The sequence below is a fragment of the Rhinoderma darwinii genome, unplaced genomic scaffold (assembly GCF_050947455.1).
Source record: "Rhinoderma darwinii isolate aRhiDar2 unplaced genomic scaffold, aRhiDar2.hap1 Scaffold_2337, whole genome shotgun sequence".
NCBI classification, from domain to species: Eukaryota; Metazoa; Chordata; class Amphibia; order Anura; family Rhinodermatidae; genus Rhinoderma; species Rhinoderma darwinii.
The window spans coordinates 1-53,053 of record NW_027462640.1 but is presented as its reverse complement, the minus strand read 5'-3'; the positions used below and the strand labels follow the sequence as shown (position 1 = coordinate 53,053).

General features: G+C 43.3%; 1 protein-coding gene across 1 annotated transcript; it reads left to right on the top strand.

The window, feature by feature from the left end:
• The first annotated feature begins 22,636 nt into the window (after window positions 1–22,636).
• Window positions 22,637–36,846, top strand: LOC142702583 (uncharacterized). Its single transcript, XM_075848178.1, has 7 exons — window positions 22,637–22,716; window positions 23,198–23,371; window positions 23,454–23,577; window positions 28,724–28,821; window positions 28,988–29,096; window positions 32,130–33,176; window positions 34,826–36,846. Exons 1-7 carry the CDS (start codon window positions 22,639–22,641, stop codon window positions 34,870–34,872), a joined length of 1,677 nt encoding a protein of 558 aa, XP_075704293.1. The 5' UTR covers window positions 22,637–22,638; the 3' UTR covers window positions 34,873–36,846.
• Window positions 36,847–53,053: the final 16,207 nt, after the last annotated feature.

Sequence of the window (53,053 nt, the reverse complement as noted above, 5' to 3'; positions counted from 1 at the left end):
TAATGTCACACAGCCCCTGTAGATAATGTCACACAGCCCCTGTAGGTAATGTCACACAGCCCCCTGTAGATAGTGTCACACAGCCCCCTGTATATAATGTCACACAGCCCCCTGTAGGTAATGTCACACAGCCCCCCTGTAGATAATGTCACACAGCCTCCTGTAGATAATGTCACACAGACCCCTGTAGGTAATGTCACACAGCCCCCTGTAGATAATGTCACACAGCCCCCTGTATATAATGTCACACAGCCCCCTGTAGATAATGTCACACAGCCCCCTGTAGGTAATGTCACACAGCCCCCTGTAGGTAATGCCACACAGCCCCCTGTAGATAATGTCACACAGCCCCCTGTAGGTAATGCCACACAGCCCCCTGTAGATAATGTCACACAGCCCCCTGTAGATAATGTCACACAGCCCCCTGTAGATAATATCACACAGCCCCCTGTAGGTAATGCCACACAGCCCCCTGTAGGTAATGCCACACAGCCCCCTGTAGGTAATGCCACACAGCCCCCTGTAGGTAATGCCACACAGCCCCCCCTGTAGGTAATGCCACACAGCCCCCCCTGTAGATAATGTCACACAGCCCCCCCTGTAGATAATGTCACACAGCCCCCTGTAGATAATGTCACACAGCCCCCTGTAGATAATGTCACACAGCCCCCTGTAGATAATGTCACACAGCCCCCTGTATGTAATGCCACACAGCCCCCTGTAGGTAATGTCACACAGCCCCCTGTAGGTAATGTCACACAGCCCCCTGTAGGTAATGTCACACAGCCCCCTGTATATAATGTCACACAGCCCCTGTAGATAATGTCACACAGCCCCCTGTAGATAATGTCACACAGCCCCCTGTAGATAATGTCACACAGCCCTCCTGTAGATAATGCCACACAGCTCCCTGTAGGTAATGCCACACAGCCCCCTGTAGATAATGTCACACAGTCCCCTGTAGATAATGTCACACAGCCCCCTGTAGATAATGTCACACAGCCCCCTGTAGATAATGCCACACAGCTCCCTGTAGGTAATGCCACACAGCCCCCTGTAGATAATGTCACACAGTCCCCTGTAGATAATGTCACACAGCCCCCTGTAGATAATGTCACACAGCCCCCTGTAGATAATGTCACACAGTCCCCTGTAGATAATGTCACACAGCCCCCTGTAGGTAATGTCACACAGCCCCCTGTAGGTAATGTCACACAGCCCCCTGTAGGTAATGTCACACAGCCCCCCTGTAGATAATGTCTCACAGCCCCCTGTAGGTTATGTCACACAGCCCCCTGTAGGTAATGTCACACAGCCCCCTGTAGATAATGTCACACAGCCCCCTGTAGATAATGTCACACAGCCCCCTGTAGGTAATGTCACACAGCCCCCTGTAGATAATGTCACACAGCTCCCTGTAGATAATGTCACACAGCCCCCTGTAGATAATGTCACACAGCCCCCTGTAGGTAATGTCACACAGCCCCCTGTAGGTAATGTCACACAGCCCCCTGTAGGTAATGTCACACAGCCCCTGTAGATAATGTCACACAGCCTCCTGTAGATAATGTCACACAGCCCCCTGTAGATAATGTCACACAGCCCCCTGTAGATAATATCACACAGCCCCCTGTAGGTAATGTCACACAGTCCCCTGTAGGTAATGTCACACAGCCCCCTGTATATGATGTCACACAGCCTCCTGTAGATAATATCACACAGCCCCCTGTATATAATGTCACACAGCCCCTGTAGATAATGCCACACAGCCCCCTGTAGGTAATGTCACACAGCCCCCTGTAGATAGTGTCACACAGCCCCCTGTATATAATGTCACACAGCCCCCTGTAGATAATGTCACACAGCCCCCCTGTAGGTAATGTCACACAGCCCCCTGTAGGTAATGTCACACAGCCCCCTGTAGATAATGTCACACAGCCCCCTGTAGATAATGTCACACAGCCCCCTGTATATAATGTCACACAGCCTCCTGTAGATAATGTTACACGGCCCCCTGTATATAATGTCACACAGCCCCCTGTAGATAATGTCACACAGCCCTCCTGTAGATAATGTCACACAGCCCCCTGTATATAATGTCACACAGCCCCCTGTAGATAATGTCACACAGCCCCCCTGTAGGTAATGTCACACAGCCCCCTGTAGGTAATGTCACACAGCCCCCTGTAGATAATGTCACACAGCCCCCTGTAGATAATGTCACACAGCCCCCTGTATATAATGTCACACAGCCTCCTGTAGATAATGTTACACGGCCCCCTGTATATAATGTCACACAGCCCCCTGTAGATAATGTCACACAGCCCCCTGTATATAATGTCACACCCCCCTGTAGATAATGTCACACAGCCCCCTGTAGATAATGTCACACAGCCCCCTGTAGATAATGTCACACAGCCCCCTGTAGATAATGTCACACAGACCCCTGTAGATAATGTCACACAGCCCCTGTAGATAATGCCACACAGCCCCCTGTAGATAATGTCACACAGCCCCCTGTAGATAATGTCACACAGCCCCCTGTAGATAATGTCACACAGCCCCCTGTAGATAATGTCACACAGCCCCCTGTAGATAATGTCACACAGCCCCCTGTAGATAATGTCACACAGCCCCCTGTATATAATGTCACACAGCCCCCTGTATATAATGCCACACAGCCCCCTGTAGATAATGTCACACAGCCCCCTGTATGTAATGTCACACAGCCCCCTGTAGGTAATGTCACACAGCCCCCTGTAGATAATGTCACACAGCCCCCTGTAGATAATGTCACACAGCCCCCTGTAGATAATGTCACACAGCCCCCTGTAGATAATGTCATACAGCCCCCTGTAGATAATGCCACACAGCCCCCTGTAGGTAATACCACACAGCCCCCTGTAGATAATGTCACACAGCCCCCTGTAGATAATGTCACACAGACCCCTGTAGGTAATGTCACACAGCCCCCTGTAGATAATGTCACACAGCCCCCTGTAGATAATGTCACACAGCCCCCTGTAGATAATGTCACACAGCCCCCTGTAGATAATGTCACACAGCCCACTGTAGATAATGTCACACAGCCCCCTGTAGGTAATGTCACACAGCCCCCTGTAGATAATGTCACACAGCCCCCTGTAGATAATGTCACACAGCCTCCTGTAGATAATGTCACACAGCCCCCTGTAGATAATGTCACACAGCCCCCTGTAGGTAATGTCACACAGCCCCCTGTAGGTAATGTCACACAGCCCCCTGTAGATAATGTCACACAGCCCCCTGTAGGTAATGTCACACAGCCCCCTGTAATGTCACACAGCCCCCTGTAGATAATGTCACACAGCCCCCTGTATATAATGTCACACAGCCCCCTGTAATGTCACACAGCCCCCTGTAGATAATGTCACACAGCCCCCTGTAGATAATGTCACACAGCCCCCTGTAGATAATGTCACACAGCCCACTGTAGATAATGTCACACAGCCCCCTGTAGGTAATGTCACACAGCCCCCTGTAGATAATGTCACACAGCCCCCTGTAGATAATGTCACACAGCCCCCTGTAGATAATGTCACACAGCCCCCTGTAGATAATGTCACACAGCCCCCTGTAGATAATGTCACACAGCCCCCTGTAGATAATGTCACACAGCCCCCTGTAGATAATGTCACACAGCCCCCTGTAGATAATGTCACACAGCCCCCCCCCTGTAGGTAATGTCACACAGCCCCCTGTAGATAATGTCACACAGCCCCCTGTAGGTAATGCCACACAGCCCCCTGTAGATAGTGTCTCACAGCCCCCTGTAGATAATGTCACACAGCCCCCTGTAGATAATGCCACACAGCCCCCTGTAGATAATGTCACACAGCCCCCCTGTAGATAATGTCACACAGCCCCCTGTAGATAATGTCACACAGCCCCCTGTAGATAATGTCACACAGCCCCCTGTAGATAATGTCACACAGCCCCCTGTAGATAATGTCACACAGCCCCCTGTAGATAATGCCACACAGCTCCCTGTATATAATGTCACACAGCCTCCTGTAGATAATGTCACACAGCCCCCTGTAGATAGTGCCACACAGCCCCCTGTAGATAATGTCACACAGCCCCCTGTAGATAATGTCACACAGCCCCCTGTAATGTCACACAGCCCCCTGTATATAATGTCACACAGCCCCCTGTATATAATGTCACACAGCCCCCTGTAGATAATGTCACACAGCCCCCTGTATATAATGTCACACAGCCCCCTGTATATAATGTCACACAGCCCCCTGTATATAATGTCACACAGCCCCCTGTAGATAATGTCACACAGCCCCCTGTAGATAATGTCACACAGCCCCCTGTAGATAATGTCACACAGCCCCCTGTAGATAATGTCACACAGCCCCCTGTAGATAATGTCACACAGTCCCCTGTAGGTAATGTCACACAGCCCCCTGTAGATAATGTCACACAGCCCCCTGTAGGTAATGTCACACAGCCCCCTGTAGATAATGTCACACAGCCCGCTGTAGATAATGTCACACAGCCCCCTGTATATAATGTCACACAGCCCCCTGTAGATAATGTCACACAGCCCCCTGTAGATAATGTCACACAGCCCCCTGTAGATAATGTCACACAGCCCCCTGTAGATAATGTCACACAGCCCCCTGTAGATAATGTCACACAGCCCCCTGTAGATAATGTCACACAGCCCCCTGTAGATAGTGCCACACAGCCCCCTGTATATAATGTCACACAGCCCCCTGTATATAATGTCACACAGCCCCCTGTAGATAATGTCACACAGCCCCCTGTAGATAATGTCACACAGCCCCCTGTAGGTAATGTCACACAGCCCCCTGTAGGTAATGTCACACAGCCCCCTGTATGTAATGTCACACAGCCTCCTGTAGGTAATGTCACACAGCCCCCTGTAGGTAATGTCACACAGCCCCCTGTAGGTAATGTCACACAGCCCCCTGTAGGTAATGTCACACAGCCTCCTGTAGGTAATGTCACACAGCCCCCTGTAGATAATGTCACACAGCCCCCTGTAGATAATGTCACACAGCCCCCTGTAGATAATGTCACACAGCCTCCTGTAGATAATGTCACACAGCCCCCTGTAGATAATGTCACACAGCCCCCTGTAGATAGTGTCACACAGCCCCCTGTATATAATGTCACACAGCCCCCTGTATATGATGTCACACAGCCCCCTGTAGGTAATGTCACACAGCCCCCTGTAGGTAATGTCACACAGACCCCTGTAGGTAATGTCACACAGCCCCCTGTAGATAATGTCACACAGCCCCCCTGTAGATAATGTCACACAGCCCCCTGTATGTAATGTCACACAGCCCCCTGTAGGTAATGTCACACAGACCCCTGTAGGTAATGTCACACAGGCCCCTGTAGGTAATGTCACACAGCCCCCTGTATGTAATGCCACACAGCCCCCTGTAGATAATGTCATACAGCTCCCTGTAGATAATGTCACACAGCCTCCTGTAGATAATGTCACACAGCTCCCTGTAGATAATGTCACACAGCCCCCTGTAGATAATGTCACACAGCCCCTGTAGGTAATGTCACACAGCCCCCTGTAGATAATGCCACACAGCCCCCCTGTATATAATGTCACACAGCCCCCCTGTATATAATGTCACACAGCCCCCTGTAGATAATGCCACACAGTCCCCTGTAGATAATGTCACACAGCCCCCTGTAGATAATGTCACACAGCCCCCTGTAGATAATGTCACACAGCCCCCTGTAGGTAATGTCACACAGCCCCCTGTAGATAATGTCACACAGCCCCCTGTAGATAATGTCACACAGCCCCTGTAGGTAATGTCACACAGCCCCCTGTAGATAATGCCACACAGCCCCCCTGTATATAATGTCACACAGCCCCCCTGTATATAATGTCACACAGCCCCCTGTAGATAATGCCACACAGTCCCCTGTAGATAATGTCACACAGCCCCCTGTAGATAATGTCACACAGCCCCCTGTAGATAATGTCACACAGCCCCCTGTAGGTAATGTCACACAGCCCTCTGTAGATAATGTCACACAGCCCCCTGTATATAATGTCACACAGCCCCCTGTAGATAATGTCACACAGCCCCCTGTAGATAATGTCACACAGCCCCCTGTAGGTAATGTCACACAGCCCCCTCCTGTAGATAATGCCACACAGCCCCCTGTAGATAATGCCACACAGCCCCCTGTAGATAATGTCACACAGCCCCCTGTAGATAATGTCACACAGCCCCCTGTATATAGTGTCACACAGCCCCCCTTGTAGGTAATGTCACACAGCCCCCTGTAGATAATGTCACACAGCCCCCTGTAGATAATGTCACACAGCCCCCTGTAGATAATGTCACACAGCCCCCTGTAGATAATGCCACACAGCCCCCCTGTAGATAATGTCACACAGCCCCCTGTAGATAATGTCACACAGCCCCCTGTAGGTAATGTCACACAGCCCCCTGTAGATAATGCCACACAGCTCCCTGTAGATAATGTCACACAGCCCCCTGTATATAATGTCACACAGCCCCCTGTATATAATGTCACACAGCCCCCTGTAGGCAGTGCCTGCCACACAGCCCCCCCTTCTGGGAAGAAAGTCACGCCCCATAACCCACACCCACCGGATAAGTCACACCCCATAAGACACACCCACCAAGGAAGCCACAACCTAAGTGTCCCTGAACTTTTTATTTTTCTGTCGATGGAGCGGAGTGAGGGCTTTTTTATTGTAGGACGAGCTGGCAGTTTTTTTATCACTTTTTACTACTTTTTTTATTTTTTTGTAGCTTCTAGGTTTTTTTGTTTTTTTTCCTACAGCGTTCACCGTGCGGGTAAATAACATTTTATTGTAATCCTTGTGTTTACGGATGCCGTGATACCAGTTATGTTTATTATTTGTGTTTTTTCCGTTCGTTTAAAGAGGCTCTGTCACTAGATTTTGCAACCCCTGTGTGCTATTGCATGTGATCGGCGCTGCAATGGAGATAAGAGTAACGTTTTTTTGTTTTTTTTTAAAACGAGCATTTTTGGCCAAGTTATGACCATTTTTATATTTATGTAAATGAGGCTTTCTAAAGTACATCTGGGTGTGTTTAAAGTAAAAGTATATCTGGCCGTGTATTGTGTGTGTTACATCTGGGCGTGTATTGTGTGTGTACATCTGGGCGTGTATTGTGTGTTACATCTGGGCGTGTATTATGTGTGTACATCTGGGCATGTATTGTGTGTGTAACATCTGGGCGTGTATTGTGTGTGTACATCTGGGCATGTATTGTGTGTGTAACATCTGGGCGTGTATTGTGTGTGTACATCTGGGCATGTATTGTGTGTGTAACATCTGGGCGTGTATTGTGTGTGTACATCTGGCCGTGTCTTGTGTGTGTTACATCTGGGCGTGTATTATGTGTGTTACATCTGGCCGTGTCTTGTGTGTGTTACATCTGGGCGTGTATTATGTGTGTTACATCTGGGCGTGTATTATGTGCGTACATCTGGGCGTGTATTATGTGTGTTACATCTGGGCGTGTATTATGTGCGTACATCTGGGCGTGTATTATGTGTGTTACATCTGGGCGTGTATTATGTGTGTTACATCTGGGCGTGTATTGTGTGTGTTACATCTGGGCGTGTATTGTGTGTTACATCTGGGCGTGTATTGTGTGTGTTACATCTGGGCGTGTATTGTGTGTTACATCTGGGCGTGTATTGTGTGTGTTACATCTGGGCGTGTCTTGTGTGTGTAACATCTGGGCGAGTATTGTGTGTGTAACATCTGGGCGTGTATTGTGTGTGTAACATCTGGGCGTGTATTGTGTGTGTACATCTGGGCGTGTATTATGTGTGTTACATCTGGGCGTGTATTGTGTGTTACATCTGGGCGTGTATTGTGTGTGTTACATCTGGGCGTGTATTATGTGTGTACATCTGGGCGTGTATTATGTGTGTTACATCTGGGCGAGTATTATGTGTGTTACATCTGGGCGAGTATTATGTATGTTACATCTGGGCGTGTATTATGTGTGTGTACATCTGGGCGAGTATTGTGTGTGTAACATCTGGGCGTGTATTGTGTGTGTTACATCTGGGCGTGTATTATGTGTGTTACATCTGGGCGTGTATTGTGTGTGTTACATCTGGGCGTGTATTATGTGTGTTACATCTGGGCGTGTATTGTGTGTTACATCTGGGCGTGTATTGTGTGTACATCTGGGCATGTATTGTGTGTGTAACATCTGGGCGTGTATTGTGTGTGTACATCTGGCCGTGTCTTGTGTGTGTTACATCTGGGCGTGTATTATGTGTGTTACATCTGGCCGTGTCTTGTGTGTGTTACATCTGGGCGTGTATTGTGTGTGTTACATCTGGGCGTGTATTGTGTGTTACATCTGGGCGTGTATTGTGTGTGTTACATCTGGGCGTGTCTTGTGTGTGTAACATCTGGGCGAGTATTGTGTGTGTAACATCTGGGCGTGTATTGTGTGTGTAACATCTGGGCGTGTATTGTGTGTGTACATCTGGGCGTGTATTATGTGTGTTACATCTGGGCGTGTATTGTGTGTTACATCTGGGCGTGTATTGTGTGTGTTACATCTGGGCGTGTATTATGTGTGTTACATCTGGGCGTGTATTATGTGTGTTACATCTGGGCGAGTATTATGTATGTTACATCTGGGCGTGTATTATGTGTGTGTACATCTGGGCGAGTATTGTGTGTGTAACATCTGGGCGTGTATTGTGTGTGTTACATCTGGGCGTGTATTATGTGTGTTACATCTGGGCGTGTATTGTGTGTGTTACATCTGGGCGTGTATTATGTGTGTTACATCTGGGCGTGTATTGTGTGTTACATCTGGGCGTGTATTATGTGTGTTACATCTGGGCGTGTATTGTGTGTGTTACATCTGGGCGTGTATTATGTGTGCAACATCTGGGCGCGTATTGTGTGTGTTACATCTGGGCGTGTATTGTGTGTTAAATCTGGGCGTGTATTATGTGTGTTACATCGGGGCGTGTATTGTGTGAGTAATATCTGGGCGTGTATTATGTGTGTTACATCTGGGCGTGTATTATGTGTGTTACATCGGGGCGCGTATTATGTGTGTTACATCTGGGCGTGTATTATGTGTGTTACATCTGGGCGTGTATTATGTGTGTTACATCTGGGCGTGTATTATGTGTGTTACATCTGGGCGTGTATTATGTGTGTTACATCTGGCCGTGTATTGTGTGTGTTACATCTGGGCGTGTATTATGTGTGTTACATCTGGGCGTGTATTGTGTGTGTTACATCTGGGCGTGTATTGTGTGTTACATCTGGGCGTGTATTGTGTGTGTACATCTGGGCGTGTATTGTGTGTTACATCTGGGCGTGTATTGTGTGTTACATCTGGGCGTGTATTATGTGTGTTACATCTGGGCGTGTATTATGTGTGTTACATCTGGGCGTGTATTGTGTGTACATCTGGGCGTGTATTGTGTGTGTTACATCTGGGCGTGTATTGTTATTATGCTGCTGCAGAATCAACTGTAGCCTCTGGTGCCCAGATGTTGCACACATAATACACGCCCAGATGTAACACACACAATACACGCCCAGATGTAACACACACAATACACGCCCAGATGTAACACACACAATACACGGCCAGATGTAACACACATAATACACGCCCAGATGTACACACAATACACGCCCAGATGTAACACACATAATACACGCCCAGATGTAACACACATAATACACGCCCAGATGTACACACACACAATACACGCCCAGATGTACGCACACATAATACACGCCCAGATGTACACACAATACACGCCCAGATGTACACACACAATACACGCCCAGATGTACACATAATACACGCCCAGATGTACACACATAATACACGCCCAGATGTACACATAATACACGCCCAGATGTACACACATAATACACGCCCAGATGTACACACACAATACACGCCCAGATGTAACACACACAATACACGCCCAGATGTACACATAATACACGCCCAGATGTAACACACAATACACGCCCAGATGTAACACACACAATACACGGCCAGATGTTACACACATAATACACGCCCAGATGTAACACACATAATACACGCCCAGATGTACACACACAATACACGCCCAGATGTAACACACAATACACGCCCAGATGTAACACACACAATACACGGCCAGATGTAACACACATAATACACGCCCAGATGTAACACACATAATACACGCCCAGATGTAACACACATAATACACGCCCAGATGTAACACACATAATACACGCCCAGATGTAACACACATAATACACGCCCAGATGTAACACACATAATACACGCCCAGATGTAACACACAATACACGCCCAGATGTAACACACACAATACACGGCCAGATGTAACACACACAATACACGGCCAGATGTACACACACACAATACACGCCCAGATGTAACACACACAATACACGGCCAGATGTAACACACATAATACACGCCCAGATGTACACACAATACACGCCCAGATGTAACACACATAATACACGCCCAGATGTACACACACAATACACGCCCAGATGTAACACACATAATACACGCCCAGATGTAACGCACATAATACACGCCCAGATGTAACACACACAATACACGCCCAGATGTAACACACAATACACGCCCAGATGTAACACACACAATACACGGCCAGATGTAACACACATAATACACGCCCAGATGTACACACACAATACACGCCCAGATGTAACACACACAATACACGGCCAGATGTAACACACACAATACACGGCCAGATGTAACACACAATACACGCCCAGATGTAACACACACAATACACGGCCAGATGTAACACACACAATACACGGCCAGATGTACACACACAATACACGCCCAGATGTACACACACAATACACGCCCAGATGTTACACACACAATACACGGCCAGATGTAACACACAATACACGCCCAGATGTACACATAATACACGCCCAGATGTAACACACATAATACACGCCCAGATGTTAAACGCATAATACACGCCCAGATGTACACACACAATACACGCCCAGATGTAACACACACAATACACGGCCAGATGTAACACACACAATACACGGCCAGATGTACACACATAATACACGCCCAGATGTACACACACAATACACGCCCAGATGTAACACACACAATACACGCCCAGATGTACACACACAATACACGCCCAGATGTACACACACAATACATGCCCAGATGTTACACACATAATACACGCCCAGATGTACACACACAATACACGCCCAGATGTAACACACACAATACACGCCCAGATGTTACACACACAATACTCGCCCAGATGTAACACACACAATACACGCCCAGATGTACACACATAATACACGCCCAGATGTACACACACAATACACGCCCAGATGTTACACACATAATACACGCCCAGATGTACACACACAATACACGCCCAGATGTAACACACACAATACACGCCCAGATGTACATACACAATACACGGCCAGATGTACATACACAATACACGGCCAGATGTACACACACAATACACGCCCAGTTGTACTTTTACTTTAAACACACCCAGTTGGAATTTAGCAATACACGCCCAGATGTAACACACACAATACACGCCCAGATGTAACACACACAATACACGCCCAGATGTACACACACAATACACGCCCAGATGTACACACACAATACACGCCCAGATGTTACACACACAATACTCGCCCAGATGTAACACACAATACACGCCCAGATGTAACACACAATACACGCCCAGATGTACACACACAATACACGCCCAGATGTACACACACAATACACGCCCAGATGTTACACACACAATACACGCCCAGATGTTACACACACAATACTCGCCCAGATGTAACACACACAATACACGCCCAGATGTACACACATAATACACGCCCAGATGTACACACACAATACACGCCCAGATGTTACACACATAATACACGCCCAGATGTACACACACAATACACGCCCAGATGTAACACACACAATACACGCCCAGATGTAACACATAATACACGCCCAGATGTACATACACAATACACGGCCAGATGTAACACACATAATACATGCCCAGATGTAACACACACAATACACGCCCAGATGTAACGCACACAATACACGCCCAGATGTAACACACACAATACACGCCCAGATGTAACACACATAATACACGCCCAGATGTACACACACAATACACGCCCAGATGTAACACACACAATACACGCCCAGATGTACATACACAATACACGGCCAGATGTAACACACATAATACACGCCCAGATGTAACACACACAATACACGCCCAGATGTAACACACAATACACGCCCAGATGTAACACACAATACACGCCCAGATGTACACACACAATACACGCCCAGATGTAACACACAATACACTCCCAGATGTTACACACACAATACACGCCCAGATGTAACACACACAATACACGCCCAGATGTAACACACACAATACACGCCCAGATGTAACACACAATACACGCCCAGATGTAACACACACAATACACGCCCAGATGTAACACACACAATACACGGCCAGATGTAACACACAATACACTCCCAGATGTAACACACACAATACACGCCCAGATGTAACACACACAATACACGCCCAGATGTAACACACAATACACGCCCAGATGTAACACACACAATACACGCCCAGATGTAACACACATAATACACGCCCAGATGTACACACACAATACACGCCCAGATGTAACACACACAATACACGCCCAGATGTACATACACAATACACGGCCAGATGTAACACACATAATACACGCCCAGATGTAACACACACAATACACGCCCAGATGTAACACACAATACACGCCCAGATGTAACACACAATACACGCCCAGATGTACACACACAATACACGCCCAGATGTAACACACAATACACTCCCAGATGTTACACACACAATACACGCCCAGATGTAACACACACAATACACGCCCAGATGTAACACACAATACACTCCCAGATGTAACACACACAATACACGCCCAGATGTAACACACAATACACGCCCAGATGTACACACACAATACACTCCCAGATGTTACACACACAAGACACGCCCAGTTGTACTTTTACTTTAAACACGCCCAGTTGGACTTTAGCAAGCCTCATTTGCATAAATATAAAAATGGTCATAACTTGGCCAAAAATGCTTGTTTTAAAAAAAAAAAAACAAAACGTTACTCTTATCTCCATTGCAGCGCCGATCTGCTCCAATAGCACACAGGGGTTGCAAAATCTGGTGACAGAGCCTCTTTAAGCCAAAATGGGAAAAAGGTTTTATTTTATATTTAATAATATTTTGTAGAGAACTAATAACTTTATCTAACTATTATTACCAAATGGCATTACTCTTCTGGGGGACGTGATCTAGTGATGATTAGATCGCTGGTACAATACACTGTAACACTAATATCGCAGTATATCGTGATTACGTTTAAGGGGTTAATGGGAGCAGAAAGATGGCGGACCTTCATAACCACAGGCTGCCATGACAGCCATCCATACCCCGTGATCGTGTCGCGAGGGGCCGATGAGCTGTCACAGAGGACCCCCCCTCTCTTTCTTACAGCTTAGATTCTGCAGTCGCTATTGACCGCAGCATCGAAGGGGTGAAACGGTTATAATCATAGTCCTCTCCGGTCTCCGACCTTTGCAGCAGGTGTCCGGTCTTCCCTATGTCATGTGAACAACTCCTGTGCAGGAAGGGGTTAAATGAGTAAAATACAAGTTTATACAGAATCTTATCCCACAAAACAAAGTATCACTCTGCTCCGCTCCACCTGCGCTATAACATGATGATAAGAGACAATGACAGAGAGAAAACAAGAACGCGCACAATAGTGCATGAAACTGTGTATACGGGTGTGAACAGAGTGCTAACCTTAGCATCACTTGCACTCTGGATGTCATAACCACACCAGGTTAGCATCACTTGCACTCTGTTCACACCTGTATACACAGTTTCATGCACTATTGTGCGCTTTGTTGTTTTCTCTGTCATTGTCTAGCCACGTCTTTGGGATTGTCCTAGGAACCCATAGATTAAACCCAAGTGTTCTCTACCAAGCCGCAAAAGATAGTCTATGGAACATATCAAAGAAAAAGGAAAAACTATACAGCTGACTCCCTGCAACGATGGAACATTTTAAACACCGAAAAGAGTCCCGAGAGAGACTCCTAAAACTACTGACTGCAAGTAATCCCTCTATCCGGCCACAAACGGATTCCGAGACTGTAGAACTTAATGATGAGGATTCACAGAAAATGACCCATCTTTTTAATGAGCTTGAAGACACATCTAGATTAGAAATGCAACATCATATTGATGTCATCTTTTTATCTATGTATCTAAAAGAAAAAATCACACCCAGAGGGCTTACAATGCCTTTCTACATTCAAAGATGACATTATCTTCACAACAGATTGGGAAGAGTATATGGAAGAATGCACTAAGGCCTCATTCACACGGCAGGGTTTCCCGGCCGGGTGCCGGCCGTTCATAAATCGGCCGGCACACGGCTGCATTAGGAATAATAGACCCCTAATGGGGCTATTCACACGACCGATTTTTTGACGGCCGGGAAAACCGCCCGTCAAAAAATAGGACATGCTCTATTTTCGCCCGGGTACCCGGCCGCCCGGCTCCCATAGAAGTCTATGGGGCCGGGTAATACCCGGCCATCACCGGGATGTGTCCCGAGTGACGGCCGGGTTTTCCGGCTCTTGCGCTCTATCTCCTCCTCCTCACAGCGCAGAGTGCATGTGAGGAGGAGGAGTTGATGCCATTCTGACGAATGGCATCGCTGTACACGGTGTGGCAGGGCCGGGGTGTACAGCAGGTGGAAGGGAGCGCTGCGCTGGCTCCCTTCTCCTGCTTGTTTTAAAAGCGCCCTGGCCCGGCGACACCTTTGATGGTGCCGCTAGCAGCTGCAGCAGCTGCTGCTGCTGCTACTACTGTAGCGACGCCACTATAGCAGAGCGGGGAGGTATCTCCCCGCTCTGCTATGTGCTAGCCGCACTTTAGCTCATTGAAGGAGCGGAATCCCCGTGTGTTCGGGGATTCCGCTCCTGGACAGAGCGCTTGATGTCTCTGTCCATATCTGGGCAGTGACATCAGGGGAAACTCCTGAAGCAGAATCCCCAAACACATGGGGATTCCCCTTCAGGAGTTGCCGCTGATGTCACTGTCCGGATCTGCCCGGCACGGATGCATAACTTTATGCAAACCGGCCGGGCAGAATGGCCGATTTTACCGGCCGGCACTCGGGCTCGGACGCGACCCGGTCGTGTGGGATGATCAATAGATTGTTATCCAAACGGAAAATACTATGTGTCAAACTCACCAGTAGAATTGAAACAATTATAGAACAACTAAAAACTTACTCCAAACATCAAGAGTTCCATCACATCAACCATAATATCAATCATAGAATCTTCAAAGCCAATAAACTCACCAGAGATAGAACAGACTATCAAACTAACCAAATCAGATCTTGGAATAAACACCCTTCCCAATATATTCGTCCCGAACGAACACATACAATGAATAATATCCCTCAGCCAATCAGTACCCTTCCTCAATTAGACCCTAAAAAAATTGAATCAGAAAAAAGATTTGAAATGACCCAATCACGTAGAATATTCCTTAACAGCAAATTTGGCAAAGTAAATCATGGAAATTCACCAAACAACAAACCCAAACCAATAGAACAGAATATCAAAAATGCAAATTCAGTTAACCCCAGTTTCTCTGATTCTTCCACAGTTCAGAACCTATCCACAAGAAAATCATCAATTGACATGTCTATACTGACAGTTCACAATTCACCCGACAATTCCCCAATCAGAACTCAATTGAACCCCTCCCTTTCCCACCCACCCAATACACCTATATCTTCCCCTAACCCTTTATCGCTGTGCCCCATTGATTGTTCCCTCCCCTCGGGAACCAATACTATTGATAACACCAGAGCTGGTTCGAATATGTCCGTTCCATTCCTAGCCTCTGCATTTTCTACGCAATTAGAAGAGCCTATACACTCCAGCTCTCAACCTTCTCTTTTTTTAGAATCAATCCCCCCATCCAACTCACAAATATTAACGATCACTCATTTTTTTCATCCCAAAAAAAGAAAAAACGATACAGAGGAACCAGGGGAGACAAAAAGAAAAAAAGAATAACCACCTCCCCCACACAACAAACCTCTATCTTTAATCTCTAAAACCACACTCTAAATGGCTCGGAAACGTCACTCCCGAATAAAGGTCTGGCTTTCTGTCCAACGGCCAGTACCAATGGCTTTGACTTATTCCTAGATCTACACAGACTGACTAGGAAATGAACACTACATAGACACTTTCAAGTCACAGCCACAAAAAACAATTCTCCTAACTCAGACAATGTTAATAAAGTAAATGCAATCCTAGATACAGAGACACCTGATGCATTTAGACATACAGATCTCAAACCCATATCTAAGTTCTATCCTGTGGGAAACCAAGGACATTTCATTAACACCTTCCACCACCTAGTTCTTAAAGGCAATGTGTTGCCAGAAAAACATGTTTTTTTTTTTTAAATTAAACATTTAGTGTGTGGGTGATTAAACATTGTTCAAATTTTTTTTATTTTTTTCACGAGTCAGGAAATATTATAAATTGGATTCAATTGGATTCAAATTTATAGTATTTACCATTTCTGGTCACTAGATGGAGCCATTCCCAAAAGCATGTGGTAAAGCAACCACATAGCTTTTCTGCTGCAAAATTGGGTAAAAAGCCCTCGCTCTAGTGAGCTCTCAGCATCCCCCCCTCCTTTATCCTGGCTAGTGCCGGGATAAACGAGGGGTTTGAACGGTGTAACCTCCTACACTGTGTGTCGCCATTTTTTGAGCTAACACACAGTGTAGTAGGTTTACATACAGTAGTAAACACACACAAACACGAACATACATTGAAATCTCTTACCTGCTCCTGCCGCCGCGGCTCCCTCCGGCCCGTCCGCTCCGTCTGCTGCCGCTGGTCCAAGTGCACAAGTCCGGAAGCCGCGACCGGAAGTAGTAATATTACTGTCCGGCCGCGACTTCCGGTCCACAGGAAAATGGCGCCGGACGGCGCCAATTTCAAATTGGACTGTGTGGGAGCGGCGCATGCGCAGTTCCCACACAGACGCCGTACACACAAGTGAATGGGACGGGAGCCGTTCGCAGTCCCTATGGGACTGTGGCTGCCGTATTCCATGTCTGTATGTGTCGTTAATCGACACACACAGAAATGGAACAAAAAATGGCAGCCCCCATAGGGAAGAAAAAGTGTAAAAATAAGAAAAAGTAAAACACAAACACACAAATAAATATAAACGTTTTTAATAAAGCACTAACATCTTGAACATATGAAATTTTTTTTTGTGATGACACTGTTCCTTTAAAGATCTGGAGGAGCTAGACTCGTATAAAATCCGTGGTAAAAACAATCGAACTCATAAAGAGAAAATAGCTCTAAAAAATGTAAAAAGCAATGATCAAATAGTCATCCGATCAGCAGACACGGGAGGGGGTACAGTAGTACAAAACATTATGGATTATCATGCAGAAGCCATGAAAATGTTATCAGACAAGAACTATTCTATTAACCTTACAGATAATCCACTATCGACCATTATGGAAGACCTCAAAACCATGGTCAACCAAGCCTTATCCAATCACATTCTCAATAAAAATGATAAAAACGATCTGATCCCGAGAAACACCAACATGCCTTATTTCTACCATTTACCAAAAATACATAAAACCCAACCAATCCCCCAGGCAGACCCATTATATCAGGTCTGCCATCTCCCACCTGCCATCTCTCCCATTATCTGGATTTCATTTGACAAAAGTATGTGATGGAGTTCCCCGGCTTCCTCAAAGATTCAACACAATTGATAAAGGATTTAAACAAAATTTCGATCAAAGAAAATGTATTGTTTATCACTCTAGATGTGACCTCATTGTACAGCAATATCGAACATACATTAGGTCTGGAAAACCTGAAAATAAGATGAGAGGGATACTGAATTACTTTCTGCACAATCCGACTTTTTATGCAGGAGTATGGAATTCATCCTAAAAAAGAACATTTTTACATTGGACCAGAAACTGGACCATCAAACAAAAGGCACGGCTATGGGGACGCGAGTAGCACCCAGTTATGCCAACATTTTCATGGGAATGTTTGAAGAAGAACACATTTCGCAACACCCGTGGGCAACTACTAATATTTTATTATTTAGGAGATACATAGACGATCTGTTCCTGATTTGGGAAGGTGATTTTACAACAGCGACAGATTTCTGTCAGACACTAAATAATAACACCTGGGGATAAAATTCACCTTCAATATACAGTCGACTGAAATAGATTTTTTAGATCTTACCATAGCAAAAACGACAAAATTATCACCCGTACACATTTTAAAAAAAGTGGATAGCAACAGCTATCTGGACTATAAGAGCAGTCACTATCTGAAGTGGCTAAAAAATATACGATCTAGCCAGTACAAGAGGATCCGAAAAAACTGTACATTAAACAAAGACTTCAATAATCAAAGCCGCATTCTGCAAAAACGGTTTAAAGAAAAAAACTACCCACAGACACTCCTTTCAGATGCATATAAAAGACAGTAACTTTAAGCCAAGAAGAATGCTTACCTTCTAACGATACAACATCAAACAGAACTAAAGAGAAGGACACAATGGGTACAAAAAAGGCGAAATACAAATACAAATACAATGCAGCACATAAAAACATAAAAGATATTATGAATAGACACTGGCACATCCTACGCGTTGACCCCTTTTTAAAAAATAGTTTACCATCGAAACCGATAATAACATTTAAAAGAGCAAAGACTGTCAAAAATATCTTGGCACCTAGCCGGATTAATTTTTCTGGGAAACAAGAAATACCTCAACAAATTACCGTTAATTCATGTTTATATACAAAAGGGAGCTCAAAATGTAGAAAAAAGAGATGCTTATGCTGCTCCAGCACACTCTCCAGCACACTCTCCAGCACACTCTCCAGCACACTCTCCAGCACACTCTCCAGCATACTCTCCGGCATACTCTCCAGCATACTCTCCAGCATACTCTCCGGCATACTCTCCAGCATACTCTCCAGCACACTCTCCAGCATACTCTCTCCAGCATACTCTCTCCAGCATACTCTGTCCAGCATACTCTCTCCAGCATACTCTCTCCAGCATACTCTCTCCAGCATACTCTCTCCAGCATACTCTCTCCAGCACACTCTCCGGCATACTCTCCGGCACACTCTCCGGCATACTCTCCGGCATACTCTCCAGCATACTCTCCGGCATACTCTCCAGCATACTCTCCAGCATACTCTCCAGCACACTCTCCAGCACACTCTCTCCAGCATACTCTCTCCAGCATACTCTCTCCAGCATACTCTCTCCAGCATACTCTCTCCAGCATACTCTCTCCAGCATACTCTCTCCAGCACACTCTCCAGCACACTCTCCAGCACACTCTCCAGCACACTCTCCAACATACTCTTTCCAGCATACACTCTCCAGCACGCTCTCCAGCATACTCTCCAGCACACTCTCCAGCATACTCTCCAGCATACTCTCCAGCATACTCTCTCCAGCATACTCTCCAGCACGCTTTCCAGCACGCTCTCCAGCATACTCTCCAGCATACACTCTCCAGCATGCTCTCCAGCACGCTCTCCAGCACGCTCTCCGGCGCACTCTCTCCAGCATACTCTCCAGCATACTCTCCAACATACTCTCCAACATACTCTCCAGCATACTCTTTCCAGCATACACTTTCCAGCACGCTCTCCAGCATACTCTCTCCAGCATACACTCTCCAGCACACTCTCCAGCATACTCTCCAGCACGCTTTCCAGCACGCTCTCCAGCATACTCTCTCCAGCATACACTCTCCGGCACGCTCTCCGGCACGCTCTCCGGCACACTCTCCGGCACACTCTCTCCAGCACACTCTCCAGCACACTCTCCAGCACACTCTCCAGCACACTCTCCAGCACACTCTCCAGCACACTCTCCAGCACACTCTCCAGCACACTCTCCAGCACACTCTCCAGCACACTCTCCAGCACACTCTCCAGCACACTCTCCAGCACACTCTCCAGCACACTCTCCAGCACACTCTCCAGCACACTCTCCAGCACAGTCTCCAGCACAGTCTCCAGCACAGTCTCCAGCACACTCTCCAGCACACTCTCCAGCACACTCTCCAGCACACTCTCCAGCACACTCTCCAGCACAGTCTCCAGCATACTCTCTCCAGCACACTCTCTCCAGCATACTCTCTCCAGTATACTCTCTCCAGCACACTCTCCAGCATACTCACTACAGACATTTTTCGATCAAATCAAACGAAAAATGAATATCAAATTGAAACCCATCTAAACTGTCAGTCAAATGATGTCATATATCTCATCAATTGTATTTGTGGTCTCCAATACGTGGGAAGAACCGCACAACCTTTACAAATAAGCATCGCTCTAATTGTAGAAAACAATCCTTCTACATAGTATCTCTAAACACTGCACTTTGTTTCACAATGATGATTTTAAATGTTTTAACATCATACCCATTGAACATATAAACGAAAGCCGAGTGGAGAGGTTCGACTCACTCTGTAAAAGAGAAATCTACTGGATCTATAAACTTAAGACCTTAAAACCTGAAGGTCTCAATGAAATCACAGAGATAATAATTTAATGAAACAAATTTATCTTAGATGAGGTCCATCGGACATAAATAGCTAATACATTCGTTATATATCACAATATATTTTTTTAATAACTGACAGACTGTATGAAAGAAGAAAACATAAAAGACACAAAATATGACCACTCCGTTTCAAAGAAATACTGAAACAGTCTTGAAAGTAAGATTGAGAAAAGAATCAGTACATCTATTACCATCTGTCACGAAAAAAGCACATTTATAGTGAAAGCGCATATACATATATATATATATGCACATAATATACAAAAAACTATCAAATCACTTTTCTTAGCTTAATACCTACGAATCTATATATTCAATTTAAGAACAAAATAAAATGATTAAAAATGGAATTTATACTTCAGTACAATCCCAAGAATAATTGAAAAATAGGATGATACTCCATTTGTATGCTGAGCTTCTTCTATGACAATCACGGATGTGAAATAAACCACAGATGGATCTTAAACTATTAATATAATAAGAAAATTATCGAAGATTTCTTCATAGATCCTTTTACCAACTTACATACATTTTTTAAGATAAAATACATACACATATATTTTTTTAAACCATAATAATAAAGGAATTTTTTAATTGTTATTTATTATATAATAATTGGAAGTCAAGTAAGTTTTTAACACAACAGACACTTTTTTATCTAACATTTTTATCTAATTGTTTATAATTATTTGTGTTGTTTCATACGTATGTTTATCAGATTTGACCTGTATACCTGACCCGGTAGTTCTTACCTCAAACCGACCTTTAACTCGGTTATATAACCGACACCCCACCCACCTGTTCATTTGTATTTTACCTGAGGAAGAAACCGCTCCGGTTTCGAAACAGTCCGCTGTTAAACAGTCTGCTGTTGTTTTATATACCTGCACCATTAAATCCTTCAACTACTTACCTTGTCTCCATTCTTGAGACATATGGATCGCACTCATCACGGATGATATTCCGACCGGCAGCGCCTGGAAAAGTACCCGTTTTTTCTTCTTTTTATTCCTTCCATGATGATAAGAGATCACACTGCATGTTCCCTATATATAATGTTACCTCAGCTGCTGCAGAACCTCACAGTTCATATCAAACACTGACTGCATAGTGTGCACCACGTCTTGTGAGATGTCAGCAATGTCTCCCCAGTATCCGCCATGTATCAGGTTGTCAGGAGTCAGGTCTTCATTGTCTGGGGGGGGGGGGGGTGTCTTCATTTTACTCTTCTCACCTGAGATATGCCATAAATGTCTGATATATGGGGGTCCCACCTCTATGTGGAGAATGGGGGTCCCCCGACCCGCCTGGTGAGGTGATGACTACATCCAGGTGGAGAATGAATGGAGAGGTGACCACACATGTACACGACTCTCTCCATTCACTTGTATAGGAGTTCCAGAAACAGCCGAGCACGGCCAGAGGTGGAGCCGCATCTATCAGACATTTCTGGCATATCCTGGGGAGAAATGTCCGTGTTGTGAATACCCCTTTATTCCATGTGGTGATGGCTCTGAGAAGATGTTTCTCTCAATGATGAATAAGTGAGGTTCTGTATGTCACACATGATGTTGTCCCCTGTATGATTTCCATCTTCTCCTCTCATAAAGACGTCTGCAGTACTAGATCCTCCAGTTTTCTCATCTTCTCCTCCACAACGTTCCTTCTCCTGAGTGACCCACCAAGGATGGACGAGGACAGGAATGAGATGAGCAGAAGAATATTAGACTTCACCTTGGAGATCATCTACCTGTTGAGCGGAGAGGTAAACTCTTCTACATTATAGAACAAGTCCCACATAGGGAAGGGACAATACATAATAGGAAGTAATAGGAAGAATCCAGTGTCCTGTATAACAGCGTCCAGACCTTCCAAGTGACATCAAGAAGCCACCAGCAGAAAAGCTGAAGATCAGCCACCAATATGGTCAGTTATGTGTCATGTCACCAATGCAGCAATAGTAATGTTGTAGAGCAATGACAAGGAACCAGGAGGATCAGGATGACCTATATAGAAACATAGAAGATGACGGCAGGAGGAGAGCACATGGTCCATCTAGTCCCCCCAATATTATTTCCTTTGTAGTTTTGGCCTCGTTCCATTTTCTCAATGTCTTTTTGTAGGTGAGGTCTCCAGTATTACAGATGTGGGGTCACTAGAGGTCTATACAGTGGGGTCACAATCTCCCTCTCTACTGAGGGGGGAATACTGTGTTCAGTTCTCTAAGTATCTCTCTCCATACACAGGAGTACACAATAGTGAAGAAGATATCAGGTGACTGTACGACTCCCATCATCCATGAGTCAGGAGGATGGAGCAGTAGTCAGAGCCCCATCACAGAGCCTCTCCCTCACTCCCGGATACATGAGAAGAAGATCTTAGAACTGATCTACAAGATGACTGAGCTGCTGACTGGAGAGGTGACACTGCTGGGAATGCTGGGAAATTCTACAGTAACAGCACTGGAGGAGTCTGGGTAATGACTATCATTGTGTGTGTCAGGTTCCTATAAGGTGTCAGGATGTCACTGTCTATTTCTCCATGGTGGAGTGGGAGTATCTAGAAGGACACAAGGATCTGTACGAGGAGGTCATGATGGAGGACTACCGGCCGCGCACATCACAAGGTGAGAAGATACAGATATTATATTTTGTATGTTTATTTTTTGAAGTGTTAATTTCGTCATGTGCAGTATATACAGACATGTGATCCCTGATCTCTGATCACACGTTCCTTGCTTTGCTGCAGTGCTGCACTAGGTTAAGTTCACACGCAGAAGTTTCCATATATCTGAATGTGGTTCTTTCTGCAGCAGGTGCATGAATTTGTAGTAACCACATTCGGATGAGTTGAATGCAATTTCATCACAAAGTACTAATGCCGCACATCACTGTCCGAACCGTAAAGTCATGGAACCTGCTCCCACAGGATTTGGTAATGGTAAAGTGTGGAGAGAGATAAGAAAGGGTTAAAGATCTTCCTTGTGAGACACAATACACAGGGTCACTGGTAGTAATGAGGAATGTGGATCCGATTGTAAGTAAAACAGGTTGAACAATGTGTGTCTGGAGATATAATTCTTTATTTATTTTAGTCTCCGTTACATTTTATTTTAAACAATTTATTGGAATGGAGTTTCAGGGGGATTGAACTCAAGAACAAGAGGAATCCAGCAGCAGGACGCTAGAAATGTAGAAGACCTGGTCAGGATGGTCATGGACCGTTAAACTTTACTGTTACTGTGCAGGGAGAAGCTGCTGCTCATTACACGCCGTTCACCCTGCAGTAACACTACGGTCCGAGCTGTGCTCAGTACTTTTCCCCCTGCATGAGCACAGCTCCGGACAAGCAGTGAGAGGGTTAAAGAGTGACTTCCATTGTATTATATTGTTGGGGTTCATGTGATTGGGAGTTGTGTAATATTACATACATATTAATTATATGACCCCCCCGCAGTTTTGTCCGGTGATATGAGCTGATTGTCGGATCTTTCAGCAGCAGGACCCATGGCGCACGGCTACTCTCTGGAGCAGCCTCCTATTTGAGAAGATTTGCTCAGTTAGAACAATCCATTTAGTGTGGATGTGTCAGGTCTCTTATGTTCTCCTATCAGAGAGCAGCATAGGATCGGGGGGTAGACGCTGAGATCTGGGATATAACGTTTTCTATTACATCATTTAGTATTTTCATGTAAAGAACGGTATAAGTACTGCCAGGACTCCTAGAGAAAGACTGTGAGTCCTGCTTCCCCCGCCCACACACAATGATTTCCCTTTGTCATCCTGCTCATAAAATCGGAGAGTTTGTCAGACGGTCCTGATGGAGCCGATGCCTGAGCTCCAAACAGACGTTCCTTACTTTACCTCCTGCCTGTGCTGAACATGTAAGGAGCGATGCTGGAAGGGGTTAATATCGGCCCCCTGTCATTTGCGGTATGAGCTTCTAACCTTGTGTAAGGAGACCAGACTCCCTTAAGATTCTGTTCTGATTTATCTGTATTCTGTTAGGAAGCGTCTGTGTCTTTAAGATCGCCATGGCTACTGATGTAGCTTCTGGGGGGTTCTGTTTCCTTCCTGAGCCTGTCCCACTTCTCTGTCTTCTTCCTGTCAGGTGTGGGGGGGGGGGTATTTATACCTGGCCTCCTCCCGCTTTCTTTGCTTGTGAATTTTCTCCTTTCTTAGGTGTTGTGATCAAGCTCTCACTTACCCTGTGCCCTGGACTTCTTGGAAACTGACCTCGGCGTGTCTCTCGTTAACCCCTTGTTTACCAGTTTTGATTATCTGCTCCCGGCTGGTTGTGACCTCTGCTGTACCTGATTTCCACTAGCTCTGTTTTGGACTTTTTGTTTACCCTCTGGCTGTCTGGTTACCTCTTCAGGTGTAGCCTGCATTGCACCCCTTATACAACACTAAACTCTGTTAGAACAACCTGGGTTCTGTGCCTTAAAAACCATCCCGCCTTGCGGTGGACTCTGGCGAATACCTCAGAGTAGCCTTAGATTCTTTCGATCAGAGTTGTGACGGATTTGAGGTTGGGGTTTTATTTGCACGCTTACTCCCGACGGTCTCCAGCAGACTTTTGTGAATTGCTTAACCAGTGATTCTATAACATATTCAGGTCGTGCAGATGATTTTTTACAATAATTAATAACATAGAAATACATTGATATCTAAACAGTAGAGGTTCACACCTTCTAAGAAACCTTGATCAACAAATAATATCTAAGGGAACCTGTCAGTAGGTTTGGAGCCACTAAACCACCAGCATACCGATATACAGCCAGGGTCTAGTGTTCAATACCTGCCTACCTCATAAACAGACGTTAGGGAATAGTTAGTAAAGTAAATTACAACTTACCGAAAGGAGCTCGGGAGCGACATCAGGCGCATATGAAGCAGAGGACAGTTCACTGCGCATGCACAGTAAAGTGAGGTGTAGTGTCCTCGTCTTTATATGTGCATGCACCCGATGCTGCTGGACTTCTTCCGGTAAGTTGTCATTTACTTTACTAACCATTCTCTAAATGTCCTTTTTTTGAGGTAGGCAGGTTTAGAGAGCTAAACTCCGGCTTCATGACGGCATACTGGTGGTTTAGAGGCTTTAAACCTACTAACCGGTTCCTTTTAAAGGCTATGTACACCTTTTTGAACTGAATTTGTTTTTCTTGTTAATTTTTTTTCTCAATGCAAAATGAAGCAACTTTCTAAATAGTCTTCATTACAATTTCCTGCCATTTGGCTGCTATGGACTTTGCAAAACCCCTGTAGACAGCTGCAAATTCTAACTCAAATCCGTCAGTGCACTGCTCCTAATGGCTGACTCTACTGCTCTTCCCCCTCCCTTCTCTGTGTTAGAGATGGCAGCGGAGGGTTGCACAGACAAGATCACACAAGCTGTTCGTATCATAGTGAAGATAGGAAGGAGAGCACACAGGCTATCAAGATGATTTCCCTATACTCGGACCTGCTATGTACCACCCCCCCCCCCCACACACACAAACACACACAAACACACACACACACACAGACACACACACACCCGGCTATCTCTAACACTAGAATAAGAAAGGAGGAGGGAGAGCGGTTGAGTCAGTCGTTAGCAGCAGTGGAGTGACGGATCTGAGTTACAATTTGCAAGAGACCAGCTGCCTACAGGAGTTACACAGGCTCTACAGCAGCCAAGTGGTAGGACGTTTTTAATGACATTTTAATTTAGTAAGTTGCTTAATTTGACATTTAGGAAGCAAATGAGCAATAAAAATAATTCAGTTCAAAGGTGTACATAGCCTGTAAGTAGTACAATATTAAATGACATCCGCTCATGATTAAAAGCCGGTAGATCATATGATCCTACATTACTTTTTATTTTCAGTGTCTGAAACTAAAGATAACAAGAAATTGTGGCCCCTTATCCTCAGTGCGTTAGAGCCAAACACGGATATTATACAACAAAATCTCCGCCCAAAATGAAATGTGTTCAGAAAGCAAAATATTCGAATCCAAATATCCAATAATAATTCTGAAGTTTATTTAATTATTCAAAATGTAGCAAGTGGCCATTCCATAGTGAAGTTCTCCTACATTTCCCTCCTCTCCTGATTCTATCACTCTTAGTAAGAAAGGTTTAGTAAACAATAAGGAGAAATTCTTCTCTTCTACTAACATTATTGTGTTATCTGCAGTATACATTGCCACCGTATTATTCATAGTTGATACACATCTGTTACTGGCCCCTAGGATTATTTTAATATCTTTGTATATAAGAAATCTTATGGCCATACCTTGAACCATTACCGGAGGCGTCTCACTGAACCATCTGTTTGGCCTTCATCGGGCTGATATACGTCAGTATACAGCAATAAAACTGTATAGAATAGCGTAGTACACTACAATATTCCATCCTGCGGAGTCCAGTAAAAAAACATATACCCTAAACGTCATTATTTTTTTTACAATGGGGGCCTATAGCTGGCAGATGGCACTATATGGCATCCGTCACAGGACTCCGTTAAACGGATAAGGTCAGAAGCTCCAATGATGTAACTGAACAGTTATCACTGGACCTTCCCTGGGCGAACTCAATCCTTGCAATACTGTGTAGTTCCGCCTCGGAGGATCGGAAGAGGGATATCCTTGACCTTCCTCAGGCTATGTAGTATGCTGATTCCTGTGAAATGGCGCTTGTGTAGACGCGGCTGGCCACAACGAGAGGCGCTCTGTGTGTTCCGACACCTTTCAGTCATAGCCAGCATTATGTTTTTGAACAGTTTGTTTTGCAGTAGTTCTCCTGTGGGATCGGACCAGACGGCCAGGCTTTTGTTCCCCACGCACATCAATGACCCTTTCACCAGTTGTCCTTCCTTGGACCACTTTTGATACGTACTAACCACTGCAGACTAGGAACACCCCAGAAGACCTTCCATTTTGGAGATGCTATGACCCAGTCGTCTAGCCATCACAATTGTCAAAGTCGCTCAGATTCTTTTATCTGCCCATGTTTCCAACACATCAACTTTAAAAACTGTTCATTTGCTGCCAAATATCTCCTCCCTTGTCAGGTACATTGTCAATGTTCTTCATGTCACCTGTCAGTGGGTTTAATGTTATGGTTGATTATTGTATATATTGAGGAGGACAGTGGGGGTCGTCTTAGTTTAAAAATATTGACGTATTTGTCCTCATAGGTCCATGAGTCTTGCTACAGAGGAGGATGGGGGTGTTCCCTCTCTATATAGAGCTTCTGTCTCCTGTCCAGGAGGGAGGCCGTCTCTCTAATGGTGCGGTCATGGGCTCACTGAAAACCAATGAACTAAATGTAATCATATATTTTTATTTTCTCATTCTTCATAACTGCACCAGGTAAAAGGAAACTTGGTGTCATAAAACCGTAGAGCTTCCTCCAACACCTCAGTGGTTTCCCATCCCTTATGGAGAGAAAACTTGGAGTAGTTGTTTTCCTTAATACAGGTACTTTGCGTGAGTAATAAAAGATGAGGGTCTTCACGGTGGGTTCCCTCTCTTGAAATGTAGAATTCCCTAATAAGCAGAGGTGTCATTGTTCCGGGGCGTACCAGGGCACTTTTTTTTGGTTGGCAGGGAGCTCTTAATAAATGTCCTCTGCGCCCGACCACTTTAAACTGTATCCGCAAATCTCAGGACGCGAGCTTTAGACTTTGATTAAATAAACATGGAAATGCCGGTGTAGAGAGAAGTGTGTGATATATAGGCAGATATACAGTAGTCATGTATTCAGTCACTGTGTGTTTCCTACAGATGGATCCAGTAGGAGAAATCCGCTAGAGAGATGTCCCAGTCCTCTGTATTCCCAGGACTGTCCAGAGGAAAATCACAATGTCCCAGAGAATCATCAGGTAGATGAAGCTGAGCCCTATACCACATTTATATAGGGGGGTGTGGAGCTGTTTGGTCCTGCGGTCATAGATGGGGTTATAGATTTTGGTGGTTTCTTATGTTGATCTGTTAGATTCTTCGCACTCTCTGATGTATTATACTGAAATATTACATATGTGACATCAGGGGGAAGATCTGACTAATAATAAAGCGGAGGATGAAGAAGAGCGGGTGAGGGGCGATCACCCGTGTAAGAGTGAAGTGGAGGAGGAAATTCCAGGAGGTGTTACCACAGGTCAGTAATAATGAATTTAGAAAGTGAATTGGGAGGTTTGGTAAGGTGGGGTTCCTCCTTAGTTCTACATTACAGTAACACTTCAGACAATGTGTTATACATAGTGCCGGACCTGAGGGAATTGTGACTGCACATAGAAGTTCTCTACAAGGTGATCTATGACTCTGGTCATGCACTAGGCTTAGTGTCAGATTTTGGGGGGCACCAGGAGCCTGTAAAAATGACAATAACTCAATACATTAGTATGTCTGACGATCGCTGGTTCAATGCCCGTGCAGGGACTAATAAAAAGTGTTAAAAATAGTTAAAAACATTTTTTAGTGGTGTACAAAAAATAAAAAAAAACCTTTTCCCACATTTCCTTTTAAAGTATTGTAAAAAAATAAACAAAATTGGTATCATCGCCTCCGTAAAAAGTCTGAATTATTGCAATATAACATTATTTAAATCGCATGGTGAACACCGTAAAAAAATGAAACCGCCAGAATCGCTATTTTTTTGGTCACTTTAGCGCTAAAAAGTAATGTAACAAAAAGTCGTATGTACAAACAAAAACTACAGCTCGCCCCACAAAAATAAGCCTTTACTCTGCTCAATCAACAAAACAAAAAAATAAAATTAACCGGCAGGATAAACGTAGCGTGATTTATACAGAACCGTGAACGCCACATTTAAAGAAAATTGCCCTTTTTTGATCAGTTTGCCTAAAACAAATGGAATAAAAAGTGTTTAAATAGTTGCATGTACCCCAAAATGGTACTAATAAAAAGCCCTCAAACCACTACGTCTATGAAAAATAAAAAAGATATGGCTCCCATTAGTCGAGGATGAAAAAATATGCAGATGAGTCGGTCCGAGGGGAACTTTCCTTCTGTTTCAGGAGGAGATTATCAGGGCTCTAATGTTTGGGAACCAGGAAGAGAAGGGCCCAAACATCTGCTGGAAGCGAGGGGGCCCGGATTATACCAGGACAACACTTTCCCAGCAAAATACCCCAAACTACAAAGGTGCAGAGTGTGGACCAAAAGGGGATAGGAAAGCACAGCATTTATCAGTGTGACACCGGCCTGTGCATAAAGGATTCATCACAGCGTAACCCACATCTATGGAGAATTGTATTATTTACCCCATTATTATACACATTTGCACTGGACTTTCTTTACAGCCTGTTGACTGTTCTTATTGAACTGTAATAAGTGGCTTATGCGTGAGGTGGCCAGCGGCCTGTGTAGGCTACATGGCCAGCTCACTTATTATATGAGGGGAGAGGTTGTGATGGTGCATTATGTGTGTTTTATTGTGAGTCCTCAGCAGAGAGGAATGACTCTGTAATCAGGTACCACAGGTCGTGTCTCCAGCCTATGGACAATCAGACGATTTAGAGGTACAGTCCACGAGACATCAAGAGTTCTCATTGTCCAGTCCCCACAGGGGGTCATCAGGAGGCACCACCATTACTCAGCTAGAGTGCAGACCAGCAAATCAAGCAGATCCAATTATCTTCCCCATTGTGTTCTCATCCTGGCTGTGGCAGACAATAGTCGGGCAATACACCTAATAGTGCTAAAGACACAACTCACTTACAGACAGTAGAAATACAAACTAAAGTCATTATAATGATAGTGACTAGAAACTGGCAAGATGTTCCTCCCCTGACGGGTGTATAAGGACTTGTCCTGGGGAGGATGGAGATCTTCTGTAATGTGTATTCAGAATCCTGACCACTTCTCTGTGATTTACAGCAAAGCAGGCGTAGTCTCTCGAGATTACGCTGTAAACTGCCATTTACAGCGAGATCTCGCTGTGCTGTAAATTGCAGAGAAGTGACAGGATTCTGAATACACATCCCGTCCTGGCTGGAGGTAATGTATATTCATTGTCATGACACTGCAGTAATGTTATAGTGTGTTTATGTGGCTGCACATAGCGATATAGCTATATCGCTATGTGCAGTGTAAATGAATGGAGAGAAGTGTATGACGCTGATTGGTCACTGATTGGTCAGCGTCATACACTTCTCTCCACAACGCCCACTTGGCCATATAGTAAAACATGCCCAGTTGTCCATTGAGAAACTCATTAGCATAAAGCTAATATAGGTCATAACGCCGTCAAAAATTATCGTTTTTCTAAATAAAAAACACTGCTGTAATCTACATTACAGCGCCAATCACATTATGTACAAGATAGGCCACTTATAATGTGGTGACAGAGCCTCTTTAAATATATCACTTATTTTAAGCCCTATATGTTCTGAGAAAAACAAGACCAAATACTTATAGGTTGGCAGAGAAATAGAACAACAATTCGCTATTAAATTGTCACATGACTAAAACTTGAATGAGGCCACTTCATTTCATTAGATTCACATTATCAGTACTTGACAGAACACTATTTCCCCTTAGAACAGCCTGAATTCTTAGTGGAATGATATTACTGTGTACTGGAAACCTTTATTCCAGATTCCGATTGATAACTTCACTCTGCCTATTCCACTACATCCCACAGATGTCCTATAAAATTGAGATCCGGTTACTGTTCAGCCATTAGGATATGCAGACCTCATTATCATGTCCATGAATTCATCCTGTGATTTGTCTCATGACACATTATCTTGTTAAATGTAGACTGTAGACTGTCTGTAACAATATTAAGTTAAGATTGTGTAGGCCTCATTAGTATTTAAACAGCCAAATGTGTTAGCAGAGAACAGGCTTCATTGCCAGACAAGGTTCTGCTTTTCAAAAAAAAAAATTTTTTATTAAGTCAAGCTTTATGTAATAAATTAATAGTGGAGGACTGAGTGTAGACCAGAATCCTGGACTGTCATGGATTTATTTTAAAGTGAAATACAAAGCGTTATAAGGCTGGAATGGAGTCAAAAGTCATGGCTTAAACTTCTTCCTGCTTGATCCATTTCTGACTTTGGCTCAAAACACTGCATGTGTGTTTCCAGCCTAATACGAATGTTATAAATTTGTCAACTTTTCTATTGTGAAACAAAATCAACATTTTTTTTTTTAATCCTAACAGAAAATCCCAGTAAAATCTCTGAGGGAAACTTCACGTTATTGCTAAATTATAAAGTAGAAGATGAAGATATCATGCAGCAGTCTTCAGGAGAAAACCTCATTACCCTTAATGTACATCCAGGACTTCACAGTAAAGACCTATCATATAATTTCACCAATCATGAGGAACCTTCTCCTGACCAATCACAGATTGTTACCACAAGTACAGCTCAGAAAGGGGGTAAAAGGTTTCAATTTGGTAAACAGTTCACAAAAATCTCAGGTCTTTTAACAAACAGAAGAATTCACAGAGGTCAGAAGCCGTATTCATGTCCAGAATGTGGGAAATGTTTTACAGATAAATCACATCTTGTTACACATGAGAGAATTCACACAGGAGAGAAGCCATATTCATGTCCAGAATGTGGGAAATGTTTTACAGATAAATCACATCTTGTTACACATGAGAGAATTCACACAGGAGAGAAGCCATATTCATGTTCAGAATGTGGGAAATGTTTTACAGATAAATCAAGTCTTGTTAAACATGAGAGAATTCACACAGGGGAGAAGCCATATTCATGTTCAGAATGTGGGAAATGTTTTACAGATAAATCACATCTTGTTACACATGAGAGAATTCACACAGGAGAGAAGCCATATTCATGTTCAGAATGTGGGAAATGTTTTACACAAAAATCGCATCTTGTTGCACATGAGAGAATTCACACAGGAGAGAAGCCATATTCATGTTCAGAATGTGGGAAATGTTTTACAGATAAATCAAGTCTTGTTAAACATGAGAGAATTCACACAGGGGAGAAGCCATATTCATGTTCAGAATGTGGGAAATGTTTTACAGATAAATCAAGTCTTGTTAAACATGAGAGAAGTCACACAGGAGAGAAGCCATATTCATGTTCAGAATGTTGGAAATGTTTTACAGATAAATCATATCTTGTTATACATGAGAGAAGTCACACAGGAGAGAAGCAGTATTCATGTTCAGAATGTGGGAAATGTTTTACAGATAAATCACATCTTGTTACACATGAGAGAATTCACAGAGGTGAGAAGCCGTATTCATGTTCAGAATGTGGGAAATGTTTTACAGTTAAATCAAGTCTTGTTAAACATGAGAGAATTCACACAGGAGAGAAGCCATATTCATGTTCAGAATGTGGGAAATGTTTTGCAGATAAATCAAGTCTTGTTAAACACGAGAGAAGTCACACAGGAGAGAAGCCATATTCATGTTCAGAATGTGGGAAATGTTTTACAGTTAAATCAAGTCTTGTTAAACACGAGAGAAGTCACACAGCAGAGAAATTATATTCATGTTCAGAATGTGGTAAATGTTTTACTACTAAAGGCAAACTTAGGTCTCATCAGAGAAACCACACAGGGGAGAAGCCATTTTGATGTTCTATATGTGAAAGATGTTTTACAAAGAAATTTACATTTTGGAACTCTGCAGAGAATTCACATAAAGTAGAAACCATAATCTCGTTTAGAATGTGGGAAATGCTATAAGGGAAAAAAAAACACATTTTAAACACATCAGATTATTCACAGACTTTAACCCCTTAGTGACCAGCCTATTTAAGGCCTTAATGACCAAGCTATTAAGTTTTTCCATCGTCTCATTCAAAGAGCTATAACTTTTTTATTTTTGTCGACATAGCTGTATAAGGTCTTGTTTTTTGCGGGACAAGTTGTATTTTGTGACAGCACCATTTTGGGGTACATAGAATTTATTGATTTAACTTTTATAAAAAAAATGTTTGGGGGGGTATAGAAAAAAACAGCAATTTTGCCACACTTTTTTGCGTCCTAAATTTACGCTGTTTACCGTGTGGTATAAATAACACAGTAACTTTCTATATTTTGTATGTTTTACTACTTTTTACCCAGTAAAAACACTTTTTGAAAAAAAATTATTTGTTTTTGTGTCTCCATATTTGAAGAGCCATATCTTTTTTTTATTTTTCCGCCGATGCAGTAGTATGAGGGCTTTTTTTGCGGGACAACTTGTCGTTTTTATTGGTACCATTTTGGAGTACATGCGACTTTTTGATCACTTTTTATCAAATTTTTTTAAAGGCAGGATTCACAGAAAACTTAGATTTTTTTATTTTTTTTTATTTTATTTTTTATGGCGTTCACTGTGCGGGTTAAATAATGTAATAACTTTATAGTTGGGGTCGTAACGGACGCGGCGATACCAAATATGTGAACTTTTTTACTTTTTTTTTTTATAATGCATTTTGTAAGGGCAAAAAGTGGGTTTTTAATTTTTTTTCATGTATTTTTTTTTTTATTAACTTTATTCAACTTTTTGTTTTACTAGTCCCACCAGGGGACTTAACTAAGCGATCCTCCGATCGTTTTTATAATACACTGCAATACTTCTGTATTGTTGGTATTAGTGCCTGTCCGTGTAAAACGGACAGGCATCTGCTAGGCCATGCCTCTGGCATGACCTAGCAGGTATACTCTACATGCAGACCCGGGGGCCTTTATTAGGACCCACCGGCTGCCATAGAACACCGGCACTCTGCCATCATGCGCAGGGTGCCAGTGTATTGAGAGAGGGAGTGACATATCTGAGGGGTTAAACTGATATCTATCTCACCCGTGAGATCAGGGATCGTGAAAAGGCGTATTCACGGTCACTAATGGGTTAAACAGCCAATAAGTGTTTATTAATTTTTTTAGGTGGAATTAGTCTGGATCTGCCAAACACTCAAATTATATTTACCTGAGAGCAATTGTGACCGGGATCTATGAAGAAAACATATTGTGGATATAAGGAAGAATAGAAGAGCCTAGTTTACTTACAAAGCAGAGAAGCCAAATTGTCCCCATGAACCTCACGTCTTATTACTGTATTCATAAATTCCCCCGCACTGCAGGGGAATCCAGACTGACCCTAAGGACAATGTAAACTTATTGTTTTTAACATATATGGATATTTTAGATTTGACTTTCATTAAAACAGTATAAAAAGATGAAGGTGATGGAATTGAAGAAAAATAAACACTTAACAAAGTAACTTTCTAATTGAATAAAATAAATATTCACAGATTTATTTTCATGAAAGGAAATGCCATAAGTGTATTTATCACTGAATTAGAATCAAGGTTGGTGCCCAAAATCACGCCCAGATCTGGTGGCGAATGGCCAGTTTTTCTTGTAATACCCCAATATTTACCGGCTAAATCGTGTGTCCATTTGACATCTATGTGGTTGTGGTTGACGTTCCGTCTGTTCTTACCCTCGGGATAGATTCACTTGCGGCAGATTTGTAGCATAAATTTCGGAAACTAAATAGTTCCATACATCTGAGTGGAGTTGTTTCTGCAGCATGCACATGGATTCTGAAATCACCATTCAGATGAGTGGAACAGCTGCTGACACAAAACTGCTATTTGTGAACTGGAATCACACATGCAATTTAGCTAAAAAAAAAGCTCATGAAAACTGCACCTCAAAGCCAGAAGTGGATCCAGCCGGAAAGAAAAGTGTAAGTCCTTCATTTATATTTCCCAATACTTTTCATTACGCTCTTAGATTTGCCTAAAAAAAAACATGTGTGATTCCAGAATTAGACAGGATCCAGGAGGAACGTGTCTCATTTTAAACCCCTGACGTTTGGTTTCCCTCTGTTAGTGAAATGTGCAGTATCACCATGCCGAGAACCAGAGCGCTCTCAGGCCTTCAGAAAGGTTATGGATGTCTATGATTCAGGAAAGGGCAGTTGTCTAAAATCTCCATGTAGATGGTTTTCTGGACAGTGGAATCATTAACATCTAATAGTTTGACCATTTTCCCTTTGGAACATGGAAATACCAGTAGACCCGCCACGGAATGGCCAAAAATAAATAAATGGAGGATTCTTGAATGGCCAAGTGAAAGTCTAGTTCTAATTACCATCAAGATTCTGTGGGGAGATGTAAAACTGGTTGTGCATGCTCCACATGAAAGAGTAGGAAACGTCATCTCCCCTATAAGAGAATAGTAGACCGTAATGCCCCATTCACATTTGCAAATTTTATACAGTATTTTGCATCACTATTTAAAAGACAAAACTAGGAGTAGGTCCAAGACATGGAAGACATGCAGATCTTTCCATTGTACTTTTCTCTGTTTATGTTCCGCTCCCAGTTTTGGCTTACAGATACTGATGCAAAATACTGACCGAAATATACAAGTGTAAATGAGGCCTTAAAAAAGAAACGCCTGCTGGAGGTTGTTTTTGCCAAAGGGGCAGAACCAGGTATTTGAGCCGTACAAGGAAGTGACATATCTGGGAGGTGGGTTTTTTTTTTTGTTAAGTTATTGCAAATTCAATTTATGAATTTTTCTTTCATATTTTTATACTGTATGAATGAAGATTAAATATTAATACACATGTCAACAGATGTAAAGAAAAAAGATTACATAGGGTCTCTTTACGTGACCGTAGTAGGAGACTTAGACACTGCAGGGTCCATACATGTGTAGTTTTGAAGGGTAAGATAATGATTGTGAGTAAGAATAAAACGACGTTAGGGTTTCACCTTACACATGAAAAAACGTTATAGTTCTGTTACAATCCACCGATCAGGGTTTACATGAACTACCGCTCCTGTCCTGACACAGCCGCGCAATGATCTCCCATCATCTCACACTAAACCTTATGTGTAACGTTGTGTTGTTAGAATTTAATTTTGTAATAAAGTGCTTGTTTCTCACAATGTTTTTTGTTATTTTCGGTGTTCGTTGAATTGGGTTTTATCAATGTACCTAAAAGGGGTTATCTGTCTGTTTACAAGGCAATGATGTCACATCACATGGTAAGGATTGGCTACCTTGGAGACAAGACAAAGTGACATGACACCTTATAAACATAGAGAAGCGGGAACCTGCAATGTGAGAATGCTGCAGAATAAAGTATTCCCAACACAGGATATGCCATAAATGTCTGGTAGATGCAGGTCCCATCTCGGGGACCCTGCACATATGTAAAAAACAGGGTTCCCCTGACCTGCATGATGAGTAGGCTGCTGCATCATGGCGGAGAATGAATCGGGAGGTGGCCGTGAATGGGCATACACTAGATCCATTTTCCTAAAAAAAAAAGTCTTGGTTTAAGGCCTCAAATCTAGATTTTTCCGGCTTAGGATGTCCACAACCATGTTTTCTGATCCTTTTAGAGGGAATGATGAGAGGGACAGATTTTCCTTGGCCCAGATGACATAAATAGTATTGTCAGACAGAATCTTGACATGGTGATGTCTTGATTGTAGAACGGTCAATTTTGCAGTTTTCCAGACCGCTCTCAATTCCTGGTAATTTGAAGATCTTAACCATTTGTCCTGAGGCCAAGTTCCCTGTAGACATTTGTCCCGTAAATAAGACCCAAAGGTTGTTTCATATTTGCTCAGGAATGTAGAGATTATGTTAAGATTCTTCTGACTAAAGCCATGAACAAAAAATAAATAGAAATTCCACACTGTAAATGTTACATAGTTTGTACGGTTGAAAAAAGACACATGTCCATCAAGTTCAACAAGGGATGGGAAAGGGGAAGTGGGATGGGAAAGGGGAAGTAAAAAATTTCTACACATAGGAGCTAATATTTTTTTGTTCTAGGAAATTATCTAAGCCTTTTTTAAAGCCATCTACTGTCCCTGCTGCGACCAGCTCCTGCGCTCGGCTATTCCATAAATTCACCGTTCTCACAGTAAAGAAGGCTTGTCGCCTCTGCAGGTTGAAACTTTTTTTCTCCAGACGGAGGGAGTGCCCCCTTGTTTTTTGAGGGGGTTTTACAAGGAACAGGATTTCACCATATTTTTTGTATGCACCATTCATATATTTATATAAGTTAATCATGTCCCCCCTTAGTCGTCTTTTCTCAAGGCTAAATAGGTTTAGTTCTTTTAATCTTTCCTCATAACTTAGATTCTCCATGCCCCTTATTAGCTTCGTTGCTCTTCTTTGTATTTTTTCCAACTCCAGGGCATCCTTTCTATGAACTGGAGCCCAGAACTGGACTGCATATTCTAGATGAGGCCTCACTAATGCTTTGTAAAGTGGTAATATTACATCCCTGTCCCGCGAGTCCATGCCTCTTTGGATACACGACAATATTTTGCTGGCCTTTGAAGCAGCTGATTGACACTGCATGCTGAAATTTAGTTTATGATTTAAAAGTATACCCAGATCCTTCTCAACAATTGACTCCCCCAGTGTAGCTCCCCCTAGGACATATGATGCTTGCAGGTTTTTCGTACCCAGATGCATAACTTTACATTTATCTACATTAAACTTCATTTGCCAAGTGGACGCCCAAACACTTAGTTTGTTTAAATCTGCCTGCAATTCACAAACATCTTCCATAGACTGAACTATATTACATAGCTTGGTGTCATCTGCAAAAATAGAAATAGTGCTATTAATCCCATCCTCTATATCATTAATAAATAAGTTGAATAATAGTGGTCCCAGCACTGAAACCTGGGGTACACCACTTATTACCGGGGACCATTCAGAGTAGGAATCATTGACCACAACTCTCTGGATACGGTCCTTGAGCCAATTCTCAATCCAATTACAAACTATACTTTCTAAACCTATAGTCCTTAATTTACCCATTAGGCGTCTATGGGGGACAGTGTCAAATGCCTTTGCAAAGTCCAAAAACACTATATCCACAGCGGCCCCTCTGTCTAGGCTTCTGCTTACCTCTTCATAAAAACAAATCAGGTTGGTTTGACAGCTTCTGTCCTTTGTAAAACCATGCTGGCTGTCACTTATAATACTATTTATTGTCACATAATTCTGTATATAGTCCCTCAATAGTCCCTCAAACATTTTCCCCACAATTGATGTTAAGCTTACTGGTCTATAATTACCCGGCAAAGACCTAGAGCCCTTTTTGAAAATAGGCACCACATTTGCCCTGCGCCAGTCCCTTGGCACTATACCACTCATGAGAGACTCTCTAAATATTATGAAGAGGGGGACAGAAATAACTGAACTAAGCTCTTTAAGAACTCTAGGGTGTAACCCATCTGGTCCCGGGGCCTTGTGTACATTTATTTTATTTAATTTAGCTTGGACCATCTCTACATTCATCCAATTCAGTATATCAACTGATATATTAACAGCACCGGCAGCGGCTACATCAGCTGCTCCTTCTGTTGTATATACAGAGCGGAAGAACCCATTTAGTAACCCTGCCTTCTCTTGATCCCCTGTGACCAACTCCCCATTACCACTATCTAAGGGTCCTATATGTTCAGACCTGGGCTTTTTTGCATTTATATGCTTGAAGAATTTTTTAGGATTTGTTTTACTATCCTTGGCCACCTGCCTTTCATTTTGTATTTTTGCTGATTTTATTACATTTTTACAGATTTTATTAAGCTCTTTATATTTTACAGAGGCTACAGCTGTACCCTCAGATTTGTATTTTTTAAATGCCCTTTTTTTGTCATGTATTGCCCCTTTCACAGAAGGTGTAAGCCATGTGGGGTTTAATTTTAGTCGTTTATACTTGTTACCTGTAGGAATACATTTTGCACTATAATTACCCAAAGTAGATTTGAAAATCTCCCATTTATCATTTGTCCCATTATTTGACATTAGTTCTTCCCAGTCTATATCCTGAATTGCCGCCCTCATCCTGGGGAAATTGGCTTTCTTAAAATTAAATGTTTTTGCCCTCCCAGCCTGCGTTTGTTTTTTACAGTATAGGTAAAATATAACTATATTATGATCACTGTTACCGAGGTTTTCACGAACATTGACATTCCCAACAAGCTCTGCATTATTAGAAATGACCAGATCCAACAGAGCTTAACCTCTAGTCGGGTCTTCCACAAACTGGCCCATAAAATTTTCCTGCAACAGGTTGAGGAAATGTCTCCCCTTTGCAGTTGAAGCCGAACCATGACACCAATTAATATCCCGATAATTAAAATCTCCCATTATCACAACAGTACCCGCCTGTGCAGCCCGCTCCATTTGTTTATATGTTTGACCTTCTATCTCTTCAGTTATATTGGGTGGTCTATAGATTACACCAAAAGTAATTTTTTCAGTATTTACTTCCCTTTGTAATTCCACCCACAAGGTTTCAACCTCCTCACAGTCTTCACCCTCTAATGTCTCATTTACACTCACCTTCATATCGCTTCTCACATACAGACATACAGCACCGCCTTCATATAACTTCTCACATACAGCACCACCGCCTTCATATAACTTCTCACATACAGACATACACCACCACCTTTCCTATTTGCCCTGTCTTTCCGAAACAGTGTAAAACCCTGTAGATTTACAGCCCAGTCATGTGAAGAGAATTGTCCAAAGATAACGTGAAGTCATAAAGGATTGGAGGAACTGATGAAATCTTCTCATCCAGTTCCATGGGAAAAATAAAAAAAAAGTAATAGGGGAAAAAGAAATTAACAAAACGGCGCTACATAGGAGGAGTACAATCAACACATTCACCTTGTTTAGCCTATTACATAATTAGTACGGTTGAAAAAAGACACCTGTCCATCAAGTTCAACCAAAGGATGGGAAAATGGAAGGGATGAAACAAAAATTCTACACATTGAACATAGGAGCTGATATTTTTTAGGCTGGATTCACACGAGCATATTTACGTCCGTAATGGACGGAACGTATTCCGGCCGCAAGTCCCGGACTGAACACGATGCAGGGAGCCGTGCTCCTAGAATCATAGTTATGTACGATGCTAGGAGTCCCTGCCTCGCTGCAGGACAACTGTCCCGTGCTGTAATCATGTTTTCAGTATGGGACAGTAGTTCCACAGAGAGGCAGGGACTCCTAGCGTCGTACATAACTATGATGCTAGGAGCCCGTGTGAATCCAGCCTTAAAGCCATCTCCTGTCCCTGCTGTGACGGCTCCTGCGGTGACTATTCCATAGATTCACAGTTCTCACAGTAAAGAAGACTTGTCGTCTCTGCAGAGTGAACCTTTTTTTCTCCAGACGGAGGGAGTGCCCCCTTGTTTTTTGAGGGGGTTTTATATAGAACAGAATTTCACCATATTTTTTGTATGTGTCATTCATATATGTGTACAAGTTAATCATGTCCCTCTTAGTCGTCTCTTTTCAAGGCTAAACAGGTTTAGTTCTTTTAATCTAATTCATAACTTAGATTCTCCATGCCCCTTATTAGTGTCACGGCGCGGGGTGTGGACCCACTGGGCCGTAGCGGGGTAGCAGCTGGCCAACAAGGTATAAAACAATGTCTATAGTTCTGAATGGGTACCTGAGGCAATGTAGGCAGTGGCAGGAACACGACTTGGCTTTCACAGCAGGTGACGCCGAGGATGCAGCGGGAAGACACGCCTTGGCTTTCACAGAAGGTGACGCCGCAGATGCAGCGGAAGACACGACTTGGCTTTCACAGCAGGTGACGCCGAGGATGCAGCGGGAAGACACGTCTTGGCTTTCACAGCAGGTGACGCCGAGGATGCAGCGGGAAGACACGACTTGGCTTTCACAGCAGGTGACGCCGCGGATGCAGCGGGAAGACACGACTTGGCTTTCACAGCAGGTGACGCCGCGGATGCAGCGGGAAGACACGACTTGGCTTTCACAGCAGGTAACGATAGTACGGGATGCAGGGTACAGGCAGCAGGAACGGGTAACACTGTGAACTGGAAAACACTGGGAGACATTTAGCAAGACAGACTAGGGTATACAATAACGCTCAGGCAAGGAACCAGTGGGCAGAGCCCCTTTTTATAGTCCAGCAGCCATTTGGGCTGATAATTGATTTTTGACAGCTGGACGCGTACTGGCCCTTTAAGGGAAACAGCACGAGGACCCGGGAGAGAGTGCGGGTGTCTGCCAGGAGGAGGAGGAGGATGCCGAGCAGAGAGGTGTCCATGGCCGGGATCGTCAGGGGGTGAGTTAGAACGGCGACCCCCGGCCATGGACGTAACAATTAGCGACGTTGTTCTTCTTTGTATTTTTCATTTTTTATATGAACTGGAGCCCAGAACTGAACTGCATATTCTAGATGAGGCCTCACTAATGCTTTGTAAAGTGGTAATATTACATCCCTGTCCTGCGAGTCCATGCCTCTTTTAATACACAACAATATCTTGCTGGCCTTAGAAGCAGCTGATTGACATTGCATGCTGTTATTTCATTTATGTTCTACAGGTATACCCAGATCCTTCTCAACAAGTGACTCCCCCAGTGTAGTTCCCCCTGGGACATATGATGCATTCAGATTGTTGGTACCCAAATGCATAACTTTACATTTATCTACAATAACCCCTTCCCTCTTTGGCCACTTTTGACCTTCCTGACAGAGCCTCATATTTCAAATCTGTCATGTTTCACTTTATGTGGTATTAACTTCGGAATGCTTTTACCTATCCAAGCGATTCTGAGATTGTTTTCTCGTGACACATTGGACTTTATGTTACTGGTGATAACGCAGTTCCCAAAAGGTAGATAGATCGACACCAATATGGCCGGAGACAAAAACAGAACAGATGTGTATCTGATTACTGTAGACGTCTGAGCTAGTCCCGGCCCCTATAGTTTATTTATACTCATTCTATATTCATGCAATACCATAAGACAATAAATAATACAAGACAGTATTTTGGCTAACATGCAGTAACATTACATAACTTGGAGACAATCAATCCTTCACCTTTAGTACAATTCTAAGAATTATCAGAACAAACCTGTTTTCTTCCTCTTCCCCTTCACTCCCCCAGTCTGTGTATTCAATCCATAAAATTCTTGCGAAATGATGACTAACTCCTTCCTCCCTCCTTTCCTTAAACAACATCTGGAAAAAATGTCCGGATTAACTCTTAGAATTACAATTATTTTAACATTACTCCCCTCTTTTTATCATTTGGCTAGACCTGTGACTACTCTCCCTGCCTTATCAAGAAATCTTAAAGGTCCGCCCTACCTACACAAGATATAGAGATACTAATCTCCATAAATTGTGAGACGTTCAACATTCATCCAGACGATCATTAAGTTTGGATTTCTCCTGTTACCATTCCCCTTTTGCTAGTGCTAATATAGATTTTAAAGGAAAATATGAGGGCTAGAAGAGTTAGTTAGAAATATATATATATAAATTGTTACACACACATGATATATATATATTATGACAGTAATTTGTTCATTCTTGTCTTTGTCAAATCAATTTGTTTCCACAATAAATGCAGTCTTAGATGTCATTAAGTGATTCCTTTTCACATATGAAGCATTTGGGTTTGATAGGAGTAATCATGATCATTACTGGGTTATCGTCTCGTTCAGGGGGAGGTCTTTTGTGTGTACTGCTACAGTTTGACTCTAATATTTTCCTAAATACAACAAGTAGAACCTTAAACCAATTGAGCTGGTTCAGCCAAGATAACCATCCCGGAAAATGCAATTCGGATTGAGCGTTACTTTTGCGATATCGTTCCTTTAGCTCCTGTGCCTGTTTAATATCATAAGCAACTTGCATCATTCCAGTAGGATTGATATAGTGACAAGATGCTGGTCCTACTATTTGACAAAGTCCTCCTTGTTATGCAGTTAGATAATCCAATGCCATAGTGTGTTGATTAGTAACTACTATTAATTGTTACGTAACACTTATAAGATCAAAAAGATAGTCAGTAATATTATCGAATACATCTGCTAAGGCTTCCATACGTTGGCCATTTTGAGTAGTTCTAAGTAAAGAAGTGACTGGACTACCAACGATAGAGGAATGCGTAAAGGTGTTACCCTCTTATAATTTTACAAATTATTAGTGTAATGAAATCACACTAGGTGTACACCACCAATTGAATAGTATATATGAAAAAGGGGGAGAAGGGATAGAGGGAAAGTAGTGTGATCGTATTGAATTGAAAAAATAATACATACTTTATTGATAAATGGTTAAAAAATGGCAATCTTAGATGTTGAATTAACAGTGACAATGACCCCTCACTTGACACTGTAGACAAATCGATGTCTTAAGTGAACATACTCCGTTGTGAATAAAATTACTGGCCTTCAACCTGTATGGGACAATTAGCCTCAAGCTGGGATGTATATATGTTTGATACACAACAGTTAGCCTGTTCTGAGACGGGAGTAGCAAAGTATGGCATAGACCTTGCAGACATAGGAGAATATGTACATATCCAGCAATCATTACAAAAATATTTTGCTAAAACTGCTCAAATTTAGCTATAAATGAAGGAACTGCGCCATGTTTCGGGGGCAAGAGAGGGTTCCCCATTTACAAATGACCGAGTCAGGTATCTTATTATTTGTCTGTGTAAGTCGAACGAATGGATGCCTAAGTCGATTCCATCAGACCCGCGGTTCGTTGCTTATTATGAAATGCTCTGGGACATCATTGTGGAAAATAATTATTTATACCCATTATAGTGAAAAAGGCATAATTTTTTGGCCCGCTCCGCGGGCTACATCTGTTTTAAAGACTCAGAACACTGCTGTGAGTACCTCACCAGTAAGTACCTTTATGTGCTATTTTACTGTGAGCTCTATGTCAATCGCCTGAGATCCATGAGTGAACCTGGCAGTTAATGATAGAACTGCTGGTTTCAGTGCTTCAGAACTTTCATCCTGTAACCATAAAACATCAATATACTTTCTCTACCCCCTCACTGTAAAGCCATAGTGCTTACATAGCACCCAGAGTGCAATTTTGACATTTTAGGGCGGTAACCCCAAAATGTGAGTGCCCCCCAAATTTCATGTGAAGGCTCAGAACACTGCTGTGAGTGTGCCACATCAGTAATGCATCAGTATTTTTAACCACACAGTTTGTGTAAAGTGCCATCTGGGCCATGAACGCATCTGTGGTGATCCACAAAACAGGATCTAGCATCTCTGGTGATGCAAAAAAAAAATGAAGCCGGCATCACTGTAGATGCCAAAAGATCAACCTGTCATCTACAAAGATGACGTTAAAACCAATCTAAAGTTGACTCAAAAAAACGGAAAAAAAAATACAGAGATCTACAAACGAATGGGAGCCTCCATCGGTTGGCCCGTTATGACCAACCTCTCCTACGCCGGTTGGGCCTATGGGGCATTCAGAGACCTGGGTGGAAGGGATCATCGCACCTGTATGGCCTGGCATAAAAACTACCGGGGTTGACAGCAATAAATTATTGAGCACAGAGATTTGTATGCTCAACAATTTTGTCCACAATGCTGTCCGAAAAAAAGAGCTTGAAAAACTCAATTTCGGTCAGCCCTGCTGTCTGGACTTTGACCCCTGCGGCAGGAGCTCCTGAACTGGATTTATATAAATAGAACATAGTGTCCCGATGGGCAGTGTTAAAAGCATCACAGCCTCTAACGAGCGGTCTAAGGTTCAAGTGGCGAAAAAATTCAGAGCGCGCTAGAGCGTGTTTTAGAGTCTACTTTACCTTTTTGGACCGAAAGTTTTGTATGGACAGACGCGGTCAGTTAGTGACTTTCGCCATCACCACCGGTGGTGCAAAGTCAATAATGAAATCTTCGGGGAAGCGACCAGCGTAGTTTCTGACTCCGGAAGTTTACCACTAAAGGTCTCACCCAAAAATATATACAGTTTCATAGCGGTGGCATGCTCGGTTTACGCCCAACAAAAACGCTCGAAACGCGTAGTCGAAAACTTTGACCGAGTCAGAAACTGAACCGTGGCCAGATGGACCTTAGCTACGTATCCATTCGTTCAACACCTGACTCGGTTGTCTTTTCTTAAAGGGGACTCTTCTTTTGCCCCATAAACATGGCGGAATTCCCTTATTCAGAGCTTAATATTGACAGTTTTACCAAACTATTTCCGTAACCGCTCAATGTGGAGTTACGAGCCGCTAAACTATTATACGTCACCATGTCCTGAGTATGTACGCCAAAACTCGTGACGATACGTCTTGTGGTTAGCGAGGAAACTCCTCGTTAGCAACGCCTGTTTCTACACATGGCTTCAATTTATTTTTATTAAAAAATATGTTAAAAACTAGCAGTTGAATATATCTAATATTTGTTACACATGTAGCCCTTGACACTCTGACCTATCCTAAAAAATGTCAAGGTTCTGTGACGCGCGCTTGGCCCACAAAAGCCTTGTGAGCAACGGCTATTTTTACACACGTTTACAATTTAGTTCTAATGAAAAAATAATGTCTTAAAAGCGAATCGCCTCAAACACATCAAACTTCTGACACCTGTAGCAGTTGATACTCTGTTCTACCCAAAAAACTTTCAAGGGTCTGCGTTGCATTCTTAGCCCCCAAAAGCCTCTTTAGCTGCTCCTGTTTTATGCACAGAGTGGGTAATTTACGATTTAATTCTAATAAATAAACAATATCATAAACAATAGTAGTGCAAAAGCCCTTATTTTTTATACGCATCTAGCCTTTGACACTCTGACCTACCATATAAAAACTCAGGCCAGCAGGATAGATGTAGCCCGTGGAGCGGGACAAAAAAATTATACCTTTTTCACTATAAGGCTGGGATCACACGACCTATTTTCAGGCGTAAATGAGGCGTATTATGCCTCGTTTTACGCCTGAAAATACGGCTCCAATACGTCGGCAAACATCTGCCCATTCATTTGAATGGGTTTGTCGACGTACTGTGCAGATGACCTGTAATTTACGCGTCGTCGTTTGACAGCGGTCAAACAACGACGCGTAAATTCACTGCCTCGGCAAAGAAGTGCAGGGCACTTCTTTGCAACGTAATATGAGCCGTTCTTCATTGAAGTCAATGAAGAGCAGCTCAAGATATACGAGCGTCACAGACGCCTCGCATAATACGAGGAGCTGCTTTTACGGCTGAAACGAGGCAACTGTTTTCTCCTGAAAACAGTCTGTCATTTCAGCCGTAAAAGCCTCTCATCGTGTGCACATACCCTCATGGGTATAAATAATCATTTTCCACAATGATGTCCCAGAGCATTTCACAACAAGCAACGAACCGCGGGTGTGATGGAATCGACCTAGGCATCAATTCGTTCGACTTACACAGATGAATAATAAGATACCTGACTCGGTCATTTGCTGTACAGGGGGAACCCTCTCTTGCCCCCGAAACATGGCGGAGTTCCTTCATTTATAGCTAAATTTGAGCAGTTTTTGCAAAATATTTCTGTAACTGTTTATTGTGAAGTTCCGACCCCTGGAACGTTCATGCATCACCATGTCCTGAGTATGTCTACCACAACTCATGACCCTGTGTTGTGCGGTTCGCCCAGAAAAACGTTGTCACGACGGCTGTATTTTAGGCTCATTTACAATAAAGAAACAATATCTAATAAAGAAAGAATATCTGAGAAACTAATCGTCCAAAAGCCATAACATTTTATATACTCGTAAATCTTTGACACTCTTACCTACACCCTAAAAAATCAGTGCACACAAACAAAAGTAGCCCGCGCAGCAGGCCGAAAATCCTGCCATTTTCATGAAAATAGTTACAAATAATCATCCCTAGAGTTTGGGTTCCTTTAGGGTTCTTGCACACCACTATGAAACATCCCACAGCCTATACCTGACCCCTGGGCTCCTTTACAAGCCTATTGAACATTTTACAAACAGCAATGAGCCTCCAGAGCTCCTCCATAACTCTATATTTCACTGTGTTTTTTTCACAGATCCATCTAAAAACAGATTTGACATGGATTTGAAACAGAACCGTGGGTCCGATGGACGTGATCTAGGCGTCCATTCGTTCACCTTGCAGAGCTGAACAATATGACACTTGGGTGGGAATGTGGCATCTGTGGGCTTTGTAATCAACCCAATATATATATATTTGTCCACAGTGTAAACAAATTAGATCAGGAGGAGAATCTCAGTGTTCCTTATTACCTAGTCCAGGAATGGATTCTATTTCCACGCCACTGTCCATTGTAAATGTCCGTGGACCCGAAATAAGAATGCGCCTCTTCAAAGATCGGGATACATGGTGCGTTGCAAATTCTGAATTGCAAGCACATGAGGGAAAGAGGGGAGTAGAAACAATGGGTATTACAAGGGCACTGAGATCTAACACATGGGTATGTGAGTGTGGAAACACTCGCAGAACAGACACCTCACAGTACAGCTCAAAATGTAATACAGGCAGGCAACCTCCGACTGCTCCTCACCATGAGGTTTTCCCAGTTATAACACAGGTTTCTGTAGGTCCTGTAGAGGGAGGGGGGCACCCTAAAACAGAAACCACTACCTGGTATAAACCATGGAGCAGGAGTGACCAGTTGATAATGGCAAGGGAGTTACCAGATCTATATAAGAACCCAATGGGTTTCTTTAAAGGGGTGGAAAGGATATGTCAAAACTATAAAGCCACTTGAAGTGATTTGGCTTCACTGTGTACCATATCTGCAGGCACACCAATAGTCAACAAGATACAGAAAGTAGAAATAGAGGGGGGGAGTGCCATCAGTGGAAGAGCAGAAAACGAAGAAATCTGGTCAAATATTTGTTCAGGGACTCCAGGTATTAGCAAAAAACCCTTGCAAATGAGCTGTCTACAGGATTGCCTGAGGCTTTCCAGGGTGTTGAGTAGTCAGTGGATAAATATTATGCACGTTGTACAAGCATATTTGAAGACCAGCATTTTGATGTACGTACTGCTTCTGGCAAGGATGCTCGTATACTAAGGACTTGTTTTATTAATGGGTCGAGGGAAGACCGCAGGATAGAGTTACTGAAGATACGTCCAGAATGTATGTTTACTCCTGTAGAGCAGTCACTTGTAGTAGTCAGAAGTAATGAGGAACAAAATAATAAAAAGAAACAGAAGAAAATGCAAAAACAAGCTGTTGTGCCTATTATAATGTCAATAACAGCACCTCCTAATGCAAATATTGTGCCTGAAGTTAGAGGTATGGAATTTAAGCAAAGAACTGGAAGAATTAATACTGAAGAATATAGGAGGAAGGGACTATGTTTTGGGGGTGGAGGTAAGGGACATATGAAAAGGGATTGTCCTTCTAGAGAGTTCGAGCACAGAAGCATGTGCAAATGGTTGATACTACCCAGATGCATGATGATTCATACTAGGAAGAAGGCAGACCCCAAGGTGCTCCCGTTGTAATGGTCCCACCACAACCAGGACTTAAAACTGCAGTTAAATTGACACTACCTCATGGGAAACGTATACATTTTTTTAGTAGATACGGGGGCAAGCCGGACTATTGTTAAAATTAAGGATGTCCCTTCACAATTTGTGACAAATACTGAAATAACAGGGACTGGGTTAGGGGGAAAACCATATGTTATGAAGCAAACCAAGCCCCTAAAGATACGTCTTGCAGATACTACAGAAGTATGTGCGCAGCTGTTAGTGTCTGATAGTTGCCCAGTCAATCTGTTAGGAGCCGATACATTGTCAGCCGTAAATGCAACTATACGGTTTGGAAGGAAAGGAGTGTCCGTAACCGGACCACTACCAGAAACTTTTAGGACTATGATGATGTATCTGGATAACTTGGAAAATCAGACAGAACCAGGTGATGAAGAGGTGAACCAAATGTTGTCTCATGTACCTTCCTCTTTATGGGTAAGGGATATTGTAAAGGATCTGCCAGGCACAGCTTCGGGGTTAACTTCCTTAGGTAATCAGTCTTCACCTGAGTCTATCTCTCTGAGACTGACTCCAGCTTCCACCACTCAGGCTGGCAGGCTTAGGAGTGGGAGAGCCTATCGCGGCCTGGCCAGACTCAGCTAGCTCCCGCCCTCTGTCTATTTATACCTGCCTTCCTGTTCCTCCTTGCTTGTGATTCTTTCCATGTGGTTTCCTGGCCCAGCTACAGCTCCTAACAATTTGATCCTGCTCCATTCTGACCCTGGCTTTCTGACTACTTTTCTGCTCTGCGTTTGGTACCTCGTGCTCTCCTGGTTTGACTTGGCTCGTTCACCACTCTGTTGCTCACGGTGTTGCCGTGGGCAACTGCCCCTTTCCCTTTGCTTTATATTCCCTTGTATGTTTTGTCTCGTGCACTTACTGAGCGTAGGGACCGCCGCCCAGTTGTACCCCGTCGCCTAGGGCGGGTCGTTGCAAGTAGGCAGGGACAGAGTGGCGGGTAGATTAGGGCTCACTTGTCCGTTTCCCTACCCCAATCATTACAGATATAACTGATGTTATAACACCAGTTAAAATTAAGTTGAAACCAGGAACTCTACCAATTACAATCACACAGTATCCCCTGAGCAGAGAGCAGAAAGCTGCTATTACCACCCAACTGGAAGAATACCCAAAGATGAGTACTATAAGGGAATGTCGATCCCCTGATAATACGCCACTTTTTCAAGTAAAGAAAGAACAAGAAGCAGGGAAGGTACAGGCATATTGGATGGTTCATGTTAAGGGAACTTAACAAATTGATGATTATTGATGCTCCTATTGTATCGCAACCCCCACACTTTGCTGAATCAAATTCCCCCTAGTTCAAAGTATTTCACAGTCATAGACTTGGCAAATGCTTTCTTTTCAGTGCCAGTTGATAAGGAGAGCCAGCTTCTGTTTGCATTCACTCATGAAGGGAGACCATATTGTTGGACCCGATTGCCACAAAGTGGCGCCACTTCCCCTTCAGAGTTTTCAGAAGCAATGGCACTGGTACTACTTTCCTGGCAGCCTGAAAATAAAGATACACAATTACTACAATATGTGGATGACTTACTCTTATGTACAGTAGACAAGGAAATTTGCTTAAAAGAAACTTTATCTCTACTTCTATTCCTACAAGGGGAGGGGTGTAAGGCTTCTAGAGAAAAGCTACAAGTAGCCAAAACAAAGGTGATTTTCTCAGGACATTGCAAACTAAGCACATCACCCCTTTACGGAAAAAAGCTATTTCCCAGGCACTAGAGCCTTCTAATGTAATGGAATTGAGAACTTTTCTGGGACTTATAGCTTACTGCAGAGAGTGGATACCATCTGCCTCTTCTTTAAAGGAAGGGTGTCACGAAAAAAATGTATTTTATATTAATTTGCTTTTAGTGTTTTATTAAAATAAATTTTATTTATTTGTGTTTGCGTTTTACTTTTTTTTTTCTAACTTTTTCTTCACTATGGGGGCTGCCATTTTTTCTTTTATCTCTGTATGTGTCACTTAATGTCACATACAGAGATGGAATACGGCACATACATCCCCATAGAGAATGCGAACAGGAGCCGTTCCATTCACTATGGTGTACGCCGTCTGTGAGGGAACGGCGCATGCGCTGCTCCAATACAGTCCAAATGGAAGGTCTTCGGCCGAGCGACATCCGGCGCCATTTTCTTGTGGGCCGGAAGCCGCGGACGGACAATACGAAGACTACTTCCGGTCGCGGCTTCCGGACATGTGTTCTGAAGCAAGCACTAGGAGCAGAGGGAGCAGACGGAGCAGACGGACCGGAGGGGGCAGCGGTGGCAGGAGCAGGTAAGTTATGTTTGTGTATGTTCGTGGTTTAGTGTGTGATTACCACTGTATGCAAGCCTACTACAATGTGTATTCGCTCAAAAAATGGCGGCACACAGTGTAGGAGGTTTGAACATTCAATCCCCTCCTTTCTTCTGGCACTAGCCAGGATAAGGGAGGGGGGATTCTGTGAGCTCACTAGAGCGAGTGTCTTTACACCAAATTTGCAGCATAAAGCAATATGGTTGCTTTACCACATGCCAATGCTGCAATTTTGGGAATTGCTCCCTCTAGTGACCAGCACAGGGAAATGTTATAAATTAGAATATAATTTATAATATTTCCTGACTTGTGAAAAAATTAAAAAAATTGGAACAATGTCTAATCATGTATATAATAACTAAAAAAAAGTCATAATTTTCTAGCGACACATTCCCTTTAATGCAACCGCTGTTTGATGTTGTAGCAGTTTGCAATAAAGGATCACCTTTTTGCCTCACACTGGAGGCAAAGAAAGGGTTTAATGCTCTCACGTCAGCTATAGTGTCCGCCCCAGCCCTGGGAATTCCCAACTATGATTTGCATTCTAACATATTTTGTCACGAGGCTGACGGACATGCCAAGGGAGTTTTGACTCAAAGCCATGGGGGAAAGCATCGTCCTCTGGCTTATTATTCAACCCAACTAGATGTAGTAGCACGGGGACTCCATCTCGTATCCGAGCAGTGGTAGCTTGTGCCGTGTTAAAGGAAAAAGTCACTGACATAGTATTAGATCATGCTCTTGTAGTACAGGTTCCACATTCAGTTCAAGAATTGTCACAGGTAAAAACTAAGCATTTGTCAATGGCTAGACTCACTAAATATGAAGTAGCTTTGTTAACTCCTCCTAACTTAACCATTAAAAGATGCATTACACTAAACCCAGCTACTCTGCTTCCGGAAGTGAGAGCAGAACAAGATATCTCACAGGATCATGACTGTTTTGAGCTAATGAAAATTGAAACTAAGGTGTTGGAAAATGTTACTGAGACACCTATTCCAGATGCAGACTTCTATGTAGATGACTCCCGCTATTATCAGGAAGGAAAGCCATATACAGGATATGCCATAGTAGACTCACAAAGGGAGGTCAAGTGTGGAGCATTGCCGGCTGGCATGTCTGCACAAGAGGCTGAACTAACAGCACTCACTGAGGCGTGTATCATGGCTGAAAATAAAATTGCAAATGTTTATACAGACTCCAGGTACACATTTGGCATAGCTCATGACTATGGACCAATATGGCACAGCAGAAACTTTGTTGCTTCCTCAGGTAAACCTATTAAAAATGCAGGATTAGTTGCTCATCTCTTTCGAGCCCTGGATCTACCTAAGCAGGTAGCTATCATTAAAGTACAGGCACATACAAAAGAAAGGACCAAGGAAGCCGAAGGAAATCGCAGAGCGGACATTGCGGCCAAAGCTGCCCCCATACTTCCTCTCCCCGTGACGGCTTATGCTGCAGAATCAATGCAAGAG

Bases quoted from the DNA above. Each gene is read 5' to 3' on its own strand.
- LOC142702583 (XM_075848178.1), top strand. From the start codon at position 22,639: ATGGACGAGGACAGGAATGAGATGAGCAGAAGAATATTAGACTTCACC. The intron at 22,717-23,197 runs GTAAACTCTTCT...CTCCATACACAG, and splicing joins TCTACCTGTTGAGCGGAGAG to GAGTACACAATAGTGAAGAA. The intron at 23,578-28,723 runs GTGAGAAGATAC...TGTTTCCTACAG, and splicing joins CCGGCCGCGCACATCACAAG to ATGGATCCAGTAGGAGAAAT.